The sequence below is a fragment of the Electrona antarctica genome (genome assembly GCF_951216825.1).
Source record: "Electrona antarctica genome assembly, chromosome: 1".
Classification (NCBI taxonomy): Eukaryota; Metazoa; Chordata; class Actinopteri; order Myctophiformes; family Myctophidae; genus Electrona; species Electrona antarctica.
In genome coordinates this window covers 14332617-14401007 of record NC_136806.1, presented here as the reverse complement: position 1 = coordinate 14401007, position 68391 = coordinate 14332617, and the positions used below count along the sequence as shown (strand labels likewise).

Here is a 68391-nt window from a genome sequence, read left to right as displayed (position 1 = left end):
TACAGTACAGTACTTGTTAATGTACTTAGTTACTTTCCACCACTGTGGAATGGTGAGTGGTGACTTTCTTAATATCATTTAAATATAAAAACTTAAATTAATTGGTTTACCATGCAGGCCAAAATAAGATTTTTTTTTGTCCTAAGTCAATGGTTTTGTTATGTCATCAGGAGTAAGTCAGTAACAGTTTATATTTACCCCTGACTGTCATGTCATGAAATGTAGTGGAGTAAAAGTACAATATTTGCCTCTGAGATGTAGTGGAGTAGAAGTAAATAAAACATTAATAACTTCAGCCCTATACACAATTTGGCCATTTCATCTACAAGCTCACAATCACCACGGTGCGATGAAGTGTGAGCTTGTAGATCTGCTATTTTCAAAATATTTGTATGTATTTGAAAACTTGAAATGAAAAAAAAAGTTGTTCTCTCTCTCTCTCTCTCAACCCCCTCTCTCCGGTCTGAGAGGTGTGAAGATACGAGATCTGGAGACTGGCTAGTGGCTGGCTACCCCCTGCAGCCCACCTAGGCTTTTTCAGTGTGTATTCTTTGTCCAGACAGAGAGAGAGAGATAAACAAGCTTCCTTTTCAAGCAAAAAAGTAAATCAAGTAAAAAGACTTTCACTAATGCTTATTGTAGAACTTTACACAAATTATTCTTCAGTGGTGGAAAAAGTACAAATGTTTTTACTTGAGTAAAAGTATCAATACTGCAATCAGCCATTTATGCCCATTTATGCCCATCTAGTTTCCCTGTAAAGTAGCTTGAAAACTTATAGTTGCATGTTGCCGTATTGGGCTTAATTGTTTCTGAAGCTTGGTTGCTTATATAAAAAAACCCAACTTGTAGCAAGCTTCACAAGCTTTGCTTTAGAGTTGATCGATTAATATAAGAATTGAGAGTTGAGATTGAGAATAATGGTATCTATCTAGTGCTATCTGGCCCTACACAGAGAAACTGTATGGGGTTCACTCAAAAACCTGAGTAGACCCCAGACATGTTTTAAAGAGAAAACAAATACCCCTTTAAACTAACTTAAAACCAAGTAGTGGAAAAAGTACTAAAAGTTTGTAATTCACCATTTACTTGAGTAAAAGTAAAAAGTATCAAAATGATTATAATAATTAAAAGTACAGGAGCAGTCTGGGGACGCATGGTCCTCCAGCCAGAGGTGTCTGCATGGTGGGGGTGGGGAAATGTTTTTTCTTTTCTTTTTCTATCAGTGGTGAGAGAGAGAGAGAGAGAGAGAGAGAATTTCTCACATTATTTTTGCCCTTGCAAAGTAGCCTGTAGTGCTGGTTTGCAATAGTTTGTCAAAGTTTTAAAATCAGTGTTTTATACTATACAATTGTATAAGTACAGAACAAAGAATGTTTGTTTTTGCCATCTTTGTTGAAGAGTCTGAGAAATGATGTTTTAGTTTATTGTATGCCAGTGTTAATTTTTAGTTGGCTAAGACTAGATAGTTTAAGCAGCCTGAGACTGAGCTTAAATCAGAAATAAATTTGCTACTAAAAGTAACACTAAGACTAAGTTGCTAAAATACTTTGTCTTACTATAATTACTAGGTTCCCCCTGCCGTTTACCTGTGCCAAGCAAGTGTGTGAGTGTGTGTGTGGGGGGGGTGGGGGGGTGCAGGCCTAATGTCTAACACCTAATAGGTGTCTGAGCACTAGGCCTGGCCATGCTAAAGGCAGTATAACCAGTTTCCTCAGCTACAGCCTTCCCAATGGGCTCTATGCAGCCAACACTTCCGCGTTCAGTTTGGGCCGCCGGAACGCTTCCGGTCGGCAGAAACTCATTCACTGTGAACGTACGGTCGTGATTTTGTAGGAATAAAGTTCAGTACTTTATACAACACTATTTCATTTGATAATGTGATGGCATAGTTTTTCGTAGTTTGTATTATTTGTGTTGCGACGTTGACATGATGACATGAGTTAGAAACGTCTTAAATCTCCTGTTAAAAACGAGAGCTCTTCATGGATTTCTCCGTTGTTGCCATGTCCGCTTGTTATAAGCGACTTGTCAACTCATGTCATCATGTCAACGTCGCAACACAAATAATACAAACTATGAAACACTATGCCATCACATTATCAAATGAAATAGTGTTGTATAAAGTACTGAACTTTATTCCTACAAAATCACGACCGTACGTTCACAGTGAATGACAAACTTTGTGTTTTTTTTTTAAATCAAATACACACGCAAAGCATGCAGAGCCATTACATTAAATGATAAGTGGTATCCGTGTTTAGCTAGTTCTACTGTAAAGTACACAACTGTGAAAATGACATGATATTATCATATATCATAGTAATACATTTGTCTCCTGTGTTGACTCTACTGTGCAAAGTACACACTGATTGAATATGTTATTAACATTTGCAACAACAACTTTCTAGTTATTTTTAGTACACTTTGATAGCAATACTTTTGTACTTTTACACAAGACAAAAAATTATCAGCCTGCCGCCTGCCTGCCACAAGATCATTTCACAAGATCAAGTGCTTCCCCTCCCCCTGTCCCCCCCAGGTATAAAGACAATAGCAAGCCCCATGCATTAATGTGTCCTGTGCCCTGCTGAGGACAGGCTAAATACAGGCATTTTTGGGTACAGAGCCTGCTTTTAACTAATTATAATAATATATAATGAAATTAATGTCATAAGAATACACAACTGTATTACAGATGTAATGTACTTAACATACAAAAAAAAGTAGAAAATACACTTTATGCATAATGTATCATTTAAAGTTTTCAATCTTTTGAAAACAGCAGATCTACATTTCCACAACTATATATATATATATATATATATATATATATATGAGATACTACGGTAAATTAAAATTAAAAGGTTGAGTATGGGTATATTGTTTCACTCCTTGACAGCAGCAATGACAATCCCTAAAACTGCAGTGCAAATTACTTAGCTGGAATGTATAGTTGCTGTGGCCTCTGTCCTACTGCCACCTACTGTCCATTTATTATATTACACAGTGGGTGAAAAAAACACACCCCTTAAGGCTAAACCCCACCCAACAGAGGTGTGGCTACCAGAGGTATTTTTGGGCTGACTGACATTGATAGGTACCTACAGATGTCAGCCCGGCAAAAAGGAATGGGACTCCACTGTACTTGTGTCCCTTCCCACAGATAAAATATCCACCGTTTTCAAAACAAAAAGGCACCTTCTTACACAGGCACAGCTACAGTAAACACATCTGCTCCAACCCAGATTTGGGGGCCAGGACAAGACCTTCTATCTCTCTCATGTCTGTCTAGAAGGACAATGTATTGAACCATTCCAGGGCAGACCGAGAAAACCCCATCAGAATCAGGTTGCAAAAAAGGTAATGCAAATGGAAAGGCTGATATCTCCAGCTGACAGAAACACAGGTGTTTACACACAACATGCCCTTTTTACGTGTCTGAGTTCCTTTAAAAAGTGTAGACATGTTTGATGTTTACAACCATAAACACAGTATTGAATAACTTGAAGAATTATATTACATCTTGAAGAAACATCTTATAGTACATAGTCATCCGATTGTATTTCTGTTCAACCCACACTGAACATAAGTAATGCTAACAATTTAAAGAAGCGTTTACACTGACCTCACCTCTGAGAATAAAGTGCCAAATTGGACTTCTGGTACAGGGACCACAAATCAGTAAAGATATACAAGTATAAATCAATTTGTGCCCTTTCATGCAATTCAGAGTGGTAGTAGTTAAAGGGGAAAACCACCCATTTTCAACATTTTACTATGTCATTAATATACCTTAGAGCTGTTGTGTGGAAATAATAAAAAAGTCCCCCCATTCTGTGTTTCCTAGAACTGTAATTATGAAAAAAAATCATTAACATGGTGAAACACATCTTGATGATGTCATCAAGATGTGTTTCACCATGTTAATGATTTTTTTCAGACCTCTAGTTCTAGGAAACACAGAATGGGGGGACTTTTTTATTATTTCCACACAACAGCTCTAAGGTATATTAATGACATAGTAAAATGTTGAAAATGAGTGGAATGCCCCTTTAAGCCAATCCCTGGATTTCTAACATGTTGGCTGAGAAATCATAAACACCCGATTGTGTCTTTGACATTTAGTGCAAAAGAACACCTACATTTGATAATTAATAATTTAACACTGAAATCCTCTCACGAAGTCAAACTTCACACTGAAAATTCATAGAGCACACCATTGAAAGCCTGTCTGACCATTTTTCAGTCTTTGCCTGTTGATTTGGATTCTCTGCTTTTGCTTGAAAATCATAGGTGTACATACAACTAATGCAGTGAAATCAATTCACTTGAGCACCATTGAAAACGTAAGTCTATATCAAGAACACACACTTGAGAGAAACTCAGCATAGTACACTATTTTTGGGGTAGCTCCTGAATGTACCCTGAATCATAGCCTTAAATATGTTACCGCCGGCACCACCAGCTCATCCTGGCCCTTAACACTTTGATTGCTACAAGATCTCGGCAGGCCTATTTGGATGTTGCTACCGTTTAACATTGCACAAAGGCCTTGTTCGGGGGCCCACAGCAAAATGTTCTCTTATAGCGAGAATCACACGCATACATCAAAAGAAAGCTGAACTTGTCCACTTCAATTTAAAAAATACATTTTGATTTTACCATGTTCCATTCTGGAGATATTGACCTTTTTGCAACACCTGCATTTGCCTGGAAGTGGTTATCTTGAACAGCGAGCAGAGTTATGGATGGTTTAAAGTCAGAGACATTGACAGGCAGATATAAAATTGAACCCAATAAATATCCTATACATCCTATACACCGAATGAAAGCCCTGAATGTGTACTTTTACGAGGAAAACAGTATACATTGATCCCATCTACAGTTAGACAGTAATTGGTTATTGAATGCAGCTTGTGCCCACCAGATAACTTCAGAGAAGACATGGACGTGAACTCCTCAATATTCACAAAATAAGGCCTATAGCGACATATAAATACTATATACCGTATGAAACAGAAGACTCTCTGCTTTCATAAGAAAAAAACTTCTACTGTAGTAATAATAAAAATCACACCCATGTGAAGTGAGTGGTGCAACTCTGTCCCATATTCTGTAGAGAACAGTTGCACCGCTCACTTCACAGGGGTGTGATTTTTATTATTACAGTAGAAGTTTACAGACCAAACTGTAAATAAAAGGTTTACATGACTTTCTGTCTCAGTCCGTATATAGCGAGCTGTAGTGAATAAGTACAGAACAGTTGCAACGCTCACTTCACAGGGGTGTGATTTTTATTATTACAGTAGAAGTTTACAGACCAAACTGTAAATAAAAGGTTTACATGACTTTCTGCCTCAGTCCGTATATAGCGAGCTGTATTGAATAAGCAGAGAACAGAATATGGGACAGAGTTGCACCACTCACTTCACATGGGTGTGATTTTTATTATTACTACAGTAGAAGTTTTTTTCTTATGAAAGCAGAGAGTCTTCTGTTTCATACGGTATATAGTATTTATATGTCGCTATAGGCCTTATTTTGTGAATATTGAGTTCGGGTCCATGTCTTCTCTGCAGTTATATCTGGTGGGCGCAATGTGCATCCACCCAGTAACCAATTTATGACAGACTGTACATGGGATCAATGTTTACTCTTTTCCTCGTAAAAGTACACATTCAGGGCTTTCATTCGGTGTATAGGATGTATAGCATATTTATTGTGTTTATTGTTATATCTGCCTGTCAATGTCTGACTATAAACCTTCATAACTCTGCTTTCTTTAGATGATGATGATGATTCACTGCTTTCATTGTTTTGATCGCAGTAACATTGGGGGGGGGGGGTCATGGGCACATTGGGCAGCAAAAGTCTTGATCGTACGGCTATAAAAAGTCCCATTCCACCGTTCGGTTCAGAACTATAGTATAACGGTGAGACGCGTTGTCATCATGAGCTGATTTTGTTTTTCAAGCTAGTATAGGGCAACATGCCTGGGCATGCACGGTTTAGGACGCGGAAAAGTTCGTTATACATTACACCCGGGTCGATTACGTCCCCGACGCGTTCATTGCGGTCTTATCACTACAATTATAATGAATAAAAAAGCGTTACAATCACACGTCCGAGCGATCTCCGATTATGACGGCTCTGCATGGCGATACGTGATCCCCCAACGGTAGACTGTCTGTTGTCATGGCGGCCCCTCTCGATACTGTAGTTCGTTTGTTAGTTCGTAGTATTGTAGGCTCAGGGATCGTTTGGTCGCTACAGTATGAAGAAGTAAACATGCATCTGTCCATGTGTGTTGCAGACGTTGTGCAATGCCGATCTGGTGCAGAATCTGCAGATCATGTGTTAGGCAGCGTAACAGCGTTCCGTTCATGTTTTTTTCCGAGACATGAGCCCCCATCTCGCAAGGCCCTCCTCCTGCAGGAGAAACAGGAGGGGAGGGGGGAATCGAGTATAAAAGCCAATAGGTGGAGGAAAGCCTGGTGAGGCGCGGTTAGGTGAAATTTGATTCTTTTCACACACCGACTAGATCGGCATGGCGCATCCATTTTACACTGGCTTATACACGTAAAGCGGCCCGCCCTCCTGTTTTTTTTTTGTTTGTTTTTCTGATCACGTGAGCGGGACTAAGCAGCAATGATAGGGGGATGGTTCTTCATTGTCCGGGTGGGTAAAAAGATGAATGAAAGTATGCTATAAAAAAGTGATTAGAACGTATGGATACGTGGTTCGCACCGGACGTTTGATTAATTGATAACGTATTGATACGCGATTAGCGTCGGCTGTGTTAACAAATGTCCAACTTGGGTCAGTTAAATAATTCATTGGGTTTTGTTTTGGTTATACATTGAAAAGACTCCTCTGTTTTTTTCAGAGACTTGTTGACCCCGTACCACCGTCTAATATCAGATCACTTAACAAAAGACCACTGCTATGACGCTCGCACCCCGTTGGCTACAGCAGCACAGTTGCCAAGCACCTCTCCTCCAGTTGCGTATGAGGCCGGCACTGCTGCCAGAGCAGTGGCCACTGCCACCGTGACGCCCCCGGTAGCGGAGAGGTGTAGTGGTGTGTCGTGGACGCGGGAGTAGTCCCGGTCAGTCTTTGTGAGGAGGAGATGCTGCTGGTGAAGATTTCTCCGTCCGCCAGGCTCTCCGGCAAAGGTTGACCCCTCGTCTCGGGTAGCAACAGCAAACAGATGATGCACAGCAGCGTGCGGCAGGCGAAGATCACGTGATGCAGGAAGTAGCCCTTCTGGTTGTAGAGGTCCATGATTGGGGCCGTGAGCATGCCGAAGCCAGCACTGGCCAGCACCAGGCCCAGCCCCCCACCACACCTGGCCAACAGGGAAGTGAGAGCAAACCAGTGCTGACCACACCCGCCCACTGTCCTTTTCTCTCCTGCCTTGTGCGTTCTTGGTGGATAGCAGGCACTGAGGTCTCTAGGACAATGGTTTGCCTCCTGCCTAGTGTCCTCCTATGTCTCACCAGACTGTTCATCTGTGCGGTGTGCATGTATCCGTCCTTGTCCACACTTGGCTTTGGTGTATTTGAGTCAAGGGAGCCTTCTCTGCGTCTGTCACTGTCGTAGTTGTTGTCGTTGAATCTGTCCTATCGAGTCTCTCTTCCTCCCTGGAGGTCACTGGTTGCCCAGGGAGGTCATTTTGTAAAAACATCGAAGATCGAATGAAGCCTTGGCCTGGAAGAGAGGTCATCAGGTGGTCTCCAATCAAACAACCAGCAACCAGTCGGAGCTCAGTCAGGTCTGTCACTCTTCTGAGACAGAAGTGTGAGGTCTGTAAGAAAGAAAGTAATGCTAATGACTATACTGTATATTTTAAAAGAAAAGGAAGTCCGCACAGCAGCTCTGCTCCACAGTGTTTTGTTTATTTAAACACTGACATAAAGTGACAAAAAAGTGACAACGTTTTGGCCATGACTGGCCTTCATCGCCGAAATGTCACTTTGTCAGTTTAAATGAACAAAACACTGTGGAGCAGAGCTGCTGTGCGGACTTCCTTTTCTTTTGAACGGTATCTGCCTTTGTCTAGCACCAGCGAGGGACTGGGTGTGCGCAACCCTCTTTTTTTTTAAACTTTTTTTATACTGTATAGTAGTAGTACTAGTGCGCAAGCAGAGCGCGCAAGTACTCCCGACTGCTACGAACTTACTATCAGCCCCTCTGTAAAATAACAAATAAACCTTTAAGAAATCCGCCATTAATATAAAATACAATTATTTTGTTTAACCCATTTAGGCCTGAAGTCGAAATAAGAAAAAGTTGGCTCTGAAAGAATATATATATTCAATGATTTGTGCCACATTTTCACGATTTTTCAAAAATAGCAGACCTACAAGCTCGTAGCGCGCCACTCGGTGGCGCGCTATGAGCTTGTAGATCTGCTATTTTTCAATAGCTAAAGTATAACATAATGGGTAAAACAGTTTTAAGTTATAGAATATGACCATCATACATACATACCACTTTTGGTCCAACCGACCACAATAATAATAATAATAATGCCTTTTCAGGTGGGGGTAAAAATGTCATCCAATCGGGAGAGTAATAACTAGTAGCCTAGTAGTAGTAACTAATAGTAATTTACTACTACTACTAATACTACTACAAATAGTATTAGTATTAGTAGTAACTAATAACTTCATGTAACTTTACGGCTATTTCTGAAAGATGTAACTAATAATGTATGTTCTTAACCTTTGCAGCAAAATGTCCTGGAAACGTTGACTGTTGGTGAACGTTGAACGTTGGTGACGTTGACTGGCAAGCCTGGACCTAGTTCAGACAACAAAGCAAAAAAAAAAGTAAGTTTCAAGTGTGTTGTTGACTTAAAGTATTTTCCCTAGTGCCCACTCTGTTTTGGTGCCCACCTATCCCTGGTGCCCAGTCTGCCCACCGTTCCCTAGTGCCCACTCTGTTTTGGTGCCCACCGTTCCCTAGTGCCCACTCTGTTTTGGTGCCCACCGTTCCCTAGTGCCCACTCTGTTTTGGTGCCCACCGTTCCCTAGTGCCCACTCTGTTTTGGTGCCCACCGTTCCCTTGTGCCTGCATATGCCCATGATGCCCATCATGTGTCTCGGCAGACAAGGTCTGGCTGGTTAACTCCAGGGCACTAGAGTGCCGTTTAGATGAGTGGTGTGGTTGAGACATGCTGCTGTTAGGGTGTGTAAAACTAAATGCAAGGAACTGAGATGAGGCTGACTGGCATACCTGAGTGAACTACAGGAATGCCTACTGCTTTAGCCATGAGCAGTGTGTTGGACAGCCTGGGTGCTCTTGGTGTGGAAGCTAGGCTCCTATTGGCCTTTTTTGTCAGACTTTTGCTGCCACTGTGGCCATCAGCTTTGGGCTTTCTCTCAAAATGTAATTTTTTGGCCTCAATTCTCATTCTGAGTCGGATGAAACGTCTTGTTAGTTTCTGGTGCACTCCATGGCATGGCGGAAGAGTGCTGGTCAAAGCCAGTGACTCTCTTTCCAAGTCTGCCAGTGACAATACCACACAGGATGTGCGTCTGAATAGATGCTCCAACTGTATTATTAACTCAAACACCTCTGGGGAAGGACGGCAGAGGGCACCTGGTTTATATTCTTTAAGGGCCAGTAATGCAGGAGGACATGCTGTCCTCCTCTGCATTACTGGCACACTCTCTGTTGGTTATTGCCATTTCACAGTCGTTACAGATGATGTTGTTCTTCATAACACTGTGTGCAATGTAGCCCGCCAGGTTGTAAAGAATGTTCTTCTCGGTGGTTGAGAATTCCGGTGAGGAGATGGAAGACGGACCTGCTGCAACTGCAGCAGGTCCGTCTTCCATCTCCTCTCTAAACTTAGCTGTTAGGACAAACTTGTGTCCTCGCGTTACCATCTCCTCCTGTATTGCCAGAATAGAGCGGGTCGCCATTACCACCCCTGTTTGTATGGGCTTCCAGCCACCATTCTTCCCAACCTTAATGTTGCAGAACAGATCAACTATGTCGTTGAGGAAGACCTTGGCTTTCTCATACTCCTCCAACTTTAATCTGCTCAATGCCATAGTGGGATGGCGGGAGGATCAGATCGAACCAGTGATTGACCTTCTCTAGGAACCATGCTGTTGTTAGATGGGATTGGGGTCGTCCTTCTTTCTGCACCAGATATTTCAGTCCAGCACTACTTGAGTGGCTGAAAACATTCATGGCGGGGCCAACTTTCATTTTTTCGAAATGATTAGGCTCAATGGATTTCCTGGACAAGTTTGGGGCTATTTTCAGTGCCATCCCTTCCTGGAAATTAATGAGATCCTTAATGGGCTCTAGTGACACTTCATTAGATGTTAAATTCTCTTTTTCCACAACATCATCTGGAATTGTGATTGTGTGTTGGACAAGGGCATTCCTCAGGTTTTTTACCAGATGGGGGACATCAGGCATGAAATACAGCTGCCTCTCTGGTGTCACAGGATGTGGGACAGATGTGTTGCTGTAGTCTACTCCAAAAGCTCTCCACATGGCTTGATTAGGGCTACCCATGTCAGTGGTGACGTCAATGACATGAAGCCCAATGGCTTCGGCTCTCTCAATAATCTCCAGTACTATTGGTTTGTACACTTTGCCTTGGGTTGAATTGCCACTGTAGTGGTAAGCTACAATCTGTTTCCAGCGTGTTGTAGCGCCAGCCAACATAAAAACGCAGGCGTGTGTTGCTGGTCCAGTGTGATCTGGCAAAGTGACATCCCCATACAGCCGTCCTGAGCCCATGTTTAATTCAACACTTGGAGTGATGGCCATCTCGTCAAGTGTTAAAACACACTCCCTTTCCATCTCACCCATCCCTGCTGCCTTAAGATTTAGAAAGGTAAAGACCTCCTCTAAAATCCCTGGCTCAAATTTAACCCTTTGCATTCTCGCCTGTAGTGTTCTTATTGCAGGCAGAGGGATTTGCAGCTCATCTCGGAGGGTGTTATAGCCTGTTGGTCCTGCAGAAAACCTGATTGTTAATGCCCTTTTGATGGTGCTATTACTCCATTCCATTCCCTGTGTATTTATTCGGCCTAATGCCTTCATCTGGTCTTCAGAAAATATTTGGACTAATTTCCTATCCGTGTTTTTCTCTTTCCTGAGCAAAGCTGCCTTTTGTTTCCTTAATCTTTTTAATGATGCCCGTGCCTTATCAGCAGCCCCCTGTGCTCTCTGAGTAGCCCTCTGTTGCTTTTGTAAGTCTTTTCTCAAATCCTCCACCATGGTGATTTGCTTCTGTAACTCTTTTTTAAAATCCTCCATCGTGGTGATTTCTGCAGGTTGCGTGCCCTCTCTTTGCTCATCTATCACAGGTTCTGCTCTGTCCTCGCTTGGAATTCCTGCTTCTGCTCTGTCGCTTGGAATTTCTATCTCCACTCTGTGCTCGCTCACAGGTTCTTCTCTTTCAGCTGTCTGTCTGTCTGTCCTCGGTTTGAATTTCTCTCTCCACTCTGTGCTCCCTCACAGGTTCTTTTCTTTCAGCTGTCTGTCTGTCCTCTGTTGGAATTTCACTCTCTACTCTGTGCTCGCTTGGCATTTCTTCTTCACCTCTGTCCTTGCTAGGAATTCTCTCTCTTTCCTGTCTGTTCTGACTTTTTCCTTCTAAGACTCTCAGCCCTTTCACATTCAATCCCTGAAATGGATGTAAAGAATACATGGCACACAGTTAGGACACACAAGACTTATGTCAGTATGAAATATTACTACAAATAGATGTGCCCATACAGGTGCTTCTCAAAACATTAGAATATCATGGAAAAGTAAATTTTCTTTTTTCTATAAAAAATAAATCATATATTCTAGATTAATTGCACATCAAGTGAAATATTAAAAACCTTTTGTTTGAATCTTTTTTTTCAAGTTAGGCATCTCAATAAAGTGATGGACTCACGTGCGTGTTTGGAGAGAGTGTGTGAGAACTTTTACACCTTTATTCAATTCCTATTTATATTCAATATTTATTTGTACATACATTGTTTTATCTTGATTGTCTCGTTCCACTTTTGCTTTGGCAATGTAAATGTATGTTTTCTCATGCCAGGCAATAAAGCTAATTTGAAATGAATTGATTTGAATCGAGAGAAAACCTTTAGCTGAGAGAGATGAAGCAGGAGCCAGGGACCCCATATAAAATTGTGTTGCAGATTAAACTTAATAGATTTCATAGCTTGCCCACTCTGTTTTGTTGCCCACCTTTCTCCTGGTGCCCAGTCTGCCCACCTTTCCCTAGTGCCCACTCTGTTTTGGTGCCCACCTATCCCTGGTGCCCAGTCTGCCCACCTTTCCCTAGTCCCCACTCTGTTTTGGTGCCCACCTATCCCTGGTGCCCAGTCTGCCCACCGTTCCCTAGTGCCCACTCCGTTTTGTTGCCCACCTTTCTCCTGGTGCCCAGTCTGCCCACCTTTCCCTAGTGCCCACTCTGTTTTGGTGCCCACCTATCCCTGGTGCCCAGTCTGCCCACCTTTCCCTAGTGCCCACTCTGTTTTGGTGCCCACCTATCCCTGGTGCCCAGTCTGCCCACCGTTCCCTAGTGCCCACTCTGTTTTGTTGCCCACCTTTCTCCTGGTGCCCAGTCTGCCCACCTTTCCCTAGTGCCCACTCTGTTTTGGTGCCCACCTATCCCTGGTGCCCAGTCTGCCCACCGATCCCTAGTGCCCACTCTGTTTTGTTGCCAACCTTTCTCCTGGTGCCCAGTCTGCCCACCTTTCCCTAGTGCCCACTCTGTTTTGGTGCCCACCTATCCCTGGTGCCCAGTCTGCCCACCGTTCCCTAGTGCCCACTCTGTTTTGGTGCCCACCGTTCCCTAGTGCCCACTCTGTTTTGGTGCCCACCGTTCCCTAGTGCCCACTCTGTTTTGGTGCCCACCGTTCCCTAGTGCCCACTCTGTTTTGGTGCCCACCGTTCCCTAGTGCCCACTCTGTTTTGGTGCCCACCGTTCCCTAGTGCCCACTCTGTTTTGGTGCCCACCATTCCCTAGTGCCCACTCTGTTTTGGTGCCCACCGTTCCCTAGTGCCTTCATAGATTGTTTGACAGCACCATGTCATAGATTGTTTGACAGCACCATGTCAGTGTTGTGTTGGATTCATAGATTGTTTGACAGCACCATGTCAGTGTTGTGTTGGATTCATAGATTGTTTGACAGCACCATGTCAGTGTTGTGTTGGATTCATAGATTGTTTGACAGCACCATGTCAGTGTTGTGTTGGATTCATAGATTGTTTGACAGCACCATGTCAAACAGTGCAGTGTTGTGTTGGATTCATAGATTGTTTGACAGCACCATGTCAAACAGTGCAGTGTTGTATTCATAGATTGTTTGACAGCACCATGTCAGTGTTGTGTTGGATTCATGTTCAGTATTTTTAGACGCCCACCTAGTCGCAGCATGAGGCATCGTTTGGGAACTTGTAGATCTGCTATTTTCGACTGTTACCCTCAGAATATGCATCATCAGAGATGCTAGGGTTAGTTAGTGGACCCCCTAGGGGTCTCGGACACCCTGTTGAATACCCTTGAATTTCACTCGAGTATTGACTATTGAGAATGTAGCAGTGATGGCTAGAAATATATTAGTTTTCAGTTTTGTTTTGTTTTGTTTTGTTACACCTAGTCTAGCAGCCAGAATGATTATAGTCAACCTGTAATGTAGGCTACATTTCTGTGTGAGATTTTTTTTTAATCAAATGACACTGACAGAGGAGTTTGGTTCATGTGTTCACTTGTTACCATTGACTATAATGTGATTTAATATTATAATTGCAAAGAAAATAAAGCTGTATTGTGACCAGCAGTCCATCACTCGATTTACACCCCTGAAAGGCAGATATGTGTGAGAGACTTGTATATGTGAGTTGTATGTTTGCATTATTTGATATACTGTTCAATGATATTGTGTTTATATATAACACACAACTATTATAACAAATTGTCTTTGTTTTGCAGTACGATCTAGGACTGAAACCCTGGCTGCCTAAGACCCATGTACTGCTGAGAGGAAGAAGATTGTGTTGGATTTTACAAAGGCTCTGGTTGAGGCAGATATTCCTCTTGAGAAAGCCCCCAAGCTGGCCCCTGGCTGACTGACTGGCTAACTGACTGACTGGCTAACTGACTGACTGACTGACTGACTGACTGACTGGCTGGCTGGCTGGTTAACAGACTGAGTGGCTGGCTGGCTGGCTGACTGACTGACTGGCTGGCTGGCTGGCTAACGGACTGAGTGGCTGGCTGGCTGGCTGACTGACTGACTGACTGACTGACTGACTGAGTGGCTGACTGACTGACCGACTGACTGACTGGCTGGCTAGTTAACGGACTGAGTGGTTGGCTGGCTGGCTGACTGAGTGGCTGGCTGGCTGGCTGGCTAACGGACTGAATGGCTGGCTGACTGACTGACTGACTGACTGGCTGGATGGCTAATGGACTGACTGACTGGCTGACTGACTGACTGACTGGCTGGCTGGCTAACGGACTGACTGACTGACTGGCTGGCTGACGGACTGACTGACTGGCTGGCTGGCTGGCTAACGGGCTGGCTGACGGACTGACTGGCTGGCTGGCTGACGGACTGACTGACTGGCTGGCTGGCTGACTGACGGGCTGACGGAAAGCCACAGGCTGACTGGCTGACTGACTGACTGACTGACTGACTGGCTGGCTGGCTAACTGGCTAACGGACCGGCTGGCTGACTGACGGAAAGCCGCTGGCTGGCTGGCTAAGTATATGTATGTTCTTATTGGACCCATTGTAATTTCATTTCACATTTGTTATTTGAATTGTACTAAAGAATGTTCATGAAGGAGTGAATTATTATTGAATAAAAATGGATGAAGTCGAAGGTTTGACTAATAGATCTTAATGACTTTGTTGTGGTACTTTAAGGTTTATTTAGCATATTTAGAGTTATTTTTGCTCTAAACACATTGATCACAGTCCTGGATAACTGTCTAAAACCTTAAAAGAAAAAAGGAACTCTGCAGAATCCTGCAGATTTTCCTCCGGAATCACCGCAGAAAAACAGAAAGAAACCTGCAGATTCTGTTTGGCCTTACTTATTACCTCCATGCCATGCCCCATAGATGAAATATTTTGTTTAAAAGTAGCCCAGACCACATATTGAGTGCATAAATTAACATACTTTTCAGATGGTCGACATTTCTGTATTATAAATATGTTTTTAGGGGTCTCATAAACTATTCATATTTTGAGATCTGATTTTTTGATTGTCATGAGCTGTATGCCACAATCATCAAGATTAAAACAAAAAAAGGTTTTAAATATTTCACTTTATGCACATTGAATCTAGAATATATGAAAGTTTCACTTTTTGAATTATACTTTTCCACAATCACATTTTTTGAGAAGCACCTGTATACCTATATTACCTTTTGTGTAACTGTGCTCCCTAACAATTAAGTTCACATCAGGTGCTGTTCGAATTGCAGGTGGCTTCCGTTGTTTAGTTGGTGCACGATGTGCAAATATACTAGGAACTGCATCGTCCCTTAGCCTTTTCTTTCCCTTTTTATTTACAAACTGATCTGCCTCAAAGTGTGCCTGTAGAGTAACGGTTGTTTAGATACACAAAGTTACACAAACACTACACATCAACATTATTACAGTGTCTTTACATTACCTCACATAGCTTTCTTTTGTTGGTATTTTCTGGCATGGTCATACCCATGGTCATACCCATCCGGCTCACACTGACCAACCACCTCTTCCTCATGGTCATACCCATCCGGCTCACACTGACCAAACACCTCTTCCTCATGGTCATACCCATCCGGCTCACACTGACCAACCACCTCTTCATGGTCATACCCATCCGGCTCACACTGACCAACCACCTCTTCATGGTCATACCCATCCGGCTCACACTGACCAACCACCTCTTCCTCATGGTCATACCCATCCGGCTCACACTGACCAACCACCTCTTCCTCATGGTCATACCCATCCGGCTCACACTGACCAACCACCTCTTCCTCATGGTCATACCCATCCGGCTCACACTGACCAAACACCTCTTCCTCATGGTCATACCCATCCGGCTCACACTGACCAACCACCTCTTCATGGTCATACCCATCCGGCTCACACTGACCAACCACCTCTTCATGGTCATACCCATCCGGCTCACACTGACCAACCACCTCTTCCTCATGGTCATACCCATCCGGCTCACACTGACCAACCACCTCTTCCTCATGGTCATACCCATCCGGCTCACACTGACCAACCACCTCTTCTTCATGGTCATACCCATCCGGCTCACACTGACCAACCACCTCTTCCTTCTTTCAGGTTATACAGGGAAGCCGTACAGTTTCGCCCCTTTCTCTGACCGGCTTTTGCAGCCGACTGCCTCACAGCCAACCATATTGCAGCAGCAACTGTCTACAAGGAAAGAAGGAGCCAAGCATTGACTGTATTAGAATTTAAAGGCTCAATTATATGGTCAATTATATGGTCATTCAATATGTTCATTGCTTCTTTATGTCCAGATTGAGAAGAGAAATTGTCACATAAAATAAATAATGTTATACCAACATTATGCTATAAGGCTTATACTAGTATAAGCACAAGTGCCATTGGTTTGTGTTTAGAGTTCATTATGTTAACTTATGTTGTAAATAAATCAAGCTTAATTGAATGTATAATCTATGAGACCCGTGGAGGTTCTTTACAACAAACAGCATGGCAGAATGCAGTCAGTCAGGTCTTAACTTGAACTTATGACACATGGAAATAATATCTAAGTGGTGTAGTAGTAGTAAACATAACACAAGGACTGAGGGCCTTGGAAAAGTTGGCAATATATCAATGATTTTATATATATATATATATATATATATATATATATATATATATATATATATAGTGACATTTGTCTTCCTGGTTTTAATCACTCAAGCCCTATTTTATCATTGTATCATTCAATTAGCTTATTCTATCATTTAATATCAACATTATAAAACTGTGAATACAATAATATACGTATAGTCATGATTTGTCATACATTGGCTGCTGGTCATTATGGCTGCTGGTCATTAACTGACAGCTTTTAGCAAAAGGCCGATGCACACCTCAAGGCTATTGACAGGTGCGTAGGGCAATAAAGTATACTTAAAAGGGTATCTTTGAAAAACAAAGAAGGGTCCCGCACACTGTCAGAAAACTTGCCAGAAATGTTGCTCTTTATTCAACGTTTCGGTCTATTCGACCTTCATCAGGACAGACGAAGGTCGAATAGACCGAAACGTTGAATAAAGAGCAACATTTCTGGCAAGTTTTCTGACAGTTGTTTTTCAAAGATACCCTTTTAATTAACTGACAGCTGCCATACACTGGTGGTGGTAGTATTTGTCATCTTGAATTGATATTCTGACACAAACCTTCTGGTGTTTTCTCTGAAAGAGGTATCTGAAAGTAGAAAAAGTAGAAAACTCAATCCTACATTATAACGGTGTCCTAGATCAGGGGTTCTCAACGTTTTTGGCCGGGGACCCCCGGAAATGCTTTGGCAATGTCTCGGGACCCCCGCCCCGCCCCCTCCCGACCCCCAATAAAAATTGACTGCTACAATAACCTTAAACCATTTTGGGCGGGAACCCCTTTTGGTGTTTTAAGCATTGTTATAATTTAGCTATTGAAAAATAGCAGATCTACAAGCTCATAGCGCGCCACCGAGTGGCGCGCTGAGCTTGTAGGTCTGCTATTTTTGAAAAATCGTGAAAATAAAATTTAAAAAATATATATATATATTTTTTTGAAAATAATTTGGGGACCCCCTAAAATAATTTGGCGACCCCCCGAGGGGTCGCGACCCACGGGTTGAGAACCCCTGTCCTTGATCCTACAACCAATTAACCAAACACAGTGAAGAGCTATAGCTATTAGGGTTCATTGCTGTTGGCTTGTGGAGAACATTTTTGTCAACACTCCATTTTTGCCACGAAATCCAATTGAGTACTTTCTCAAATGTTTTATTTGCAAAGAAAAAAACCCTTAACTCTGAGTGGTCGAATGGAACCAAGGGTACATTTAAATAACACATTTGAGAAAGTATTAGACTACTAGAGGACTAGTGCTATAGTGGCATAGTAAATTATTGTCGTAGGCCTACATAATCATATTAGATTATGAAGAAAACTAGACTTGACATTCTGTATTAAAATTGGCGTTATGATTAAAATAAGAACGTTCGACATTATCGACTTTTAATTGTCTTAAATCCCTTTATTTTAGAGCGTTTTTTAGTAATAGTACAACATAAACATTACAGAGACTTTAGTTGTCACTGAATAATACTTTAAAACAGTTGTCATTTTGCATACATACCTAAAATTGCCGATATCCGCGGCGTTCTCCAATGTCTTTCAAACTCCAGCTTTGTGACTGAGAGTGAAAGCCTGAAAGCCAACAGCCCGGCTTTTAATGGTCTTAAATCCCTTTATTTTAGAGCGTTTTTTTATTTATAGTACAACATAAACATTACAGAGACTTTAGTTGTCACTGTACAATACTTTAAAAAACGTTAGTCATTTTGCATACATACCTAAAATAGCCGAAATCCGCGGCGCGCTCGTTAAACAATGTATTTTTCAACTCCAGTCTGTCCCTAATCAGGCTCCCCTGTAAGTGCGCAGCTGTGCGCCCGAGCGCTTCCGGGATCACGTGACCGGGCTGTTCTGTGCCCCCTCAATAACGCAACTCTTCTATTATATGGCTCTGGGCTAGGCTAAGCATCTATTATACATTTGAAAAGGTGTCCCCATGCCCAAACCACGAAAAAAGAAAGTCACCAGCTACTACATCACTGACACGCTGCAACACGCTGCAACACACACTGCAACAACACACTAACACGTCACACACTTACCCTCCGCGTCGTTCGTTCCCTATCTCCTCATGTCGCGCCGCACGGCCACACTCAACACCAGCCGCGAAAAAATTGTCATCGCACTGCCACTAAAGCCGGCTCCCGTCCACACTCGCAAACAATATCAATATCAATAATAAACACAAACACGCCACAAGCACCGCCACCCCCACCTAATTTGTTGCCACGTCTATGAAAACAAGCACAGAAAAAATGCCATTCAACACGCTACTTACACACACTACCACTCGCTTACAATACGCGGACCTGGCAACACTACATTCCCTCTCCCATTTGCTGACAGCCCACCACGTGACCCACACAGGGAGGGAGACGATTGCGTCATGCTTCTATGTACAGGATTCTATAGGTCACCACTTTTGATGTGACACACACACGGCTCCTGTTGGTAACAAGACAACTCACCCCGTTTCCGTTTTCCTCCCGGAATTTTCCCCAGTGAGGGGTGGGAGAGGCTGGACTAGCCTGGCTAATAAACCAGACTAATATCACAGGCATTTTTTTTGGCCAACGGCTGATTCGGTCTGGTTTATTAACCAGGCTAAGGCTGGACAGCAGACGGCTGGACTTTGAATTTCTCTAACTATAAACATTCACGACAGCAGACAGCCTAAGTACACATATATTTATGAAAAGCTACTACAGTGAAGTCTGTTCACAGAAGTTGTTGTAGGCTATGTGGGTATTAAAGTAGATAAGACGCGTCAAATGGAGTCTGTACGGCTGGAGATAAACGGACACATGACGTCGGTGGGAGAGCAGATTTTGTGTGTTTCTCTAACTATAAACATTCACCACAGCAGACAGCCTAAGTACAAATATATTTATGAAAAGCTACTACAGTGAAGTCTGTTCACAGAAGTTGTTGTAGGCTATGTGGGTATTAAAGTAGATAAGACGCGTCAAATGGAGTCTGTACGGCTGGAGATAAACGGACACATGACGTCGGTGGGAGAGCAGATTTTGTGTGTTTCTCTAACTATAAACATTCACGACAGCAGACAGCCTAAGTACAAATATATTTATGAAAAGCTACTACAGTGAAGTCTGTTCACAGAAGTTGTTGTAGGCTATGTGGGTATTATCTGACGAGGTACCATTTGAGTGGGAAAAACCTTACATATACTAAATAATACTAAATTGTTTATAGGGTCAATATAAGTAAAATAATATAGCCTTTCCACAGGAGTATCTTTTTATATTTTTCCAAAAAGAATACAAACAGCCAATAGCATATTACAAAGTTATCCCCCTCACTGGGGAAAATTCCGGGAGGAAAAACGAGCAGGCACCGGGGTCAGTTGTCCAGTATTCCTTCTGTTTACTATGCGTTGTCAACACGTGCTGAGTTGACAAACATTGACCGATTTCGGAGAAGACTGATAGTTTATCCTTTAGTAATTAGGCTGTGGAAGTATTCACACTAGGCAACTTTTGCATTTATTGGGATTGGCAATTTGGGGAGAAAAGGAGGAGGAGGAGGAGGTGATCAAGCTCCACAACACCACATTGGTAGGTAGGCTCAAGGCTGCATTTATTTTCCTACTTTTTCCTCTCGAGGGTGCATGGGATGATGTGAACCCCTCCAGCAGGCTAGGGAGCACCGCTCCCGTTAGCGGAAAATGACCGCGGGGTGCGGGTTGCCAGGTTTTTTTTATAAGTAAAGTATTTACATTCAATTACAACAAAAATATATATATAATACATTTTAATTTACGTCATATTTAGCGGCATTTCGACCTAATTTCTCTGTTCTTTGTCAATGGCAAATATTGAGACGTGTGGGGACTAAAGCTGTATATAGGAGGGCCCTCAAACACATTATTTCATAACTTTTCATCGTGCTCCTAAAAAAAAAATGTGCTACTAGCCGCGATTACATACACAGTTAAAATAATAAGAAATTTGCGCCAACGACTGCGTCGACACCTGGCGTGGAACAAACGGGACGAACCGAGGCGCATATATGGATAACAACAACAACACTACACGCGCGCTGCAACACAAAACAGCTGCATACAACGCATGTCACTGTGCACTTCTGTATCTGTGGACTTCTGTATCGCAACGCGGGGCAACGCAACTCTGGGATGAGCGGGCCGAAGGCCCGCGAAATTCTAGTATAGTACATACTAGCCTTGGACCAAGACTGGCAGATATTTATATATCGATCAGACATGTCAGAATTAAACAAAAATAATAATGTAAAAAAATCTGCAAGTCCTGGTCCGAGGGAAAGTTTATAGCCTACTAACTTTGTCCAGGCTAGGCTAGGCTAGGTTAGGTTAGGCGAGGTGGTTGGGTGGTTCAGAAGTGGAAAGCAAGCAGACAGACAGTAGAAGAAGAAAATACAAACGTTTGTTTATCTAGTAACATACAGCATTACTAAAACTATAAGCAACCCAAATTGAAATTGAAACATGATGCACATAAAGTTATGACTGTTTGTCTGTCAGACAGCCATCATTGTCACTTTGTTATAATGATGAGCTATTATTGGTTAACCAATTAAGGTATTATGGGCTCTACCATGTTATTGCAGATATGGCTTTGCATTGTGGGGAATTCAAGTGTAGAGTTCAGTGTACACTAGCTGTTGCATAGTGTAAGATTTACATAATTTAGAATGCATTTCATGTAGCCTAATATTCAAGGTTTTTATTTTTACATAAGTGTCACAAAAGTGTCACAACAATTTGGCATAGTATAGTATGAATTAGTATGTTGTTATGGAATTTCTGATGCAGCTGCAACTCTAGATTCTTTTTAATAATAGGATGAATCTAGAGTTGCAATACCCTCCATTGACTCCCCACTCATCCAATTTGCTTTTGTGATCTGCTTGTATAAGACATTAAACTCACCAACATTGGAACTGTAGGGAAAGCTTGAATTATCCTCTTTCAATCTGCCAAGCTTTTGTTTCATAACAATCCACCGTAGACATGTTATGAGCTACTTTCTGTCAAGAAATTCTCTGCAGGTGATTCTTTTTCTAAGTTTTCTCGTTTTTTATTAACGGGTTGCGCTGCTGCCTCCTGCATTATGTGCAAATGCGAAACAAGTGGTACGCAGGGCCGTTCAGTGACTTCAACGAGTGCTTCCAAACTCCAAAACAAATAATCTCCTGCAGAGAATTTCTTGACAGAAAGTAGCTCATAACATATTAACATGTCTACGGTTGATTTTTGTGAAACAAAAGCTTGGCAGATTGAAAGAGGATAATTCAAGCTTGGCCTAGAGCTGCAATGTTGGTGACTTTAACGTTGTTTAATACAGGCAGATCGCAAAAGCAAATTGGATGAGTGGGGAGTCAATGGAGGGTATTGCAACTCTAGATTCATAATTTCATCCCATTATAAAAAAAATCTAGAGTTGCAAATTGCGGATATTCTAACTCCTGCCCTGGGGGTCCCCGGAACCTAGCCACATGCAACTATTAGATCCTAGTTTGAATTTCTACAATGTAGAGTTGCAATACCAGCCCTTGACAGCCCATACATGCAAAAAAAATTGGCATTTAGCAGATGCCCTTAATCCAGAGCCATTTACAGTAAGCAAGAACAAAATCATGGTAATACATCATATATGATAAAGAATCAATCAATCAATCATATACAAAATGGGTTTTTAAGGTTTTACCTGCGTGTGCACACCTGCACACGCAGGTTCTATTAAACAAGCGCTCCACGGTGGATTTTTATGAAACAAAAGCTTTGCAGATTGAAAGAGGATAATTCAAGCTTGGCCTAGAGCTGCAATGTTGGTGAGTTTAATGTCGTCTAATACAAGCAGATCGCAGATGCAAATTGGATGAGTGGGGAGTCAATGGAGGGTATTGAAACTCTAGATTCATCCCATTATAAAGAAACCTAGAGTTGCAAATTGTGGCTACTGGCTGCTACGGGCTACATACATTCAAAGTCTGATCTGATTATATTTAAACGGTTTACTCACACGCTGTACGGAAAGCTTGGATTTTCCTCTTTGTATCTGCAAAGCAGCCGAGGTGCACGGGTGGGAAATTTGGTGTAGTCTTTTTTTATTGGCCTAAAATATTATCTATATACATTATACATACACTCATTAATCCACTTGCTGACCGGCTGTCAGTATTGGGCAATTCTTTTATAGGGGTTTCTTGTGACCCTACCATTAACCCATTCTGGGCGGGAACCCCTTTTGGTGTTTTACCCCCTCAGGCCGGGAACCCATTTTGGGGTTCTGTACAGTATGTACAGTATTCCAAAATGTTACATTTTTGATGCTGCTATATAAATATTTGAAGTTTTTCAGAAAACTAGAAAACTAGAAAACTATTAGAGGCGTTTTTAGAATCGGCCTCAGGCCTAAATGGGTTCTATGGCATGTAACATCAAACTAGGGGGGTTTCATGATTCTGAATCCATTCCAAGCATTAGTTTTGCACAAAATACACTCCTTGGGCTAAACACGGCCATAGTCGTCATGACAAATGTGATGAGGTCAGCACATTTTGAGCAATTGAAATTTTTTTGACATTTTTGCCTGCCATAGGATGTTAATGGTAGGGTCACAAGAAACCCTATAAAAAAAGCCCAATATTGACAGCCGGTCAGCAAGTGGATTCAAGAATGTATGTATATAGACAATATTTTTATTTCCAGGGAGAAAAAGACTGGGGATGAGTCCACTTCAATATGGCATACAGTAGCGCAAACGTCGATCACTCTCTGCTGATTTCTGATCGTCTGCACCTTTGTTAAATTGACGCACACACATTGACGAATCGGTAGGTTTTCTTATATATAACTTGACGTTTGTGTGCAACACTCTTGTGGATTTGAGCTGACAGGCCCTTTTTGTCAATCAATAATATCAATCAATCAAGTCACCTTAATTCAAGTGATAGATATATTTTAGGGAGATGTCATGTGGTCTACCTGCACAGCCTTTGTGATCTATAGATCACGATCTACCTTTTGGGCACCCCTGCTCTAAAGGGACACGGTGAAGATTCTGTTTAAGTCGCCCCTCCACACACACACACACACACACACACACACACACACACACACACACACACACACACACGATGGCTTATTCTTCGCTTGCGAAGATCATAGGAGGAGTTTAGAGTTAGGGGTCCTTCAGCTTTGCTTTGCGACAGGCACGTTCATGTTGGTATAATCCGATCCTTGATTCGCAGATTCTCGGGCAACTGGTGCACTTGAACCCCTGTCCTGATGCTGCTGCGGTAGAGGTCTGGGTGGGTTGGTCACCCTTTCGACGAGCACGTTTGTGCATTGCAGCTGTCTGCCTGATGTTGCTGAGCTTCACAGCAGCTACATTTACAGCAGAGCGCCAAGAGGTTTTGTCAGTGGCAGTGGACTCCCACGTTTTCGCTTGTAAGCCTGCTACCGTAAGTTGGTATTTGAGCTGGTCTTTGAAACGTTTACGAGGTCCGCTTCTGTCCCGCTTCCCCTGACACAGCTCACTGTAAAGGACTGCTTTTGGCAGCCTGGTGTTCTCCATGCGTGCGACGTGCCCAGTCCAGTGCAGCTGACGAACCAGCAGTGTGGCTTCTATGCTGGGTAACTGAGCTCTCTCCAGGACTTCAATGTTGGTAATGCGGTCCTGCCATCTGATGTTTAAGATAGAGCGCAGGCAACGTTGATGGAAGGGTAACAAGACAACTCACCCCTAAAGCCACTTTTGGTGAGTTGTCCAGACAACTCACCCCTAAACGTGAAGACATCTCACCCCTGCTTTTTTAGGGGTGAGATGTCTTCACTTTCCGGGGTGAGATGTCTTCACTTTTGGCCACTTTCGGGGTGAGATGTCTTCACGTTTAGGGGTGAGTTGTCAGGACAACTCACCAAAAGTCTGACTGAATATGTAGCCTTTGAGCTATACTTTACTGAATATTTCACAAGAATATAACACAAGAGTCAAATGTACGGTCAAATGTAATGTAGTTTATTTAAATATAGAAACATTGTAAACAAAGTTCAAACAGCAGTTTGTACAAAAAATATTAAAAAAAGGTAAACATCAAAAGTTTAGAAAAACATCAGTTTGTACAAAAAAATATAGAAAAAAGTTAAGTATAGAAAAAATGTAAACTAAAAAATATAGTAAAAAGTTGTCATAAAAATAAAAAAAAACATCAGTTTGCTACAAAAACACTAAAAAGTTGTCATATCTACAAAAAGAAAGAAAAAAGTTGTGCTGTGTGCAGTGTGCTGTCCCATTTTGGTCAAAAGTTGTGCACTAAAAAGTTGTCATATCTACAAAAAGAAAGAAAAAAGTTGTGCTGTGTGCAGTGCAGTGTGCAGTGTGCTGTCCCATTTTGGTCAAAAGTTGTGCAGTGCAGTGTGCTCATCTCCACACTGGGGCATTCACTTCAGAAGCGAGAGTTAGCATGTCCATGATGGTCAGATCGTTCCTTTCCAAGTCATGCTTTGATTGATCATGCGTCCATTGTGCGTCTAAGGTGACATTCACACCAGAAAGCTTTGCTGCGATTAAAACGAATCCTGCTGCGCATTGTCAGAAAGTGCACTTCGTTTGGCAGGTGTGAAGGCTCATTTGAATCCTAATGCGTATCAAAGAACCGCATTCTACTCCAAGCAAAAACGGGGGTTTCACTTCGCTTCCAATCGCACTTGATTACGATTCGGTGGAGGTGTGAATGCAATCCGCAGTAAATAAAGGAAATGAAGCAAACAATGTGGCGGGTGAGGAGCTGAACACTGCAGTTGGAGACGGAGAAGGCATATTTTACGCAGCGCAAAGATGTCCCGTTACCGTGGATAGACGTGGTCGAATGAGGATACTGAAGCCCTGATCGAAATTAAATTAGGACGAGTACATTAATCAATTGCTTAAGGAAACACATATACAAACACTGCAGTGTATTATAGCCTACACTACAGAATAGTCTGTCTGTCTGTGCGTGCCGTAAACATGGAGTGCTGTCACTGTGTGGGGACTGGGGAGTAGGGACTTTCATCTCGATAAACTTGTAAACATTTTGCGCTGGTGTTATATCAGTGCGCTCAGCGCTGTTCCTTCCATGCCCAAAAGAACAGTGCGTGGCTGTGGGCCTGTGGCTGCGTGCGTATAGAGAGAGAGGGAGAGAGAGAGGGGGGGGGGTGTTTCCAGTCCCAGACGGCACGACACATGCACGTTATGAGTATAATTTGAAATTTTGATCACCATAGATTTCACTGTGTAGGCTATAGTTTATGAATGGAACACATTGATAAAGGTCCCCCCTGCTGCGTTTCCAATAGCTGCGGATGACAGTGTGAAGGCAAACCGCAGCAAATTAAATAATTATGCAAGAAGTCCCAATTCTCCTCCCATTCGCATCGAGTCTACCGAAGTATTAGGTGGGAATGTGACCTAATTAGCAACTTTGTACAGCCGTCAGACTCTGCCTTTGAAGCGCAAACATTATCCACAAACGACCCCCCCCCCCCCTCAATGCTGCATAGAGAGAGAGAGAGAGAGAGAGAGACGCTCTACTCCTTACAAGTGTTTCACCGGATTTTACTGTTAAATAAATAAATAATTAGCCGTGACTGCGCACGTCTGTAGGAACCGATAGTTAGATCCGAAATTGAATTATGCCTACTGTAATGGGTGCCACGGAAAGTACAGACAACTCACCCCGCAATGTCAGAAAGTGAAGACAGCTCACCCCGGAAAGTAAAGACATCTCACCGGGGTGAGATGTCTTCACTTTCCGGGGTGAGCTGTCTTCACTTTCCGGGGTGAGCTGTCCGGGGTGAGCTGTCCGGACATCTCACCCCGACATGTAAAAAAGTGAAGACAACTCACCGGGGTGAGATGTCTCGTATTCGATGGAAGCACTCAAGCAGCCTCAGCTGCTTCCTGTAGAGGACCCATGATTCTGAGCCATACAGTAGCGTACTGAGTACAACAGCCCTGTAAACTTGAATTTTGGTGGTCAGCCGCAGTGAGTGGTTGTCCCACACCCGTTTGCGGAGCCTACCAAATGCACAGTTTGCTTTGGAGAGTCTATTGTCAATGTCTTTTGTGATTGAAGCATCGTTTGAAATGACACTGCCCAAGTATGTGAACTGCTTCACTGCACTTAGACAGGTAGTATCAATGGTGATGGATGGTGGGTTGTACTCTCCACGGGGTGGGGGCTGGTAGAGTACTTCTGTTTTCTTGAGGCTTATAGTGAGTCCATAGCTAGTTGCAGTGAGACCAGGGCAGGGCTAATATGGTCACGTCTTTTAGTAGCTGTAGAGAGGCCAGCCGCTGCATTCTGTACAAACTGCAGACGCCTGAGTGACGACTGCTCTATGCTGGTGATAAGGAGTTGAAATAAGGACATGGTTCAGTGACTTGCTCACACTAAAGGTCCCCAAAGGAAACACTGAACAAAACATCCTTTTGTTTTAATGCCCCGGCCACTTGGAATGACCTACAGCTTAAATGAAAGATCTGTTCTCCCATGACATACGGGCAATTTATGTCTACATTGATGTGACAATGAAATTGAACTGTGATGTGTATCTCGACAACACTGCAGATGAGGGAAACCTCAAAGTCTTTGAGAATACAGTCGGCCTGAATTGCCATCTCCAGTTGATGGCGGGAGAGATGTGCCTTAACCTTTAGTGAGAAGGAGGGAGAAGAGTCTTGGACGTGTGGAGTGTTGTCCCGGCTGTTGTTAGTGACGTTTTTCTGCCAGCCTCCCTGTGTTGGCTGATCTGATTCTGAGCGAGTGTGTGTGTGGGGGGGGGGGGGGGGGGGGACTTTTGAAGATAGGAAGTGGGAGTGCCATACCTTTGGTTGCTCTGTTCAGTAACCGGGCCCACAAACGTTTCTTGGTCTTTGTCAAGTATGACAAATATCTTATCAAGACCTTATCAAATATCCCCATTATGCAAGTTTAGAGGGAGTGTACAATTCTATATTGTTGATTGATATACATTTCGATACTGTTGACTGACAGCTATAATTTTAAAACGATATCCCGGGTTGTGACCTTCAACAGGCCCCCCTTTTGAGATGCCGACCAACTAAAAAAAGAAATAACACTACATCTGCATAGTATAACTAGTATGTATTGAAACTATGCAACAAGAAGAGATAGTCATGTAAGGAATGAGGAGTGTTGGGCGTGTGTGTGAAATGAGTCGTGTGATCAAAGAAGGTGGTTTCGTCTGAATAAACAGTTCATAATAGATGGTAACATTTTTATGTAACCTATCGCCAGGAATTTTTTTTTAATTGTAGCGTTTCAGGGCTGGAGCCAGGCTGTTGCAAAGTGGGAGAGAGATGGAATTTGGAAATGTCTCTCTGGAGATCCGTTGCCCCCAACAGGCCATTTTAATGTACTGCGCCATTTGGCACAGTTTACTTTACACTGAGGGACACAAACGCTTTTGAGATTTTGTCCTAAAAGAAGGCAGCATACACGACTCCATCTCGTCTCCATCACTTTGACCATTTTACCGTTGCACGCTCGGGAAAGACATTTTTAACCCATTCTGGACGGGAACCCCTTTTGGTTTTTTAAGCATTATTATGTTATACTTTAGCTATTGAAAAATAGCAGATCTACAAGCTACGAGCTTGTAGATTGCTATTTTTGAAAAATCACAAAAATGTGGCGCAAATCTTATAATATACGTTTTTAAGTAAAATCTTTGCTTTTTGTCCCTGGAACAATATATTTTCAGATGGGGGTCCACGGCCAAATTCAGATAAATCTGGGGGTCCTTGACATGAAAAAGGTTGAGCACCACTGACATAGAAACATAAGGTTTTCAGAAAACTAGTCATATTTTTTTTAGAATTGTCCTAATGTCTAAATGGTTTAAACAAGAGAAGAAAACCAGCACTCACAGAGTGAGGGGCCTCGTCCCAATCCTTCTTAATAATTAAAGAAGGAGCAACTCCAAATTCTGTACTACAATTTACGAGGCACAGTCACACATACATCACACCAATTCAAATTTAAATACATGCAGAAACATGGATGGAAAAAAAGAGATTGTCCTAAACCACCAACCAAGTTTCTAAGTCACATGCATTTTCTTTAAATTAATTACCAATTGAAATTATGTCCTAATCTAATATACTGTGTGTGTGTGCGTGTGCGCATGTGCGCGTGTGCGCGCGCGTGCGTGCCACTACCCTATGAAGCTTACCACCAAGGCTCTGTTGTCCTCCATATTGTCATCCATGACATGGTGAGGGTGAACAGTAAGGGTGACATCTCAGGGAGTTGTGTTGGTGACATAGTCTACTCTGCAGCCAAGCCTAGATCCACTTGCATCACTGACAGCTTCAGTGATGCACTGTATGTACATACAGTATGTATGCTCTAGTCTGGATGTATGATATTGAAGATGCTGATGAAGTCAAAGAACATGACTCTCACAGTGCTATGACGTGACGTCAGGTGTGTGTGGGTTCTGTGGAACATGTTGAAACTGGCATCTCCCACACCAATGTTTTCCTAGTATGCGATTTAAAGTTTTTTTTTAACGTACATGAAGACATAATCATAGTTGTAACATGTTGTTTTAGTAGGCTAATTTGAGGTGAACTACATTATTGGGTTATTCATATTCTGGACTTTCCCTCCGCAAAAATGATGACCATTATTATTTTATTTTTTTAAGATATTTTTTTGTGGCTTACGCCTTTTATTGGTTTTTGAAGGGACAGACAGTAGGCTGACAGGAAACGGGAGAGAGATGGGGGAAGACATGCAGTAAAGGCCGTGTCGGGCTCGGGAGTCGAACCCGCGGCACACTGCGACTGGATTACCAGTCGGGTGCCCAGACGGTTACGCCACCGCCTGGGCCATGATGACCATTATTAACGTATGGCCTACTATCACCTCCCATTCAGAATGACCTAATTTGTCTTTTTCAGGGGATGGGTGTGTCTAAAGAAATCTTATTTGCAATAAAACTGTACTAGATAACTCCATAGAACCACTGGATATTGTTTACTAGCATCCTAGGCAATAGCATATTAGACAGGAATATATGCTTTTCTTGTAAATGAGAGAAAGTACAGGAGTCCTCACCACAAAAGTACAATTTCCGCCTAAATTAATGTATGTTTAAAGGACAATATTTCAGTATTTCTTTAGGTGAAAGGAGGGACACCCGCACACTGCCACTTGCTGGGTTCAGAGCATTTTATTAAAGCAATGTTTCGGTCTTGCGACCTTCCTCAGGCTTAATTCAAGAACGGGCTGACATGTCACTAAATATATTTCAGACAGTCTAAACAACCAATCAAAATGCATGCAATTATCTCAACAGTTAACAGCTGTGAAAAACCTTGTCACGTGACTTAAGGTGCAGTGTTTCTGTGAACATTCCTCATATACCATTGTCAATAGCAGAAAACAATAATACAGGGAAAAAAAGAAATATACATAAATGTCATGCCAAATAACATACAAGGAAGACATAGTTAGATAAGCAAATAAATGTCAAATGTAAGATCCTACTCTGTAAGAGTGGAAAAGAATAAAAAAGAAATAAAAACATAGCACCTGAAGTGCCTATAATACCGGCTGGTCAAGAAGTTCAGATCAACAGCTTCTATAGCATAACATTTAATAATAGTTCATCATTAAGCCCTTTAGGGTGTAAGGTTTGTAGAGTGTGGATCCAGTAGGCCTCACGTTGTTTTAACAGGGTATTGTGGTTACCACCTCTTCTTGGAAGTTTGACTTGTTCTATACCAACAAAGCGAAAAGTGGAGATGTCATGTTTAAGATCATTGAAATGCACTGCAACAGGGTATTCACGGTAATTTCTTCTGATCGAACTCTTATGTTCACTCATTCTCTGTTTTAACTGTCTAGTAGTTTTGCCTATGTATGCTAAACCACAGGGACATTTGATCATATACACCACATGGGTTGACACACAAGTAATAATACTGTTGATCTTGAACTTCTTGCCAGTATGAGGATGATTAAAAAAGGAGGTCTTGTGAGTATTACCACACTGGGCACAATGACCACATGGATAGTTTCCTTGTGGGAGAGGACTTAACAGGGTCTGTCTGAGTGAGACCTGGGGAGATTGAAAGTCAGAGTGTACAAGCTGGTCCTTTAGATTCCTACCCCGTTTAAAGGAAAATAGGGGTGGGTATTTAAATAGTGTAGCCAATTCAGGGTCAGAGGTTAAAATATGCCAATACTGTTTAAAGATTGCCTTTATCCTATTTGAATAAGGAGAATATGTAGTTACACATGTAACCGAAAACTTCTTCTCTTTTTTCTGAGTAGTTTTCAAAAGCTCAGAACGAGGCTTATTTAAAGCTAATGTGTACGCTTTGTCAATACATTCAAGTGAATTACCTCTTTGGACAAACTTGGCTTTCATCTCAGATGATTTATCAATAAAATCCTCATTAGAGGAACAAACTCTTCTCAGTCTGTAAAACTGACTAATAAGTTAGTAAAGACTTGATGAGAGCGGGGGGGTGGTTACTGGTGGCTAATAATAACGTTTTTTTATAGAACTTTATATCTGCCATGGGACAGAATTTCTAATTTGTACTTATGAGTATCCTGAACCACTAAACCCCCACCCTTGTCCACAGGTTTACAAACCTTACACCCTAAAGGGCTTAATGATGAACTATTATTAAATGTTATGCTATAGAAGCTGTTGATCTGAACTTCTTGACCAGCCGGTATTATAGGCACTTCAGGTGCTATGTTTTTATTTCTTTTTTTAATTCTTTTCCACTCTTACAGAGTAGGATCTTACATTTGACATTTATTTGCTTATCTAACTATGTCTTCCTTGTATGTTATTTGGCATGACATATTTCTTTTTTTCCCTGTATTATTGTTTTCTGCTATTGACAATGGTATATGAGGAATGTTCACAGAAACACTGCACCTTAAGTCACGTGACAAGGTTTTTCACAGCTGTTAACTGTTGAGATAATTGCATGCATTTTGATTGGTTGTTTAGACTGTCTGAAATGTATTTAGTGACAATGTCAGCCCATTCTTGAATTAAGCCTCAGGAAGGTCGCAAGACCGAAACGTTGCTTTAATAAAATGCTCTGAACCCAGCAAGTGGCAGTGTGCGGGTGTCTCTCCTTTCACATTGTATATGCCTCGTCATCATCGCACCTGCTCCAAACCTACCGGGTGTGCGGAAGTCATCTCTCTATAAGTATTTCTTTAGGTAAATTACAATCTGACTGTTTAGTGACGTAGGGTAGACACCTGGTTCATACCTCAGCTAATCTTATGAAGATACGAGTGAGCATTCTCAAGTTATAGGCTTTTTTGTCCCCTTTGCCCTATTTGGATTAGCCTTTTTCAGAGATTGGGGTAGGTGTAAACTAAAGAATAGCCAAAAAAAACAACTTTTGCCCCAAATAAAACTTCACAACAATCCATTTCATATATGGGAGACCCTAAAGATGAGAAAGAACATGGTTGTGTTTGGTTCTACCTGGGCCTCTGCTGCCAGACTATCTGACCTTGTGTCACAGTGACAGCACAGTCCTTATCTAGCCAGTAGAATGTGGCTGGATCGACTTTGGAAACATTTCCTGCTGTTTTCAGCAGCATGCATGTCCTTCACTGTGTTGCACCAGTAGCGAGAACCATCTTCCAGACCACAGATGCACTTTTTCTTTAGATTCCATAATGCCATTCCCTGCTAAAATGAACGTTTTATGTCCATGGAATGAGGTGTCCACCGTCTTTGACAAATCACTGTCACAAGTTTTAGTGTGACATTTACAGCTTTATCGTCACATCACAGTTTTACAAGTAAAAAAAAGGGTGTGAAATTTGTTTTTGTGCATAGTTCAGATTTTTCCAAGGAAAAGAAGAAAGGGAAGAAGAGGCGTGGGAGGGGAGGGGAGGGGGCAAGGAAAAAAATATTTTTTTTGTTTCAACTTCAAGGTTCTCAACTGTTGACATATCAGCTGACTGTACTGCCTGCACCGTTTGGTGGGTTCAATATAAAGCAAATTGTATCCGTTTCTGATCCTTTCCGGTGCCTTTCTTGTAAACACCTCTGTCTTTGTGTTTCACAATTATTTTATTTTTATTTTACGCCTACACCTGTTCTCTTCTCGGTACACCACGTGTATCTGTGTTGTCAGCACTCAGCAGTGAGTTCTGTTTAGTTTCGCAGCCCATCATCAGCTCCATTGACTGTCTGTCAATTGTTGATTGACAGACAGTCAGCACACTTTGATCTACGACCTGACCTGACTAGATCTCACACCGGGCATAGTTAACAGGAAACAATATTAACTCAACAGTCTGTGTACTAGTTAAGCCGTTACCCATCATACTAGTAAGTGGCGGCGTGTTGTAAACCCAGCATTTTAGTACACAGTGTGTTGGTTAAACCTAACACAGCATACTAGTAAACAGTGCATTGTTAAAACCCAGCATGCAGGTCAGTACAGAGGCCACAGTGATGTCATAGTTGGCACAAAGCCTTAACAAAGTGGGAGAGAGCCGAGGCTGCCTAATTAAATAGCAGGGCCTAGGAAGGGAGGCGTCTGGAGATCTGTTGCCCCCATCAGGTCACTTTGATGTACTGTATCCTTGAAATAAATGAAAGCAACTGAGAATGGTATCTTGAACAAGCCTAATGGATGGATTGATTGGTTTAACTGTTTGTGTAGCAGGTCTGCTGGCTGATGCACGCTCTCTGTCTGAGGTTGCCAGAGAAGAGAACTTCAGATCCAGCTATGGATACGACAGCCCTCTGAAGGTGAATATTATCTATTGGTCTGAGAACACAGAGGGATCACATGCTTGGCCGTGTAGTTTATTGGACCGCCGATTTGATTTGCTTTAGGCCACTTCACTGTTTGATTCACTTTGATTCATTGATTGAATAGTTTGACGATTTAAAGGTAGGTTAAAACATTCCAAATGGATAAAACAAAAAGCCAGACTTGCAAAGCGACAAAAGGAAAATCAACCAGGTGCTCGATGGAGATGCAAAAAGTAACAGTGAAAAGTAGGCTGGTGCTTCAAAGATCAGTAAAGTACATCGTTTTTTATCCACCCTCTCATTTTTAACTTTTTGAGTGCTCGGATCACCACCTTTGTCTTTTAAAAAGCCAGGCTTGTTTCCATTGTGGTCCATTAAACATTCAAGACTCAAACATTCCTGTAGGTCCATATGGGCTGGGCTTCTTCGGAGGCATGACACTTAAGCAAAGAATAATCATCAACTCAAAGGTAGGTCTCTGTCAGTTTAGCTACCAACTTTGGTCAACATTGCTGAGAGTAGTTAAGTAGAGCTACAGTACATCTCTCTGTCATTTGCATTACAATGACAGTCATCGATTGGGCCCGCATTAAACTAGAGTTCTCAAAGCCTGTGGCCTAATTGCATAACCGACGTTGAAATTAAAAACGTTTCAGAACCGCTGTATCCCCCTACCAATAACTATCAATAGCCTGTGAACACTTGAATACAGAGAGAGTTTTGTCGGTGTCGCATTCCTTCACGGTCCTTCACGGTGAATGAAGAATCCTAGTTGATGAATTGAAGTAATAACGTGCATGTCAAATCAACTAGCAAATCGAGTGGCAAAGTGTGTTTAATCTAATCCAGGCTCAGGTTCGAATCCCGATGACCTCTGCTGCGTGTCATTCCCCTCTCTCTCTCTCTCTCTCTCAATTCAAAGGAGCATTATTGGCATGAGAAAACGTACGTGGCAAAAGTGGAACAAGACAATCGAGATAGAGTATGTACAAATAAATATTGAATATAGATGGGAATAAAATTAAGGTGTAAACACAGCTGTGTTCCATTGACACTTTGAGTAATACTTGAGTAATATCTTGTGAAACTATAAAAAGATTGTGCATTTTCTGTCAGAGATAGTTATACAATACATCCATATAGGAGACGTTAGCATTTCAATGTTTTTGCATTCACTTAGTAGAAAAAACATTAGCGAAAGGGCAGCAATTTATTAAAATGTAATTTAGTTAAAGTTAGTTCCTCTGTTTATATAGGCCTAACAGTATTTCTATGTACCGAAGTCATTTGCTGTAAACAGTGTAGGTAGGGTATAAACAGTGTACACACAATGATTTGAATTCATTAAGGTGCTTGTATTCCATTTGACATCACCCCCCCCCCCCCTCTCTTATCAATAAAGTCAGAAAAGCCCCAAAAAGGTCTTTAAAATAATGATTGCATATCATCTCTGTCGAGTGGAAGCCTCAGGGGAGATATTGAATTTGGCCTTCCAGGCAGTACCTCTTATCAACCAGTAGGTGTCCTACCGGACCACAGGATCAGAGCAGAGAGACTAAATGCAGTGTACACACTGTGTTACTATTTGAGTGACTGTACGTTTGTGGACAAGTGGATGTTCATTGTTTATTTACCTTGTATGCTATAGTTTCAAATGTACAGATGGACACCAGAGGAAGTGCAACGAACCATGTACAACCCAGATTCAGCACAAACAAGGGTCTAAATTATTTTCGCTCCTATGCCACCAAAATGTGGAACGCCTTACCAACAGTCATTAAGACATGCAAATCCCTTGACTCCTTCAAAACTGCTCTCAAAGGGCACCTACGGACGGCTGCAATTCGAAACTGGCCTCCGTAAAATCTGAATCCACCGCCCACCCCTTTTTCCCCTCACTCTATATGTTTCTTTTCCCTTTTTACCTCCTTTATGATGAATTCCTGTTCTGTTCTTTGACTATATAGAAGTGTCTATTTGTACGTCTCTAAATGTTTTGATGAATTGAACAAGGTGGACCCTCTTGTAAACAAGTGTAATGCTTAATTGGGTCGTCCACTCACAGTTAACAGTCTTTGTATTGAGTTTGTGCTTGAAATGTACTGTAATTCTGCAAACTGTTAATAAATATTTCAATCAATCAATCAATCAATTTCAATAGTACAGTTCATGGATCCTAATCCAGTTCATGGAGTTTCTAATGATACATTGTTGATACATTGTTTCTTGAGTCACTAACACTGTCTCTGCATCCTATGTGTGTGTGTTTCCTTTTCTTATTATTGTAGGTCGCTCTTGATAAAATAACATCTGCTAAATGCTTAACCCATTTTGGACCGAGATCAATACAAAAAAGGGCTTCAAAATCCTACGTTTTTTCAGAAAATTCTGTTTTTTTTTTTCTGAAAATGCTATTTTTTTTCCTGAAAAAAATATATAGGCTATTCAAAGATTTGCAACACATTTTCATGACTTTTCAAAAATAGCAGACCTACAAGCTCATAGCGTGCCACTACTATTGCTATATTACATATCGCAACCTCTTATCTGGGCTGTCGGGATTTCGCAGGTGGGCCCCAAAATAATAATAATTTTGTGATAACCAATAAATGAGTTTAAATGTTAGTTCTATTGATATAAGTCAGAACACAATGGATTGATTGTTCATGAGAATGCACATGGTCCACCACGACCGTCCAACCATCTGACCACTTAGTTACACATGTGTCAGAGCTTTAAACTTCTTGTATCATTGTTGTTGTTGTTGTTGGTGTTTTTGTTGCTGATGTTGTTGCTGATGTTATTATTGACGTTATTGTTGTTCATTCAGGGTGTCAGCCGTCCCGCCACTCGGAGTGTTGTTTCCCCGGTAACCAAACCCCAGCCTCCCGTTGCTCACCTACAGAAGCTGCCCCTCTGTGACCTCTGTGGCAAAGGAATCATGTGAGTAACCCTAACCCTACAGAAGCTGCCCCTCTGTGACCTCTGTGGGAAAGGAATCATGTGAGTAACCCTAACCCTGAATCCAAAGGAAAGTACGCACATCTCTAAAAAACGTTCAGGGTCTGAACAAAAATATACGTACAGGCTTAGGAGAGAATGTCCGCACACTGTTGAGTAGCTCCCACTGGAAATTTTATTTTTAAAGGATGACAACGTTTCGACCCCTTATGGGTCTTCGTCAGGTATCGGAACCCTGACCCTAAGGCTTAAACCTAACCATAGCCCTACCCCGTGATCGCATCATGTAAAGAACTCTACTGTCCTAACACTAACCGAAAAGGTTTGCCCCCTCCTATGCAAATATCTACATGGCCCTGTGGGAAGAGACAGCACTAAAAAAATGCAATCTCAAACCAACACATTATTGTAGATTTTTGGATGACATCTTTGGTGTTTGGGAACACACCAAAGAGGATTTCCAAGATTTTATTAATATACTAAACACACACCATAGATCAATTACAATCAAATATGTGACGAGCACCGAAAAAATAGATTTCCTAGATGTTACTGTCTTCAAAGGCCCAAATTTGTGGTAAATTAAGTGGTAAATTAAGTGGTAAATTAGATTTCAAAGTGTATTTTAAAGAAACACACACACGCTCTCCTACATAAAACCTCCTTTCATCCACCACACACTTACAGAGGCATAGTCAAATCACAGCTGTTGAGATTCCACAGAATCTGCACACAACAAAGTGATTTTAAAATAGCATGTCAAACTCTATTTAACGCCTTGCGGAAACGGGGTTACACAAGAACCTTCCTTAGAAAAACACATGACACATTTCTAGAGGTGAAAGAAAGGGACCAGAGTCCCAAACTAGCTTTGGTTACTACCTATTCGACCCTAAGCAGATAAATAAAGAGGAATTTTGCAAATAGGACGGATGACCTACTTAACGGATACAAAATTATACCAGCATATAGGAAGAACAAAAACTTGAAAGATTACCTTGTACATAGCAAACTAAAGGAGACAGACAGACCGATACGCAAGAAACCGGATTACTTCAGACCTAAACAACAAGTGAAAAATAGAACCACAATGAGAATGGTGGGAATAAATCAAATCATACAGGCTAATACTAGTAACTGTGTCTATCTAATTACATGCAACAAATGCAACCTACAATATGTGGGTGAAACTAGAAACACAATAGCAGATAGACTAAACCAACATAGATATAATATAAATAATGCAAAAGAAACAACTTTATTAATTGTTCAACATTGCATGACCCATGGGATTAGTGCCTTGGAGGTTTGTGGATTAGAATCTAATCAAACCTGGACAGAGGGGGAAAGGAGATATGCAGAGAAGCAGTGGATTTTAAAATTAAACACCAAATTTCCACACGGCTTAAACAATACCAATCCAATAGGCCTACAGGGAACAGGATAGTAAACAAACCCTTAAATGCTAAACTCCTAAATGGCTCTTAATTAGAGCAGAGCCAGGACAATAGCAGTAACACAAAGCCATTCAGATTCAAAATCAGACCATCTTGGTCTGAGGTTGACACTAATGGGCTTGATGGGTGGACTTAATCCCCTCAAAGGTTTAATCATCAAGGTTGAATCATCAATCAACACTTTAATCGTTGACCTCAGAGGTATACGACTAGATTAAGCCGGACTAAAACTAAATATAAGATTGAGACATTTTTTAAGACTAAAACTTAATTGCCCAGACTCTTCTTCAACCAAGATGGCGAAAGCAAACATTCTTTGTTCGGTACTCATACAATAGTTTGGTACAAAACACTGAAGTCCTTAAACCAGAAAACTAACCCTAACACTAAACCTACAGAAGCTGCCACTCTGTGACCTCTGTGGGAAAGGAGTCATGTGAGAACTCTTTAGGGCTAGTCATAGTCCAGTTTCTCAACACATCTCTCTGTCTTTAAAAAACAGAGAGATGTTTTTCAGCTTTGTGTCTCTGTGTGTACCCCATAGTGATCCTTTGATTGGCTGAGCACGGAATGTGATGTATGATAATGTATGGTGATAAGAGCGCCCCTCACTTCACACCAGTGTGTGTTTTTTCTGTCCGACAAGTTCTTTCATTCTGGGGCTATCACCGCGTTCACTGATTGGTCTAGAAGTTGGGTGGGCGGTCCCCTTGGCTTTGCATGGCACGGGGGTTTCGCATCTGAACCAGAGGGAGGCGGGGTCAATGCTGAAGGACATCGCCGCAAGTATGATGACCTCGACTCATTATCACCTTTTAGGTTAGAGGATACGTTATCACTTATCACCTATAAAGGTGATAGCTTATCTTATCACCTAAAACTGGAGTATGTATGAGCCTTAAAGCCTCTGTGGGAAAGGAATCAATTCAATTCAATGCTTTATTGGCATGAGAACACATACGTTTACATTGCCAAAGCAAGTGTCAAAATACAATAAAAACAGTTGAAAATGGGGAAAGTATATACAGTTGGAGGGAGTACAGCATTAAGTAAACAGAGCTATGTCACATTGCATCTTTATATACAGTACATGTTATACAGGAACCATGTGAGAACTCTTACTTTACTAAAGTCACACTTTAAAATACTTTACTCACACTTTTGCACTGTGAGGCGTTTGGGAACCCTTGCCCCAGGGGCCTGTGCTAAGGCGTTTGGGAACCCTTGCCCCAGGGGCCTGTGCTAAGGCGTTTGGGAACCCTTGCCCCAGGGGCCTGTGCTAAGGCGTTTGGGAACCCTTGCCCCAGGGGCCTGTGCTAAGGCGTTTGGGAACCCTTGCCCCAGGGGCCTGTGCTAAGGCGTTTGGGAACCCTTGCCCCAGAGGCCTGTGCTAAGGCGTTTGGGAACCCTTGCCCCAGAGGCCTGTGCTAAGGCGTTTGGGAACCCTTGCCCCAGAGGCCTGTGCTAAGGCGTTTGGGAACCCTTGCCCCAGGGGTCTGTGCTAAGGCGTTTGGGAACCCTTGCCCCAGGGGCCTGTGCTAAGGCGTTTGGGAACCCTTGCCCCAGGGGTCTGTGCTAAGGCGTTTGGGAACCCTTGCCCCAGGGGCCTGTGCTAAGGCGTTTGGGAACCCTTGCCCCAGGGGTCTGTGCTAAGGCGTTTGGGAACCCTTGCCCCAGGGGCCTGTGCTAAGGCGTTTGGGAACCCTTGCCCCAGGGGTCTGTGCTAAGGCGTTTGGGAACCCTTGCCCCAGGGGCCTGTGCTAAGGCGTTTGGGAACCCTTGCCCCAGGGGTCTGTGCTAAGGCGTTTGGGAACCCTTGCCCCAGGGGCCTGTGCTAAGGCGTTTGGGAACCCTTGCCCCAGGGGTCTGTGCTAAGGCGTTTGGGAACCCTTGCCCCAGGGGCCTGTGCTAAGGCGTTTGGGAACCCTTGCCCCAGGGGCCTGTGCTAAGGCGTTTGGGAACCCTTGCCCCAGGGGCCTGTGCTAAGGCGTTTGGGAACCCTTGCCCCAGGGGTCTGTGCTAAGGCGTTTGGGAACCCTTGCCCCAGGGGCCTGTGCTAAGGCGTTTGGGAACCCTTGCCCCAGGGGTCTGTGCTAAGGCGTTTGGGAACCCTTGCCCCAGGGGCCTGTGCTAAGGCGTTTGGGAACCCTTGCCCCAGGGGCCTGTGCTAAGGCGTTTGGGAACCCTTGCCCCAGGGGCCTGTGCTAAGGCGTTTGGGAACCCTTGCCCCAGGGGCCTGTGCTAAGGCGTTTGGGAACCCTTGCCCCAGGGGCCTGTGCTAAGGCGTTTGGGAACCCTTGCCCCAGGGGCCTGTGCTAGGCCATCTCCTTTTTTCCATCTACAGCTGCCCACCCACCGTCAGTCACATTTCCAACGTATCTGCAGTGCTTGGTGGGTCAGCATTGACACTCAAACTGCCAGAGTGACAGTTCTCACTCACACTGCCAGAGTGACAGTTCTCACTCACACTGCCAGAGTGACAGTTCTCACTCACACTGCCAGAGTGACAGTTCTCACTCACACTGCCAGAGTGACAGTTCTCAGCACCACTCAAACTGCCAGAGTGACAGTTCTCACTCAAACTGCCAGAGTGACAGTTCTCACTCAAACTGCCAGAGTGACAGTTCTCACTCAAACTGCCAGAGTGACAGTTCTCACTCACACTGCCAGAGTGACAGTTCTCAGCACCACTCAAACTGCCAGAGTGACAGTTCTCACTCAAACTGCCAGAGTGACAGTTCTCAGCACCACCTCCTAAATTCATCTCATGACTCAGAAGCACATCATTCCTAGGGGGATAATTAAATGGATACAAGGTAATGGTCTCTTTTAGACTGGCATGTTTAGACCACTGGTTTTCAACCTTGGGTTCGGGGACCACTAGGCAGTCCAAATGGACCCTTTACGGGGGCTGTGATTATTGGTGTTTTCAGAAAATGTATGACAATGATATAAATAAAATGAAAAAATATACAAATAAAACAGACATATTAAACAGACTCTCTTGCCCTTAAACTCTCCAGATACATTATAGCATGATTGATACTAACACGATGAGCATTGAGTATGATAAGTAAAATGCAGACGTACCATCAACCAATTGGTTAAAATTAGGTTTGTCTCCCCTTGCGCTGGAAAAACGGGAATCGCCCATTCTGTTTTCCTCACTGTAACATATCGTTGCTGTCGGGCAGAAACTTCTCATCTCCATATTTTAACTTTTTTGTGTTTTTGTAAATCAACGTCCTACTTGATCAAACTACAGCGTCACACAAGCATCACAAGTAGCAGATTCCCAAGCTTGAAACATGACGCTAAGCAATGTGTTTTAAGTCCTGACAAGTAGGCAAATAGGAAACTGTCAAACAGTTTTGGACAGTTTTGGTTTCCACCTGACAGACAATATATTATATTTCCTTCTGGGCAGAGGAGCGGTGGTGCGTGCAGGGAAGTAAACATATTAATACATGTTTCCTTCTGGGCAGAGGAGCGGTGGTGCGTGCGGGGGAGAAGTGGCGTCACCCAGGCTGTTTCAGGTGTGTGGTGTGTGGCCAGGAGCTGAAACACCAGGGATACTACCTGATCGAAGGGCAGCTGTACTGCCAGCAGCACGCCGCGGACGCCGTCGCCATGCAGGCCCGGGGGGAATGAGACCCGGGGGGAATGAGACCCGGGTGTCATCGATATGTTCGTATGTGGACAAAATCAAAGTGTGTGTCTGTGGCAAGATGTTGTCCGTGCCAAATGTTTTGATTTTCTTTTTTTTATACACATTATAATGTTCTTATTTTGATCACAAGACCTAATTATTGAATGTCAAGTCCCCAGGTTTTGTTCTGAATATGTATGACACTGATTTACTACGACACTATGACACAGTTCAACTAGTACTAGTGGTTCTCAAACGTTTGATTTGCAAAGACCCCCTTGTTACAGACCTGTTATGGTCATTCAGGGTCAGCTCTCTGAAGACCCCCTTGTTACAGACCTGTTATGGTCATTCAGGGCCAGCTCTCTGTCCGATCGTGGCAAAAATGGAATTTTGACAAAAATGTCGCCAGCATGGCGATGACCCCTGAATGATAGACACATGCAAGTGTGTGTGTCAAATATTTAAAAAACAAAAAAACAAACAAATGTATTTCAGTCAGGACAACTCAAGAATGGATGGAATATATATTTATTGAATATAAAATGAGCAATATATTTATTATGGTTTGGTGATGAATTGGATTTCCTTTTTAGGTACTCAGATCAAGCGCATCAGTCCCGACCATAGGGACTCCGAATCCCCCGTACCTAAACATCAGATCCAAAACAACAGGTGGTAGCTGGAGTGGAGGAGGGTGAGCAGCACAAGTTTAAACAGACAGCAGCGCAGCAGTATCAGTGTGTGCAGCAGCAAACAAGCAAGCAGGATGAGCAGTGCAAACTTCCAGTTTAAATAGCCGGTATGAAGATGGAATGAGTGTGTGATTGGATGAAGTGAACGATAACACTGATGCTGAGGCGGCCCAATGAGCGGCCGGCAGAGTTTCCTGACTGAACTTGGTCTGTGAATGTTTTTAATCTAAAACCTTAAAAATGTGTTTGCATTGTGAAGTATAGGAGCTTTAAAGTATACCACGTCAGTTTCATTGAACCAAGGCAGCACAATCCGTTGATTGATTGATTGACCGTTAGAAGTAAACATGCTCTGAAAACGCTGGTCAGATGGGTGGGCCGTAAACATTCTTCCAGATTTTTCAGACGGTAAACTGAACCAGAAAAGGTTGTTAACCACTGTTAACAACAGATACAATTGTTTTATTCACTACCAGGGAAACGTTTGTGACACACAAGCTTTTTGTTTTTAGAGTTTAGCTACAGCTTTTCACTGCTTTTTTCCCATCATTGGTTTGATAAAGAAAAAAACAAACAAGAACAGTCTTAGAGGACATGAGGGGTGGACCTGACAGATGTTTACAGTGGTGTTGTGTATGACAAAGGTCCTCTGCTTTAAATGCTGTATCTGTATTATATACTTTTACTTTGTTAAAATAAGTGTTAAATAACTTAAATACAGCAGCTCTATATTCTGATAGAAATCATTGCGGTGTTTGTTCAGTAACAGTACAGGAGTCTCCATGTTTCTCCAGCTCTGTAATAAACAGAACATACATTTTCAGGTCAGGATAGCCATTTTGAAGTGATGAGACATTTTCACGATTTTTGAAGCGTGCCACTCGGTGGCGCGCTATGAGCTTGTAGATCTGCTATTTTTCAATAGCTAAATTATAACAATGTTTAAAACACCAAAAGGGGTTCCCGCCCAAAATGGGTTAAATTGAAAATATATTATTTACATTTGATAACGAGCTGGAGAGACCCCTGATATTGCACAAACACGTTATAGTAGACTACTATCTGAATATAGAGCGCTGTAACTGTTTTCGCTACACCACCTTTAATAATGTTATTTGAAAACTTGTTTTGGCTCCATAGAAGCTTGAGGTATGAAAATGTATGAATATGTCCATATTTTTGTATTGTAAAAACAAATAAACTGATATAATATATATTATTTATATAGCAGCACATTCTAAAACAAATTTCCAAGGCAAACACATCTTTGTAGACACCATAAGTACAGTAAGAAAATAAGAGTGAGTGTAAAATAATGCAAAAAATTAAAAAGATAAATGTTATATTAATTATATTTTTACAGCTGCCCCCTGTGTAAATGTCCACTAACTACTTAATGCACATACAGCCATAATACTGATGTGGAGGAATATAACTGAAGTTAAACATAATCTCTTTGTCTAGATTAGATATATATAAAAAAAAAGAAAAGATGACGTATCTCCAATGAAGGCCGGAAGTCAAGCGGAAGTGCCATAGGGAAGTGCTTGCCCAAATGACGTCACTCATGCGACTCTTCAAGTCTCTCACTGTCACTCAATGACTACTGGCTATCACAGCGTATCTTTTCTGAGACTTCCGGGCATGTTACGCACGTAGAAGCTTCAAGGTTCCGCTCATGCTTCGCAAGGAATCTCAGGAAAATTGTGCCTTCAATTTTAACACGTCCCCCAGAGCCGGAAGAGGCGTCTACGTTTATATGTAATATGTCTATGGGCTAATGTAGTCACAGTGGTGCAGGCTAGGTAATGTAGTCACAGTGGTGCAGGCTGGGTAATGTAGTCACAGTGGTGGTGCAGCCTGGGTAATGTAGTCAGTGGTGCAGGCTGGGTAATGGAATCACAGTGGTGCAGCCTGGATAATGTAGTCACAGTGGTGCAGCCTGGATAATGTAGTCACAGTGGTGCAGCCTGGATAATGTAGTCACAGTGGTGCAGCCTGGGTAATGTAGTCACAGTGGTGGTGCAGGCTGGTAAATGTAGTCACAGTGGTGCAGGCTGGGTAATATAGTTACAGTGGTGGTGCAGCCTGGGTAATGTAGTCACAGTGGTGGTGCAGCCTGGGTAATGTAGTCACAGTGGTGCAGGCTGGGTAATGGAATCACAGTGGTGCAGCCTGGATAATGTAGTCACAGTGGTGCAGCCTGGATAATGTAGTCACAGTGGTGCAGCCTGGGTAATGTAGTCACAGTGGTGGTGCAGGCTGGTAAATGTAGTCACAGTGGTGCAGGCTGGGTAATATCAAAGATGGTTTATGTATGAAGATGGGCCAACTTCATTGGAGCCACTAGAGGCGAAATGGTACACAAAGCCTACAAATGGTCTCCTAAATATAGTAGGCGTGGTTTGCTTCTCCCCGACCTCCACCCTCCCCCCCTGACAACAACACTGTTTCCACACTCAGTCTAGTAGGTGGCGGTAATGCACCATTTAGGTTTGCCAACCGCCATGAAACCCGATAGAAGAAGACAACAACACTGACAAGTCATTTAACAAAGTACATTGAAAACAACTGACAAGGTGTACTTTTGAAATTGTCGTTTTAGTTTCTCGAAGTCCTCCAACCATATTAATTCATGATTTGGATCTATCTCATTAAAAAGTCTCTCCCTAATAGAGTTGTAGAATGGACAATAAAAAACTAAATACTTTTCATTTTCAATTTCCTTTAGATCACACAGACTACATAATCTATCCTCCTCAACCGTGCCTACATATCTGCCTGTCTCAATATGCAGACCAAGTATGCCAGCTCTAATTTGGGCACATAAGGATAATTTCTAATCGTTTTAAATATGTCCATTAATTTCACATTATAATATTCACATATTCTCATCTTAAATATGGGGTCAGAGCCCCCTATGTGTTGTCCGTGAAATTGCAGATGGACAGAGAGAGGCTTCCGGACTCATCTCAAATCTCGCGAGAGTTTGTTGCTGGGATAAAGAAATGTCATTAACAAAGTAGATTTTCTCCTGATTTGTCTCGCTAAAATAAGCCATTTTACTATGAATATCTTGTAAATATTGTGTGCCTTGTGATGATTTGGTCCAGTATTTAGTTCAGTGACCATGGAGTTAAGGAATGGTTCAGAAGCTGTGTTCACGTTCACTCTCCCATTGGAAATGAATAGACTCCAACATTCTTCCTGTCTCCTAATAATGTTACCACCCACCTCACGCAGATACAGTAAAGCAAAGTTGGTCTCTCTTGCTAATTCTCCTCTTGGGTAATATAGTTACAGTGGTGGTGCAGCCTGGGTAATGTAGTCACAGTGGTGGTGCAGGCTGGTTAATGTAGTCACAGTGGTGCAGGCTGCGTAATGTAGTCCCAGTGATGCAGGCTGGGTAATATAGTTACAGTGGTGGTGCAGCCTGGGTAATGTAGTCACAGTGGTGGTGCAGCCTGGGTAATGTAGTCACAGTGGTGGTGCAGGCTGCGTAATGTAGTCCCAGTGATGCAGGCTGGGTAATGTAGTTGGTAGGTCAGTAGGTCATGATAGCCGGGATAGTGGAAGTGTAGTTTGCCGAGTGTACCGACCTGAAATGACACAAACTATTAAGCACTTTATAGCAATGATTACTATCAGACTATAGAGCTATTAAACAGCTTATTTCAACCAAAAAAAGAGGACACAAACTCTGTCTTTAAAGAGAGAGGAGGAGAGAGATGAGAGTGTGAAACCTGTTGACGTTCACGCTGATGATGCTCTGCACCGGCGTGCTCTTGGGCCCGGGGGCGGGCCGGAAGACACACACCTCGTCTCGATTGGTGGGCTTGCCGGAGGGCCGGGAGCGCTTATTGGCCGTACTGTACGGATCAGTGGAGTGAGACGGGAAGACGTCGAACGTCCCCGCCTTCATCCCACCCATCTGAAAAGTTCAATTCAATTCAATTCAATTCAATTCAATTGGCTTTATTGGCATGAGATGTATAATTGAATGTCAGAATATCCAATAAATCGATTTCTATGTACCGAGGTTGCTCGGTGCAGAAATACACACAATCATTAGCACGCACGCACACACTCAACCCACAGACACACTTAAAGGACAACTTCAGACTAAATAACACATAGGCTAATTTTCCTAATTAGATTGATCCCAAATGACATGGGGTCTATTTTGCAGAAATTCCCCTGTCGTCATGTTTCCCTATACCAGACCTCAGAGCATAGAGTGGAGCCATAAGCATATCGCTACTTACGCTATTTGTTGCGTTCAAAAGTTTCAGACAGACAGACAGACAGACAGACAGACAGACAGATACCCGTTTACTGGGGGAGGAGGGTTTGAATGGAACAGGGAATTGTTTCTGTCCGGATGGGAGGGGCTTGTGCTCCGATGGGCGGGGCCTGTCACTGCGGTACGGGTTGCTGTGGAAATACTCTCTGGGATGGAGGTGGAGCTTGAAGGGACCGCCTGTTAGCTTGGAGCTAACAGGCGTGAGACAGGCGTGAGGCAGGCGTGAGACTACAGAGTTGTGAACCGAAATCCATTTATGCTTAAAAATAAAAAGTGTCCAAAGACGATCTCGGCGACGAGGGCTTTCATTCAGTTTTAGTCGCATTTTAGTCACCTGGAATGTCTTAGTGTTAGTCTAGTTTTAGTCGACTAAAGATCATAAGATCTTAGTCGACTAAATCTACAGTTGATTTATTCGACTAACATGTATTTTACAAGCCTGTTTTCTCGACTCGTTTTCTGCAAGACATTACTCTATAAGCCATATCTCCAAAACTGGTGGGTCAAACTGAACAACCGATACGTCAATTTGAAGCTATGGTACCCATGCTTTCACATGACATGGAACAACTAAAATTAAAGAAATTTAAATGACTTAGCCTCGGTCAGAAACGGTCATTTAGCACTCCACAACTCCATGCTGTATTGATGTTGGTACCATTAGGAGAGATAACGGGCAAACGATCAAAATAACAATTCTTCTACACTCTCTAATTGTGTAGACATCCTGTAAATTGAGTAATGCAGATGTTTAACAATAATTTAACTCTTGAGAGTGCAAAATGAAACCAAGTGGACCCATAAGGGTCCATTTGGTTTCATTTTACGCTCTCAAGAGTTATCTATAAGGGTCCTTTTTTGTGACCAACCAGCGCTGAGATAGACCATAAATAAGTGCTAAGGAGACAGCATGGGGAGCAGGACACCCACAGAGAGGTGGCAGTTATCTATAAGGGTCCTCTATAAGGGTCCTTGAGGAGACGGCATGGGGAGCAGGACACCCACAGAGAGGTGGCAGTTATCTATAAGGGTCCTCTATAAGGGTCCTTGAGGAGACGGCATGGGGAGCAGGACACCCACAGAGAGGTGGCAGTTATCTATAAGGGTCCTCTATAAGGGTCCTTGAGGAGACGGCATGGGGAGCAGGACACACACAGAGAGGTGGCAGTTATCTATAAGGGTCCTTGAGGAGACGGCATGGGGAGCAGGACACACACAGAGAGGTGGCAGAAGAGACAAGCTGAAGTTCCTTCAAAACCATCACTCTGGGCCTGGGCCATGGCTCAGCGGTCCAGGCACCTTGGCTGGTAATCCCGTCTGGCAGTGTGCCGCGGGTTCGACTCCCGGCCTTTACTGCATGTCACCCAAGCCCCCAGTAAGGCTATATCCAACGTTGAAGATGCCACTACCTACTGGCAAAATGTGGAATTGCAGCACTTAATGGAAGTGGATGGACTAGGCTAGGCTAAACTTCCGCTCGCTCGAGCCATTGAGTTATAACTATACTTCCGGAAGTCTTCCAGGTGCTTCAAAACGCCACTGAGCAACTTCCATTGAAATTAATAGCGGGGGGGGGGGGCGGGGCTAACGCTCCGGTTCGGCCTCTATCCTTTATAGCTCTATGATGTCACCCCCCCCCCCCCCCCCCCCATCTCTCTCCCCATTTCCTGTCAGCCTACTGTCTATCCCTCCATGAAATATATATATATATAAAATAAAGTCGAAAGCCACAAAAAAAAAACATCACTCTATCACTCTCAGACAGCCATGATGGATGGAGAGAGAGAGACAGAGAGAGACAGAGAGAGACAGAGAGCAAGAAAACAACAATGAATTGCTGTCGGACAGAAACCTGGCAACTTTTTACGTTCATATGAGAGAGTATCGAACAAAGGCATTGAAAATAGCAGATCTACATATACATTTGGATTAGGGTTGTCCCGATCGGATAGGGGGATCGGAAATCGGGGCCGATCACGTTCATTTTCAATGATCAGAATCGGATCGGGAGACGAAAAACGTGATCGGGACATCCCTGTAGTATCAATATCATATCCATATCATGATATTAGACAGGAAATCGCCCTAGCCCCTTACATAGCACTTTATGTAGACTTAGATAGCACTTTATGTAGACTTAGATAGCACTTCATGTAGACTTAGATAGCACTTCATGTAGACTTAGGTGACATTCACACCAGAAAGCTTTGCTGCGATTAAAACGAATCCTGCTGCGCATTGTCAGAAAGTGCACTTCGTTTGGCAGGTGTGAAGGCTCATTTGAATCCTAATGCGTATCAAATAACCGCATTCTACTCAGAGCAAAAACGGGGGTTTCGCTTCGCTTCCAATCGCACTTCGGTGCAGGTGTGAATGCAATCCGCAGTAAATAAAGGAAATGAAGCAAACAATGTGGCGGGTGAAGAGCTGAACACAGTTGGAGACGGAGAAGGCATATTTTACGCAGCGCAAAGATGTCCCGTTACCGTGGATAGACGTGGTCGAATGAGGAGACTGAAGCCCTGATTGAAATTAGGACGAGTACATTAATCAATTGCTTAAGGAAACACATAAAAACACTGCAGTGCATTATAGCATACACTACAGAATATTCTGTCTGTCTGTCTGTGCGTGCCGTAGCCTAAACATGGAGTGCTGTCACTGTGTGGGGAGTAGGGACTTTCATCTCAATAAACTTGTAAACATTTTGCCCTGCTGTCTGTTATATCAGTGCGCTCAGCGCCGTTCCTTCCATGCCCAAAAGAACAGTGCGTGGCTGCGTGCGGAGAGAGAGAGAGAGAGAGTTAGGGGGGGGGGGGGGTGGGGGGGGGGGGCAGGGGGGGTGACAGTTTGAAGGCAAACCGCAGCAAATTAAATATGCAAGAAGTCCCAATTCTCCTCCCATTCGCATCGAGTCTACCGAAGTATTAGGTGGGAATGTGACCTTAGATAGCACTTCATGTAGACTTAGATAGCACTTCATGTAGACTTAGATAGCACTTAGATCCACTGTTACGTTCTTAACTTACGCATGTTTCATGATAATACTTTATATGTATGTGATGTATTGCCATGCTTTTTGTTCTTGCTTAATGTGAATCGCTCTGGATTAAGAGCGTCTGCTAAATGCCTAAATTGTAAATTGTTTGAATTGTATAAAATATAAATATCGGATTGGGAAAATTTGGTATGGGCAGATGCTCAAAATCAAATGATCGGAATCGGATCGGGAGCAAAAGAAACGTGATCGGGACATCCCTAATGATGATGTCATCCCTATTAACAGAGGAACGTTTTTGGTTTTCATCCCATAGCCGCGACGCGCACGCACGCACGCACACACGCACGCACGCACACACAATGTCTTTACTATCCATTGTTTTATTGTCAAATCCATTCCGCTTGTTTATCGACTCAAATCAATGACATTGATGATGGTGCAGTGGAAGAGCGTGCGTGCGTGCGTGTGTGTGTGTGTTTGTACGTGTGACCCCTCCTCCAGCTGTGATGTGTTTTTCCATGTGTCAGTGTGTGTGTGTGTGTGTGTGTGTGTGTGTGTGTGTGTGTGTGTGAGACCCAGCTGCATGCTTACAGCCCCCCCGCTCCCTAGGGGACATTTTGTCCAGCTGAGACAGACAAGCTGGACCCCTGGAGACATCCCTCCTCATCATCTGTTTGTCCCTCCATCCATCTAAAAACACCCCTCCCCCGAGCTGTAATCCTGGGCACTATAGAGCGTCGCAGTCCCGCCTCCTACCCTGGACCAGGAAATGAAACCCAATGCATTTTCCTCATAGACATTTCTTAAAGTATTTATTTAAAGACGGTTACGCCGCGGACAAAGCCAACTCGAGTCGTGACAACTCATGACAACACAAACAATATTTTGGACCAAACAAATAATTACAAAGAAGAAAAACAACAAAAAAAGTGTTGTAACCTGCCGTTTTTTTCTTCTGTCTAATTATTTGTTTGGTCCAGAATATTGTTTGTGTTGTCATGAGTTGTCACGACTCGAGTTGGCTTTGTCCGCGGCGTAACCGTCTTTAAATAAATACTTTAAGAAATGTCTATGAGGACAATGCATTGGGTTTAATTTCCTGGTCCATGGTAGGAGGCGGGACTGCGACGCTCTATAGCGTACACACAGCATACAACACAAGCAGCTTGAATCACAATAGCGTACACACAGCATACAACACAAGCAGCTTGAATCAAAATAGCGTACACACACCATACAACACAAGCAGCAGCAGCTTGAATCACAATAGCGTACACACAGCATACAACACAAGCAGCAGCAGCTTGAATCACAATAGCGTACACACAGCATACAACACAAGCAGCAGCAGCTTGAATCACAATAGCGTACACACAGCATACAACACAAGCAGCAGCAGCAGCAAATAAAGAAAATAAAAAAGGTTCCTACTTCCTACCTTGAGTCGTCTTCTATTTGACTGCATCAGTTGTGTGAAGGGTCAAACTGTAGAACCCATCATGGATAGAGAGAGATAGAGCCTCCCTACTCTCTGTCGAGTTCATCCTTCGATGAGTCCTCCAGCGGTGTCTCCAGTCATTTCCATTCTCCATACATCTGGCTAAAGTTCTCCACGACTTTCCTCTCCTGCTGGGAGCTCCCGGTGTCAAGGGAATGTGACCGACCAGCTTCGTTCTCCTGGCTGCCATCTTCTCACTCAGCCTTGGTAGGCGACCCCTCATCCCAGACATGTTGATCCTTGGTTGTTTAGCAGCACTGACACACTATCGTTCTGGTGTATCACGGTGGCCATGCAGGGACTTCTGTAGAGCAGGCTATTGGCTGTATAGGACAGTGGTCCCCAAACCTTTTCATGTCAAGGACCCCCAAATTGACACTAATTAGCCCACGGACCCCCATTTTAAAAGCTATGCGGGGGACCCTCATAAGAGAAGATTTGTACGGCTCTAGCAGTGATTCTCAACCATTTTAATTTCAAGGGGCCCCAGTTTGACATGCATTAGTCTACGGACCCCCATTTAATGACATTTCCATCTCTGGGACCCCCAATTTATATTGTAAAATCAATGTTAATTTAACTCAAAGTAACTCAGAGTTACAGACCCATAAGGGTTCATTTGGTTCCAAACTATCATTTAGCTGGGGAACCCCTGGAACTCCCTCAAGGACCCCTGGGAGTCCCCGGACCCCACTTTGGGAACCACTGGTATAGGAGACCAGACTCTACAGCACTGAGAAGGTGCTGAACTTCATATTATGGTGGTGAGGTTGGACTTTCCACACACTGGCCATGAAAGAGAGAGTGTCCGTGCCACTGCAACACCTCTGTCACAGATGTCAAAGTCCTCACTGTGGTCGTCTGGGGGGTCAACACCTTGGCTCTGCCTCTGGTACCTATGGTCAGGCCTCTGGTACCTGTGTACATGGATCCTTTGGTCAGGAGTGAGTATAGGTTGGGAGGGACTGCATCCATGAGCCTTGAGTGTCTCGAAGAAAGAAAGAAAGAAAGAAAGACATTGCAATTTACACATTATACAATAAACGGCGGTCTAGAAGTCTTTCTAGAGTATGACTTAGCCCTAGAACGGCTCTTGTTGTTCCATACAGTATATACAGTATTTCACATACAGAGCCATAGAGAGGTTGCGCTTACTTTCATGTTGGACGTAACTTGGCGGCCTAAATGTGATAAATGCTCCGTTTGTACTCACCCATTAAATAATTCCAAAAACGTGGAGTGAAATATGGTCCTCTAGTTTTTTTATCCATGTGAAAGTTCTGGCACAAAACGTGTATTTAGTCAATTATCTCCACTTTTTCAAGAGATGCACACGGACGTCTTTCTCTCCGGGCGAGGGGGGCCGAAATGATCGATGAACTGATTTTACGAATACGTCCTGTTTACAGGACGTCATCACCAATAGGCCTATCTCACAGCCCGTTTTTCACGCCCACTTCCGGTAAATAGTGGTGACTTTAACATGGGCATTTACACGTTTTTTTCTCTGGAGAATCTAAGTACATTTTCTAATGTAAAAATGTGACAGACCAATATTATTATGAAGCAAACAAGATGGTAAATCAGGTCGAGCAGATAGAACAAACCTTACCTTGAGAAAACAAAAGTTGTAGACTTCTTAAATAACCTCTGTTAACATGTAGCGTCTATGGAGTGACGTCACGCTATCACCACTAACCCCAAAAGGGGGCGTATTTAGGGGGGCGGGGAAATTCTGTGAGATAGGCTTATTGACCAGGGAAACACAAAAGTTTGGGTCACACAATTGGCAGGTGGTGTGATTAATTACCCATCACCTATCGCAAGGCAAGGTATATTGGCAATGTTAATGATGCTAAGCAGCTAACAGACAACGCATGTCTGTCACTGCAGTAGGTAGGCTAACTTAACTGGAGGAGAATTCACTCCGTTGGAAAGAACATGTCCAACAGTTTGCAACTTTTCCAGGCATGGAGATAATTAAACTTCTCTTTCAGCTGTCACACGTATACACTCACACAACACACGTGTCTTTTTTAATAGTAGTTAGTAACCCCTTTCGGGACCATTGTTTACCTTCTCTGTATTTGGGGTGGTCTGGGGCCGGGTCCTCCTTTTCTAATTAGTCTTATTTCCACTCCCTCGCACAACAACAACAACAACAACTCCAGTTGAGTGCCAACGTTGCTTGTTTTAATAACTATTTCAACTTCCAAGTTCCAACAACAGCTTGTCTTGTCAAGTGTCAAGCCATGTGTCAAGCAGACAAGCACCCGCCTCCTCCTTGTGGTCCCGTCTCGTCTAGCGCAGGTGTGTGTGTGTGTGCGCGCGCTTGTGCGTGCGTGTGTTGGGGTTGCCATGTGTGCTTATAAGCGACTTTCTGCTTGTTTTCAGACCTGGTGTGCAGGCAGTTGGGGTCATCAATTTACAAAGACTTGGCCTTGTCTGTGGCAAACTTTAGAGAAATAGTATCATCTGCTCATTCTGTAGGCTACATATTCTGTGTATAGATTCCGTCACAGACATGTTAACATTTTTTATTTTGACATGTCCAACACAAGTTAACTGATCGTGGCTACCTGCCTTCCAAGGAGTGTCAATAATTATCCACTGTTTATTTTTTGTTTTGTTTTAAAGTTTAGCCACTGGATGTTTAGCAAAGCACTTTTTATGAATGTATAGTCTTGCTATAGCCAGACAATTATTCCACAATCTCCGAATGCTATATATTCTGGAAGTACACCGTGACCTTCGTTCACAAAACTATATTTTAAAATATCTTTAGAACTAAGCATTTGAAAATCGCTAGAGGCAACAGTCTGGCCACGTGAGACCCTCGTATTTGTATGTTTTTTCTTCTTCTTTGAGGGGCCAAGCCCGATGGGCCTTTTCGCAAAACTTTGCAATATGGTAGAACGGTGATGATGACGCGAAACCCACAATCATTGGCCAAAGTGTGGCACTATAGCGCTCAATTGAAAATGCTAACTTTGAAAAGGCATAGCTCATGAACCGTTTGGGTGGGCACATATGTTGGTGAACCAATAGGGAGCCGGACGGTGCCCATTGCCAGCGCAAGTTTGATCCGACTATGCCAGGATTTTGCAGAGAACTGAAGGATATAGAGCGTCGCAGTCCCGCCCCCTTTCATGACGACGCCAGGCCCAGGAAATAATTCCAAATGCATTTTTCCCATAGACATTTCAAAAAGTTTATTTAAAGACCTTATAAGCGTCGTTCAAAGCCAACTCGAGTTGTGACAAATCATGACAACACACAATATTTTGGACCAAACAAATAATTACAAAGAAGAAAAACAACAAAAAGAATTGTTGAAACCTGCCTTTTTCTTCTTTCTAATTATTTGTTCGGCCCGAAAAAATGTGTTTGTTGTCATGATTTGTCACAACTCGAGTTGACATTGTACGACGCTTAAAAGGTCTTTAAATAAATACTTTTTGAAATGTCTATGAGGAAAATGAACGGGGAATAATTTCCTGGGGCCTGGTAGGGGGCGGGACTGCGACGCTCTATTGGGTAAGCAAAATACTTACACAATTACAGGTGGTGATTCACATATGCCTTTACAGACCTGTAGTGATGAAATCAGGTACACTGTCTAGATATGTATACTCAACAGGTCTTCTTAGGTCTGGTGATGCAAACCTCCTTGACGTCCCCACGACCAAACTCCGTACCTGGGGTGACAGAGTCTTTGCCTTTGCTGCCCCAACCCTGTGGAATGCACTCCCTGAAACACTCAGACGCCCCCAGCCTCAAAACCACCCTCAAAACCCAACTCTTTTGCTTTCCCTAGCTAACTCTTTTCACTGTTTTTAATGTTTTTTATCTCTAATACAGTCGTTTTTATTTTTGCTACCTCTGCCGCAAAGACCTGGTTAACACACTGCTCCGGGCAGCACACCCCCCGCGCCTCCGCCTCCCAGTTCTTCTGCGTGTGTGTATAGTGTCAACACACGCAGAGATGACAGATCAGAATCACACACACACACACAGGTTTTTCACTGTGGCGTGAATTGCATTGTTTAATGTGTGATAGCAGCCGGTCCAATCGAGCGATAATCATGGAGGCGTTGGTAGTGAAACTTAACCCATTTTGGGCGGGAACCCCTTTTGGTATTTTAAACATTGTTATAATTTAGCTATTGAAAAATAGCAGATCTACAAGCTCAAAGCGCGCCACCGAGTGGCGCGCTACAAGCTTGTAGGTCTGCTATTTTTGAAAAATCATGAAAATATTTATTTCAGAAAACTGGAGGATTTAGAAGAATTGTTTTAAATTTTGAGGTCAGGCCTAATGAGGATGAGATGAGATTAAACACCGCCGTGTTTGCGTTGTCATGCCTGTGTGGGTAACTTTTGTGAGAGACAAAAAAAATCCTCTCAAATCTGATTGACAAACAAGCAAGTGCTCCGCTGTCAAATTTAATGCAAGAGAACCGAACATAAGCACTTTTATTGTCAATTACGGCTGCCTTCCCTGTCAAAAAATAATTCCATCATACCTGTTGCGTGGTGTAATCAACTTTCGATTTAAAACTCCAATGACTTCCATTATTCCTGTGATCTTATCTTTTGGACGCTGCCATGATGATCCATATGGAGAAACTTCCATAACTTCAGTGGTAAATTAAATCTGTGCTACTTTTAAGTCAGAATAGCAGGGGGGAAATCGAATAGAGCACAACAGACTTAGTTGCGCACTGGTGTAGCGTGCGGTAAATAGCAAATATACAAGCTCACAGTGCGTAGCATTTATGACATGCTCTGAGCTTGCAGATCTGCTATTTACTGTCTGCGCACCACTGTACCCTCAGAGGTAGTCACTAGTCAGTGGCTTTTTGTTGCAACAGAAGAATATAGCATTTGCACAATGGTTGTCAAATAAGCTTTATTCCACTTGATCCCATGACCATCAGAGGCCTGGATATGGCTAATAAAATATATAATTTGTGCTGCTGCTATTTTAATAACACTTGCAATTGGTTACATAGACTGCTGGTTACATAGACTGCTGGTCTATACAGCGAGTGGAGTGCAGTGCACACATGAAGATACATTTTCTATGCACTCTACTGTACATATATTACAGCAATTGGGAGCAATTATAATAATTCCCTCCATCCTTTGTGTGTGTGTGTGTGTGTGTGTGTGTGTGTGTGTGTGCGCGCGCGCACGCGCAGCAATGGCGGCACGGTGGAACGCCGGTGGACGCCAACTTTGCTTGTTCTTTAACATCTAACAACCGCACCCGTTCTAACTACGATCGTTAATGTAGTGGGTGCAGCTTTTGGAACTTTTGCAACTCCTGTGGCGGTGGCTGTGTGTCAGGATATCACGTCAAGATGTACTCAGCGACGTAGTCTACTACCGGCGACCACGCTGCCTGACGGCCCCTCCCGTGAACAGGTGCCGGGAGGAGAGGCAGTGGGACCCGGTGACTTCCCTGCGGTGTGTCGGTCCACCATCGGGGCAGCGGTGTGTGGACTTCCAGGCCCATGAGAGCGGCTGTGGAGTGTGGAGGGCGCAGCGTCACCGGGAGAGACCCGGTGAGTCGGCGACTTTCATACGGCGTATACGTCCGCTGTCGGAGCACTGCGTGTTGTCACCGGGCCGCGGTGTGAGACTGCTGGCTCCGTTCTCTCTGATGGTCCAGCCTGGGACATGTCCACAGACAGTTGTGGGAGCGTTTCGAACTCTCGACAGCTTGGAGTGTCCAGAGGATGAGGCAGAAGGACTTGCGAGGTGTTGTACTGTCCCTGTTGTACTGTCTATGCCACCATATGAGAACAAGCCTAGTCCTGAGCACCGTCATGTGAACGGATATGGCTATCAGAGACGCTGCTAAGTGACATTCTTGCTGTATCATGATTCCAAGACATGTCATAGTCTTGTGATTGTAACATAACTGCACCCATAATGTTTGTGTCCTTGTGTGCATTTCCCTTTGTGTGGACATAAATAAATTCTTAAAATGTGTGTGTGTGTGTGTGTCCAATAGACATTGTAAAATGGAGTAAGTTTTACACTATTTGGCCATGTTTCTTATGCAAAGGCGGATATAAAAGCTTTATTCCACATTGTAGATGTATTTATTTTGTCTGCTGCAGTGTTCTGTGATAGTGGTACAGATGTACAGTGGTTTGGTGTCTCCTACCAATCAATATAAGAGCTACTACTGTAAATTCCAACCTTCAGTTTATCAGTGTGGTTGTGCTGTACTGTATGTGGTTGGCTGGTTGCAGACAGTTTTACATGTGTGCGCGTGTGCGTGCAAAATACATCCACAGGATGGTAAAAATGGGAATGAATTAAATAATTATTGTCAACAGTTTTGCATGCACGCTACGTGGGCACATGTTGCCAGACTAGGCACATGTGGGCGGCCTGGAGAACTTTAAGCCCTGCATATAAATGGCGATAACTGGCATTAAGCTACTGAATTGGACGTGGCCCCCCCTTCCAAAATGGTTATTCCCCTGTGTGACTCCTCATGTGTGTTTTAAGTGTTTTGTTTTTACTAAAACATTTGCCACACACTGTACAAGTAAAGGGCCTTTTCCCCTGTATGCGTCCTCATGTGCTGTTTTAGATTACAATTGAATTATTTTCTACAAACCGTACAAGTAAAGAGCTTTTCTGTGGTGGTTATTCCCCTGTGTGACTCCTCATGTGTGTTTTAAGTGTTTTGTTTTTAATAAAGCCTTTGCTACAAACTTTACAAGCAAATGGCTTTTCCCCTGTATGAGTCCTCATGTGGCGAGTTAGTTGACCCTTTTGAACAAAGTATTTTCTACAAACTTCACATGTAAAGGGCTTTTCCCCTGTATGAGTCCTCATGTGGGGTTTTAGACTACCCATTTCACTAAAGCCTTTGCTACAAACTTTACAAATAAATGGCTTTTCCCCTGTATGAGTCCTCATGTGGTTAGTTAGTTGAACCTTATGAATAAAGCCTTTTCTACAAACTTTACATGTAAAGGGCTTTTCCCCTGTATGAGTCCTCATGTGGCTTTTTAGATCACGAAAACCCTTTCCACAAACTTCACAAGTAAAGGTATTTTCTCCTGTATGAGTACTCATGTGCTTTTTTAGATTAACCATTTCACTAAAGCCTTTGCTACAAACTTTACAAGTAAATGGCTTTGCCCCTGTATGAGTCTTCATGTGGTTAGTTAGATGACTCTTCTTACCAAAGCCTTTTCTACAAACTTCACATGTAAAGGGCTTTTCCCCTGTATGAGTCCTCATGTGGCCTTTTAGAGTACTCATTATACCAAAATCCTTTCCACAAACTTCACAAGTAAAGGTCTTTTCTCCTGTATGAGTCCTCATGTGCTTTTTTAGACTACCCATTTCACTAAAGCCTTTGCTACAAACTTTACAAGTAAAGGGCTTTTCCCCTGTATGAGTCCTCATGTGCCCTTTTAGATGACTTTTGTAACCAAAGCCTTTGCTACAAACTTCACATGTAAAAGGGCTTTTCCCCTGTATGACCTTCCCTGGTCTCCTCCCACTCGTCATCACTGTTTTCAGTGCCAGAGTCATTGTCCGATTCAGAGGAGTGTAAAGAGAGGGGCTGGTTATCACTAGTTGGCTCCCAGTGCTCCCACTCATCATCACTGTCAGATTCATTGTCCAATTCAGGAGAGTGTAAAGAGAGGAGCTGGCTATCACTAGCTGGCTGTGATGTTCCACAGTCCTCTACATCAGCTTGTGTTTTCATGTTGAGTTGAAGTGCTGGCTAGAGGCTCCGTCTCTCTGCTTTCAGCATCATCATCATCATCACTTTTCACAGCAAGTAATGTCAATGTTGACCCATCATCCTCCACTGGTCTTTGAAGTAGCTTCTGTTCATCTTTCATCTGTAAAGACTCCGGTTCCTCCTGGACCAGACTGGACTTCATTTCCTGCGGTTCACTGGAAAGCGCTTCTTTAGGCAAAAGAAAAAAAAGAAAAGAAAGAAATCCATTAAATGTTGAACTTAACATTTTCTATGCAGTGTTTCCTCTATTGTGCTACAAGGGAAACCATTCAGTCAAACATGTCCTCCAACTACCACAGATACAACAGTACTGGAGAAACTTCCACAGTAAATTAAACCATCAGCATACCATAAGCATAGATCCTCTAATAGGGACCTCATATACTGTAATTGGTCCTCCTTAATGTTGGTGATAAAATACCACAATTTTTCTCCACAAATCTGTGATTCTACTTTTCCTATAATCAGGCAGAAGTGAGTGTGTATACATACCTAACAGATTGCAATAATACAACATTCTCTATGATGAGTAACATGTAGGTGACACTTATATAGCCTTGTGTAGCCAGCCTTCCCCCAGGCCAGCCGTTTCGACCGAAAATCAACCGATAATTCCTAGTAGGTTACTTATTAAGCCGATCTTATCTAGCCGGTCGGCTCGTCTGGAGCCTACTGGCTGCGATTGGCGTTGATGACACGTTAATCGATCTTATCGGTCTATTCAGGTCTACTGGACATGCTGGGAGCCTACTGAAAATGACAAGCCTCCTCATACCCTCCCCTAAACTTAACCGCAAGCATGTCGCAGCACGGTCCTAATATTAACGCATGTTCGCCAACCTTAATCCTGTCGTTTTGGTCTACTGCCTACTAAAAACGACAAGCCTCATCATACCCTCCCCTAAACTTAACTGCAAGCATGTCGCAGCGCGGTCCTAATATTAACGCATGTTCGCCAACCTTAATCCTGTCGTTTTTTTTTTCAGTCGGCAGGCATGCCCATACTCGTTGAAAACAATCGTACTGATCCGAACTGATAAGTGATCAGTGAACAGTCGAAACGGGTGCCCAGGCAGATTAAGTCTGGCGCCTCTCAATTGTGGGAGGACTAGGACTTCACGCCAAAAGTGGTAACGAGCCAACCAGATTCGTCTGGAACCAGGCTATAACCAACCAGGGTCCAGTATGCAAATATGGGGCGGGACATTGCAGGAAAAAATCTAATACTGAGGGACGAGACTAATATCCACGCGGTGATATTAGTATCGCTATGCGAGCCGCGAGCCATCATAGAGATCAGATTACAGACTGCAGCTGAGCCAGCAGCACCACCACCACCACCACGCACTTAACGTGGGTCAGCTGTACAACAGACAACAACAACAACCGGACCAACAGTCACTGCAGTCTACATGTTTATTTACCTGGTTGCAGTGTTGCCGCAGTTCACGCTGACGCATTTTCTTTTTATCGTATCCAGAAGGATAAACTCGCTTCGTGACTGTGATAGATGGATTCTGTTCTGTCTCAAAACAAACTGTCCGAACCGAAGCAAAGTTAGCAAACACTTTGGAAGGGTGGTGGCCGACCTGTGCGGGGAAAAATAACTACTACGTGTCATTTTGACAACCAAGGTATGCCGTTCTAGCCTGGCTAATAAGCCAGACTAATATCACACAACACTGTCGCGGTATATTAGTCTGGGCTGGCTCCACTTGGATTTCATTTCCCGGGGGGCGGGTTCAAACATTTTCTCTTCGACGCAATTGGTCAGAGCTACTGTCAGTCAAAGGTCTCAAGCATTGAACGTCACTGTACCAAAGCCCGCCCATATTGCATACCGTGTCCCGATTGGCCCGACCTGTTCTCGGTTGTAGGAAAGAGGCGTGCTACTGAGCCTCGCCAGACCCTAATCCGCTGGCAGGCAATTTTTTTTTTGCCAACGGCTGATTCGGTCTGGTTTATTAACCAGTTTTGCATGCACGCTACGTGGGCACATGTTGCCAGACTAGGCACATGTGGGCGGCCTGGAGAACTTTAAGCCCTGCATATAAATGGCGATAACTGGCATTAAGCTACTGAATTGGACGTGGCCCCCCCTTCCAAAATGGTTATTCCCCTGTGTGACTCCTCATGTGTGTTTTAAGTGTTTTGTTTTTACTAAAACATTTGCCACACACTGTACAAGTAAAGGGCCTTTTCCCCTGTATGCGTCCTCATGTGCTGTTTTAGATTACAATTGAATTATTTTCTACAAACCGTACAAGTAAAGAGCTTTTCTGTGGTGGTTATTCCCCTGTGTGACTCCTCATGTGTGTTTTAAGTGTTTTGTTTTTAATAAAGCCTTTGCTACAAACTTTACAAGTAAATGGCTTTTCCCCTGTATGAGTCCTCATGTGGCGAGTTAGTTGACCCTTTTGAACAAAGTATTTTCTACAAACTTCACATGTAAAGGGCTTTTCCCCTGTATGAGTCCTCATGTGGGGTTTTAGACTACCCATTTCACTAAAGCCTTTGCAACAAACTTTACAAATAAATGGCTTTTCCCCTGTATGAGTCCTCATGTGGTTAGTTAGTTGAACCTTATGAATAAAGCCTTTTCTACAAACTTTACATGTAAAGGGCTTTTCCCCTGTATGAGTCCTCATGTGGCTTTTTAGATCACGAAAACCCTTTCCACAAACTTCACAAGTAAAGGTATTTTCTCCTGTATGAGTACTCATGTGCTTTTTTAGATTACCCATTTCACTAAAGCCTTTGCTACAAACATTACAAGTAAATGGCTTTGCCCCTGTATGAGTCTTCATGTGGTTAGTTAGATGACTCTTCTTACCAAAGCCTTTTCTACAAACTTCACATGTAAAGGGCTTTTCCCCTGTATGAGTCCTCATGTGGCCTTTTAGAGTACTCATTATACCAAAATCCTTTCCACAAACTTCACAAGTAAAGGTCTTTTCTCCTGTATGAGTCCTCATGTGCTTTTTTAGACTACCCGTTTCACTAAAGCCTTTGCTACAAACTTTACAAGTAAAGGGCTTTTCCCCTGTATGAGTCCTCATGTGCCCTTTTAGATGACTTTTGTAAACAAAGCCTTTGCTACAAACCTCACATGTAAAAGGGCTTTTCCCCTGTATGACCTTCCCTGGTCTCCTCCCACTCGTCATCACTGTTTTCAGTGCCAGAGTCATTGTCCGATTCAGAGGAGTGTAAAGAGAGGGGCTGGTTATCACTAGTTGGCTCCCAGTGCTCCCACTCATCATCACTGTCAGATTCATTGTCCAATTCAGAAGAGTGTAAAGAGAGGAGCTGGCTATCACTAGCTGGCTGTGATGTTCCACAGTCCTCTACATCAGCTTGTGTTTTCATGTTGAGTTGAAGTGCTGGCTAGAGGCTCCGTCTCTCTGCTTTCAGCATCATCATCATCATCACTTTTCACAGCAAGTAATGTCAATGTTGACCCATCATCCTCCACTGGTCTTTGAAGTAGCTTCTGTTCATCTTTCATCTGTAAAGACTCCGGTTCCTCCTGGACCAGACTGGACTTCATGTCCTGCGGTTCACTGGAAAGCGCTTCTTTAGGCAAAAGAAAAAAAAGAAAAAGAAAGAAATCCATTAAATGTTGAACTTAACATTTTCTATGCAGTGTTTCCTCTATTGTGCTACAAGGGAAACCATTCAGTCAAACATGTCCTCCAACTACCACAGATACAACAGTACTGGAGAAACTTCCACAGTAAATTAAACCATCAGCATACCATAAGCATAGATCCTCTAATAGGGACCTCATATACTGTAATTGGTCCTCCTTAATGTTGGTGATAAAATACCACAATTTTTCTCCACAAATCTGTGATTCTACTTGTCCTATAATCAGGCAGAAGTGAGTGTGTATACATACCTAACAGATTGCAATAATATAACATTCTCTATGATGAGTAACATGTAGGTGACACTTATATAGCCTTGTGTAGCCAGCCTTCCCCCAGGCCAGCCGTTTCCACCGAAAATCAACCGATAATTCCTAGTAGGTTACTTATTAAGCCGATCTTATCTAGCCGGTCGGCTCGTCTGGAGCCTACTGGCTGCGATTGGCGTTGATGACACGTTAATCGATCTTATCGGTCTATTCAGGTCTACTGGACATGCTGGGAGCCTACTGAAAATGACAAGCCTCCTCATACCCTCCCCTAAACTTAACCGCAAGCATGTCGCAGCACGGTCCTAATATTAACGCATGTTCGCCAACCTTAATCCTGTCGTTTTGGTCTACTGCCTACTAAAAACGACAAGCCTCATCATACCCTCCCCTAAACTTAACTGCAAGCATGTCGCAGCGCGGTCCTAATATTAACGCATGTTCGCCAACCTTAACCCTGTCGTTTTTTTTTCAGTCGGCAGGCATGCCCATACTCGTTGAAAACAATCGTACTGATCCGAACTGATAAGTGATCAGTGAACAGTCGAAACGGGTGCCCAGGCAGATTAAGTCTGGCGCCTCTCAATTGTGGGAGGACTAGGACTTCACGCCAAAAGTGGTAACGAGCCAACCAGATTCGTCTGGAACCAGGCTATAACCAACCAGGGTCCAGTATGCAAATATGGGGCGGGACATTGCAGGAAAAAATCTAATACTGATGGACGAGACTAATATCCACGCGGTGATATTAGTATCGCTATGCGAGCCGCGAGCCATCATAGAGATCAGATTACAGACTGCAGCTGAGCCAGCAGCACCACCACCACCACCACGCACTTAACGTGGGTCAGCTGTACAACAGACAACAACAACAACCGGACCAACAGTCACTGCAGTCTACATGTTTATTTACCTGGTTGCAGTGTTGCCGCAGTTCACGCTGACGCATTTTCTTTTTATCGTATCCAGAAGGATAAACTCGCTTCGTGACTGTGATAGATGGATTCTGTTCTGTCTCAAAACAAACTGTCCGAACCGAAGCAAAGTTAGCAAACACTTTGGAAGGGTGGTGGCCGACCCGTGCGGGGAAAAATAACTACTACGTGTCATTTTGACAACCAAGGTATGCCGTTCTAGCCTGGCTAATAAGCCAGACTAATATCACACAACACTGTCGCGGTATATTAGTCTGGGCTGGCTCCACTTGGATTTCATTTCCCGGGGGGCGGGTTCAAACATTTTCTACTACTGTCAGTCAAAGGTCTCAAGCATTGAACGTCACTGTACCAAAGCCCGCCCATATTGCATACCGTGTCCCGATTGGCCCGACCTGTTCTCGGTTGTAGGAAAGAGGCGTGCTACTGAGCCTCGCCAGACCCTAATCCGCTGGCAGGCAAATTTTTTTTTGCCAACGGCTGATTCGGTCTGGTTTATTAACCAGGCTAATGCCGTTCACCCTTCTGCGTAGCCTAGTACACAATACACTACACTACATTCTTTGCGCAGGGTGGGTGGCGGCCGCGCAGCGTACACTGCGCAAAGCAGAGGGGCTCTTGGGGAATCGGGGGACTTCACAGCCTGCGTAGTTTGGGGTGAGAAACACCTTGTGTGTGCGTGTGACAGACATTAAATATGTGACTCTCACGCCCATCTCGTGAGAGTTGGCAGCCCTGCTTTTAACAGGTAGCCTGTACAAATTTTAGGCAGGTATATATACCCACATATATTGATTGATTAATTGATTGAAGTATTTATTAACAGTTTGCAGAATTACAGTACATTTCAAGCACAACTCAATACAAAAACTGTCAACTGTGAGTGGACGACCAATAAAGCACTACGCTTGTTTACAAGAGGGTGCACCATGTTCAATTCATCATAACATTTAGAGACATACAAATATACACTTCTAGATAGCCAAACAGGAAATCATCATCATAAAGGAGGTAAAAAGGGAAAAGAAAACATATACAGTGAGGGGAAAGAGGGGTGGGTGGGGGACAGTTTTGAATTGCAGCCGTCCGTAGGTGCCCTTTGAGAACGGTTTTGAAGGAGTCAAGGGATTTGGCCAAGTAGTAGCCTGACCAGTTTGTTTTGAGAGGTCTGGAGCCTTGTTTTAAGGGCCTTTGAGGTGCTGTGGTACCAAGTGTTGCATGCATACTCGAAGAAACATTGTACGAGGGCTCCTGTTAGGGTCTTCAAGGTGTTTTTGTCGACCAGTGAGGAGATCCTGTATAGGAATCTTGTTCTTTGCTATTTCATCCAAAGAGAATGGATTCAGTTTTTCCCAGGTGTAAAGATAGTTTGTTATCAGCGAGCCAGGTGCAGATTCTACCGAGTTCAGGGCCTTTTCAACCTGCAGCTTGTTCCTGTCCGAGACCAGCAGTGCTGAGTCATCTGCGAACAGGAACAAGTTGCAGTCACAAGCTGATGTCATGTCTTTTACATAACAGTAAAGGCCCTAGTATGCTTCCTTGTGGAAGGCCACAGCTCACTGGGACGGGACGGGGGGCAGCGTTCCGTTCATACAGTATATACCCAGCTATATATAGTTATATAGCTCATATGAACCGTTTGAGCAATAAAACTTGCGTGTATTTTTACACTTGCGTGTACTTTTTTATTGCTTCCAAACTCCAACACGTTGAAAAAATATCACGGCACGGAATTTCTTAGGAGAAAGTAGCTCATAACATGTCTACAGTGGATTTTTAGGAAACTAACGCTTTTCTGATTGAAAGAGGATCATTCAAGCTTGCCCTACAGGTGCAATGTTGGTGAGTTTAACGTTGTTTAATACAAGCAGATGGGAAATTTTATTTGGATCAATGAGCTGTCAATGGAGGGTATTGCAACTCTAGATTCATCCAATTGTTTAAAATAAATCTAGTGTTGCAAATTGCGGCGAGAACAGCTTCAATACTGCTGGGTGACCTAAAGTGGCATTATTGAGCAGCCTACGGTGGTGTCCAGACGAGGACGTATTCTGCGTTACCCGTGATGTCTCTATTCTTTCAGGGTTGTGGAGATTTTACCTAATTCCTTTGTTGAAGTTGCTGTTGAAATGAAATAGGAGATCCAAGCAGGCACATATCCTTCTTTCCATTTATTGGTCAGTTTTACAGACAGGTTACAGATATCATCGTTCCAGTTACAGCATATTGAGGCCTTCGTCCCAGGCAGCGTGCCTAGGTTCCCCCCTTGTATCTCTCTGCTGTCTCTCACTCACTCTCTCCCACTTACTGATTCCCTGCATGTCTTATACATTTCTAACATGTGGGTGTCACCTTGTTCCTGTGTGTGTGTGTGTGTGTGTGTGTGTGTGTGTGTGTGTGTGTGTGTGTGTGTGTGTGTGTGTGTGTGTGTGTGTGTGTGCGTTGGTTGGCCCTTAAGGCTCTGTTGCCTCAGTCAACAAGTTACCACAGGGGTCCTTCTGTAAAGGGATTCCTGAGTGGTAAAAGTCACTGTCCGTAATATATGACAGGAAGAACTCACAGCTGTTGTAAGCAGACTATCTTAAAGTGTCCCTGGGCCATCTTTAGTGACTTGCTATCCTGGATGAACTTTCCACTCAGGCATGAGACCTGCACCCTGCAAGTGTTATGTGTACAATTATGACATATGTTGAGATGCATAAGCTATCAAAATATACATACAATATACGATCTGCCCTTTTGGCCACACGGAGACAGCGTTTTTGGAGACTTAACCGACTAATTTTGAAACCACCTCCCAGAGTGACAAACTTTGGAGACGTTATTATTCCACCTCCAGTATCACAGCTATTTTATTAATATTTGCACATAATGTCTATACATCTCTTATCTATCTTATCTCTTAAAATAGCCAGTGCATGAGCTTGTAGATGAGCTATTTTCGGAGAACAGATCACAGAAGATTATGGTGATTACCAATCTGGAAAGCCAAGAAAAAAACAGATGATCTACATTATTGTTAGCCTACTAATGGTGCAGTGTAGAATAGATTAGTATATATAGGCTATAGATAAATAGGCAGCATGCAGCCACCTGCATCCCTCTCAGGCAGGTATTCCTCTATACCTGCCTGTTTTCACTGTTTCTAATTACTCTTTTTTTATACTTTTGTATAGCCTATGTGCAATTTCTCTTGTTAACTAGCTGCAGATTAGGCAAAATGTTTAGCACTGTGCAGGCAGCAGGTGGAAAGGAATCAATCTATTAACGAGCAATTATCTGACATTCAGCGGTGTTGCGCACCAGCGAATATATTCAATCTCCAAAATCAAACTCATAAGTTCACAATGCATACATGCCGCCCCTCGTTGTGAGCTTTAAGATATGCAAACTATGAATCTCATGCTTATGTATACATTACTTTGTAGCCTACTTCTGGCAGAAGAGGGTAGTTATGAGAATATAGGATGTATGTAAAATCATTAAAATTGTAATGATTTGTAATGAAAAGAAAGAAAAACATCAGCTACAGTTGATTATGCCCAGTAACCACTAGCCTATACTGAATGATTATGCCACAATGCCACATAATGCATTTTACATGCCGTGCATAATATAGCCTACACTACACGCAGCTTTCTCTGGGTGTCCGGAGCGCCCCGCCACTCTCGTGTGGACTACATGCATAATTAACATAACCGCAATGTGGACGATCCAAACTTTAATACAGTTTACAAACTTGCGCGGCTAACAGCCCGAGCCTGGCAGGGGCCTAAAAGGGCCATTCACACTGAGCACTATAACTAGCCTATAAACTGCAGCCAGCCAGCGGTGTTTGTTGAGCAGCCTGCACCGCTCAATTCACACAGGTGTGATTTATCTTATTGCTTGGCCCCGTCTTATCGCTGCTTGCAGCTATATTTTATTCATGTATTTATTGGCACCTTGTCTTCCCATCTAGTGATGTCAATGTTGACGCATCAGCCTCCTCTTCCATGTCTTCTTTATTGTGTGGAGGTTGTGGTGGTTCCTCTTGGACCAGACTGGGGCTCCTCTCCTCGTGTTCAGGGGAACCCTCTTTACACACAGACACAAGGAGATAAGAGCTAGCATTACACTGCGCAAAAAGCTTGGAATACGGATGTGTATATTACAGGAAACTCCCGTTAAACATTCAAACAAACTCCCGTAAACTCCCGATTGTACCATCACACCTGTATATTACCGTATATGCCCGCTATACTTGAGGTTTACGGGCCAAATACAGTGCCCATAATTGCCCGTTAACGCCTCTTTTCACGCAGTGTTAGACAGCACAACAACTCAAAGGGCTTTTCTAAATGTATATGATTTACTCTCCTATTATTAATTGGTTTGTCAGTTTAACAAACCTGATCTGTATAGTTTGACGTGTGGCTGTAAAATGACGTCCAGGAGTTTGTCTCGTTTCTCCAGCAGAGTTTCCAGTGTCTCCATCTCTTTCTGG

General features: G+C 43.1%; 1 protein-coding gene and 1 long non-coding RNA gene across 2 annotated transcripts; one reads left to right on the top strand and one right to left on the bottom strand.

Annotated features, from left to right (window-relative positions):
* The first annotated feature begins 31784 nt into the window (after positions 1 to 31784).
* On the top strand, positions 31785 to 43685 carry LOC306936066. The gene is made up of 4 exons (XR_013791456.1): positions 31785 to 32141; positions 33610 to 33698; positions 36535 to 36647; positions 41608 to 43685. It is a non-coding gene; the product is annotated as an uncharacterized lncRNA (long non-coding RNA).
* A 1443-nt stretch (positions 43686 to 45128) lies between these two features.
* On the bottom strand, positions 45129 to 51500 carry cfap96 (cilia and flagella associated protein 96; the record flags this gene model as incomplete). Its single annotated transcript, XM_079492807.1, has 4 exons — positions 45129 to 46065; positions 46210 to 46397; positions 46795 to 46960; positions 51388 to 51500. The coding sequence occupies 4 exons, from the start codon at positions 51498 to 51500 to the stop codon at positions 46011 to 46013; spliced, it is 522 nt and encodes a 173-aa protein (XP_079348933.1). The 3' UTR covers positions 45129 to 46010.
* Positions 51501 to 68391: the final 16891 nt, after the last annotated feature.